Source organism: Equus caballus, chromosome 13 (genome assembly GCF_041296265.1).
Source record: "Equus caballus isolate H_3958 breed thoroughbred chromosome 13, TB-T2T, whole genome shotgun sequence".
In the NCBI taxonomy this organism is placed as follows: domain Eukaryota; kingdom Metazoa; phylum Chordata; class Mammalia; order Perissodactyla; family Equidae; genus Equus; species Equus caballus.
Window position 1 is genome coordinate 9305884 of NC_091696.1, and position 72089 is coordinate 9377972.

The following is a 72089-nucleotide window of genomic DNA, read 5'->3' on the forward strand; positions in this document are numbered from 1 at the left end:
ATTGATCTTCATTTATTCTTGCACATTAGGTCTTCCAACTGGAGTGATTTTATTTCTGGCTAAAGTATAGTCTTTAAAATTTTTCTTTCATAAAGACCTACTGGTAAAGCCTCTATCAGTTTGTGTTTGTCTGAAATGTTCTAATTTTACTTTTTGTTATGGACTGAATTGTGTACCCCCTAAAATTCATATGTTGAAGCTCTTCCCCACAATGTGACTATATTTGGAGATGGAGCCTTTAAGGAGGTAGTTAAGGTTAAATGAGGTCGTAGGGTGGGACTCTAATCTGGTAGGACTGGTGTTCTTATAAGAAGAGGAAGAGACACCAGAGATCTATCTCCCCATGCACGCACAGAGAAATGGTCATGTGAAGACACAGTGAGAAGACAGTGATCTGCAAGCCAGGAAGAAAGGCCTCATCAGAAATCAAATCCTTAGCCTCCAGAACTGTGAGAAGATAAACTTCTGTTCTTTAAGACAGCCCATTTGTGATATTTTATTACTGAAGCCCAAGTAGACTAACATACCTTTATTTTATAAAAATATTTCTTCTAGTTATAGAATTCTACATTGAAGGTATCATTGTAGAATGATATTCACCGTTTTATGACTTCTCATGGCTGTTTGAGATGTCAGCTGTCAGTCTATTCTTCCTTTGGAGGAAATCTGACTTTTTCCTTACCTAGTTTTGAAGATTTTTTCTTTTTTTTAAAAAATATGAGAGTTTTACTTTGCCAACAAGATTTCAAAATTCTGCTTTACATTTGCCTAAAAATATAGCATAAAATATATAAAGCAAAGGTTAATATCTACGAGAAAGAAACTAATTCATAACAATGAGAGGTTTCAGCACAACTCCTCTCTGTACAGACAGAACAAACAGACAAAATAAATTGATAAGGATATAGAAGCTTTAAACAACACCGTAAGCTTTACCTATTGGAACGATATAGACCACTGCCTCCAACAACTGCAGAATACACGTTCTAGTCAAGTGCATATAAGCATTTTTAACTAATTGACCATCTGCTGAGTCACAAAGCAAATGTGAACAAACACTAAATGGTTTAAAACATTCATACTGTGTTTCTAACCATAGCATAATTAAACTACAATAACTACAAAAAGATAACTTTAAAACTCCATATGTTTGCAAATTCAAGAAAAAAAATACATTTTTAAATTATCCATGGTTCAAGGAAGAAATAAAGTAGAAATAATAAAATATTTCTAAATGAATGATAATGAATATACTTGATCTTGAAACATCTTTAGTGCAACTAAAGCTTTACGATGAGGAAAATTTATAGCCTTAAATGTATATATTTATAAAAAAAAGATAGAAAAAAGCAGAAATGAATAAAATATAAACACACACAAAAGGATGAGCAAAGTTAAAACTAGTTTATAGAAAAATCTGATAAAATTTATTCTCTGAAAGACTAGTTAAAACAAAAAGTTAGAAGTTGCAGAAAAAGGGAATCAAAAGTGTTATCTACCAGAGCATAGAGAAATTAAAATAATTATGAATGCATAGGATGAACAAATTACACCAATAAACTTGAAAACTAGATGAAATAGTAAAATTCCTGGAAAATACAACTTATTAAAACTGGCAAAAGAAGTAATAGAAAATTTGGACATTGCTATGAATACTACATAAGTTCTATCTTTAATAAAAACCTTCCATAAAAGAGAGCTTCAATTTAGATGGCTTGATCTGTATTCTTAAGAAAAAAAATGGAAAATTTACAAGCTCAAGAAAACATAAAATGGTAACTCTGATATAAAAACATAAAGAGCAAAGAAAATTATAGGCTAATCTCAGTATTGAATTAGATTTAAATATTCTAACCAAAATATCTCCAAATTAAATCAAGAAATACATGAAGGACATAATATCTAATCAGCAAACAGATTTATCCAAGAAGTGAGAATTTAACCAGCATCCTAAACTCAGTTAACATAATTCTCTACATCCAGAAATTAAGGAGGAAAAATAATTTGATCATCTCTGCTGACAGAAAAGCATTTTATAAAAGCATCAATTCTTTTTTTTTTTTTTTTTTTGAGTTTTCAAAGATTTGATTGCTAGGACATTTTGTGAAGCCAATTTATGATAACAAAACAGTTAACATTTATAGAATGCTTTTTATGTGCCAGCAGAGATGACAAGCAACTTTTTTATTGCACTAACATTGGATTATAACATCATACAGCTTTCAGATGTACACTATAATATATTTTGAATTCTGTGTAGATTACATCATGTTCACCACCCAAAAACTAATTATAGTCCATCACCTCACATGTGAGCCTAATCCCCCCTTTTGCCCTCCCCCCTCCTCCCTTCCCCTGTGGTAACCACCAGTCCAATCTCTGTTGTAATGTGTTTGTCATTGTTTTTGTCTTCTACTTATGAGTGAGATCATAAGGTATTTGACTTTCTCCCTCTGAATTATTTCACTCAGCATAGTACCCTCAAGGTCCATCCATATTGTCACAAGTGATGGGATTTCATCATTTCTTATGGCCGAGTAGTATTCCATTGTGTATAAATACCACATCTTCTTTATCCATTTGTCCCTTGATGGGCACCTAGGTTGCTTCCAAGTCTTGGCTATTGTGTATAATGCTGCAATGAACAGAGGGGTGCCTGTATCTTTATGCATTTGTGTTTTCAAGTTCTTTGGAGAAATACCCAGCAGTGGGATAGCTGGATCCTACAGTAGATCTATTCTTAATTTTCTGAGTCTACTCCATACTGCTTTCCATAGTGGCTGCACCAGTTTGCACTCCCACCAGCAGTGTACGAGGGTTCCCTTCTCTCCACATCCTCTCCAACACTTCTTGTTTCCTGTCTTGTTAATATAGCCATTCTGACCAGAGTGAGGTGATATCTCATTGTAGTTTTGATTTACATTTCCCTGATAGCTAATGATGTTGAACATCTTTTCATATATCTGGTGGCCATCCATATTTCTTCTTTGGAGAAATCTCTGTTCAGATCTTTTGCCCGTTTTTTAATTGGGTTGTTGGGTTTTCTGTTGTTGAGATATATGAATTCTTTGTATATTTTGGATGTTAACCTCTTATCTGATATATGGTTTGCAAATATATTCTCCCAACTGTTAGGTTGTCTTTCTGTTTTGTTGATGGTTTCCTTTGCTGTGTAGAAGCTTTTTAGTTTGATGTAGTCCCATTTGTTCATTTTTTCTTTTGTTTCCATTGCCTGGTCAGACATGGTACTTGAAAATATGCTGCTAAGATCAATCTCAAAGAGCGTACTGCCTATGTTTTCTTCTAGAAGTCTCATGGTTTCAGATCTTGTCAGCTGTCAGTCTGTTCTTCCTTTGGAGGAAATCTGACTTTTTCCTTACCTAGTTTTTAAGATTTTTTCTTAATGAAATGTTTAGATGGCAATTTATCTTTTGATAAATTTGCTTGGACTTCATTAAGTTTTTTGAACCTGAGAATTGATGTCTTTCAACAGTTCTGGAATGATCTCAGACATTATTTTTTCATATGTAGCCTCTGCCTCATTCCCTTTCTCTTCTTCTTATGGGACTTCAATCACATCTAACATCTATTTTATATTTTCCATTTATTTTTCTCTTTCTGGGCTGGCATGGAATAAATTCTTCAGTTCTTACTTGCAATTCTTTTTCCAGTTATGTCCAGTCTTTTAAATATCCACTAAGCTTTTAATTAATTGTTATATTTTTCTTTTTAGGAGTTCTGTTTTGTTCTTTTTCAAATATTCTTGCTTTTATCTACATTTTAAAGCCCTCTTTTATTAAGGTGGTTAAACATACTTATTTTATGATTTTTTTCTAGTTATCCCAATATCTGAAATTTTTGTACTCTTAATTCTGCTGTTTTTTCTGCTCTTTCTCACTCTTGGTGTCTTGTTTCTTGTGTGTTTCATGATTTCTAAATGTGAACAGCTCTTGTAGTATTATCTTGGGAGTGTACCCTTGTAATACTATCTGTGGAAAATTCTTTGAGATCTGAGATAAATATAGGTTTCTCCAGAAATCATATGTATTTGCTTCTGTAAGATGTCTGGAGGTAACATGAATCTAGAACCACTTACATTAACTTTGATCTAGAGACTTTTTGAGCCACTCAAGTAGTGTCAATTTAGGCTGAAAACGAGCATGAGGACCAGCTTATGGTTACAAAGTATTAGCGAACATTGTTCGCCCCGCCCCATCTACATAGCAATTTTCCCAAAATTAGTTTTCACTGTGCTCCCTGGGTCTGGGGTTATAGTTCTATATTACCCTTAGCCTGAGGATAGAGTCCTTTGAGACCCCAGTTTATCCAGGGCTCTCCTATTAGACTTGCCACATTGGAGAAAACCTTAGATCTTGTCTTCCTCCCTTTGCAAGGCTACAAAACAGATGCTAAAGAATTAGACACAGGGACTAGCCCAGTAGCATAGTGGTTAAGTTCGCATCCTCCGCTTTGGCGGTCTGGGGTTTGCGGGTTCAGATCCCAGGGGTAGACCCCTACCACAGCATGGCTTGCCAAGATTACAAAATACCAGGCACTCTTCTATGTGCTTTCCATGTATTATTTCATATATTCTTTTACAAAAGTCCATGAAATACTATTCTCATCTCCATTTACAAGTGGGGACACTGAGGCACTGAATTGTTAAGCCATTTACCCAGGATCAAGAATAGTGGCCTGGGGTTTGTGGGTTTGGATTCTGGGTGTGGACCCACACACCGCCCATCAATCCATGCTGTGGTGATGTCCCACGTACAAAATACAGGCAAACTGGCACAGACATTAGCTCAGTGACAACCTTCCTTAAGCAAAAAGAGAATAGTTGGCAACAGATGTTAGCTCAGGCCCAATCTTCCTCATCAAAATGCAAAAAAAAAAAAAAAAGAATTAGACCTGAACATATACATGGGACAAAGCTGCATAAAACTCAACACTTGCCTATACAAATAAACACAATAAAACTGGGGAAATCTGAATAAGATTGGTGGATTGTACCAATGTTAATATCCCAGTTGTGATATTGTACTGCAGTTTTGCAAGATGTTACCATTGGGAGAAACTGAGGAAAGGGTATGAGGGATCTCTGTGTATTATAACTTACAACTGCATAATCTACAATTAAACCAATAAAAATTTCCAAAAAAGAGAATTAAAAAGAAGGCATGGGGCCGGCCTGGTGGTGTAGCGTTTGAGTTAGCACCCTCCACTTTGCTGGCCCTGGGGTTCACAGGTTCAGATCCCGGTTGCAGTCTTATGCACTGCTTGTCAAGCCATGCTGTGGCAGGTGTCCCACGTATAAAGTGGAGGAAGATGGGTACGGATGTTAGCACAGGGCTGATCTTCCTCAAAAAAGAAAAAGGCATGTAAAATATCATCTCATTTATGTAGAATTACACACATATATGTGTGATGCATAGGCAAATGTATGAACAGATGGTTGCCAACATGTTAACAGTGATTAACCCTAGGTAGTAAGTCTTGGGTTAATCACTCTTCTCTGAATCACTGCTAGTTCAGGGTCCCATCATGTCTCCGGTCCTCTTCACAATCCCGACGGCCTCCGTCCACACAGCTCCAAAACCTGCAGGAGGGCTTAAGCGGGGCAGATGAAGGAGAGGAGGACGTCCACCTCGTTGCTGACGATAAGCCGTCCTGGGTGGATGTTGTCGGGCAGGGCTAGACTGGAGGTCATTTCCCAGGCATCCACGAAGGCCACAGGGAGGTCAGCAAAGGCAGCTCGGAGGAGCCGGTTAATCTGCAGGGTGAACCAGTCGCTGCCATACACGGACTTGTAGCCGGTGTTGGCCAGTTTGATGACCACAAGAGTGCGGGGTTCCCGGGCCAGCAGTGCAGCCACGGCTGCCCGGATCCCTGCCAGTCGTCGCACAAAGATGGATGGAGGGAAGGTGGTGAAGTGAGCACCCAGGCCCAGCACCACCACCGTGTGGGGGCCCCCTGCCAGGCCGCTCAGCTCCTGGGCCACAGAATGCAAGGAGGCCACTGGTGCACGGAGGCAGCGTAGGGGCCAGCTGTGGGCTCGCCAGTTTAACACGATGCCCCGAGCGGTCTCCACCGCCATCAGGGGCCCCACCTGATATATGCCATGTAGATCCACTGGCTTCAGAGCTGTGGGGAGAAGGAGAGAAGAGGCTTAAGGGTTGATACAGGACTGTGTACCATCCTCTTGTACAAATAAAAGTTCTAGCCCCTGCTTCCCAGGACATGCATACAGATACACAAAAGGTTATATTTGTAAAAAGAAATATCTGATGGATAGTAAGAAATCAACAAAATAGTTACCATAAATTGAAGGCAAATGGAGTTTGAGAGGAAGGGATGGAAACAAGACTTCTCTCTGAGTAATTTTCTGTATAGTTTTGACTTTTGTTTCATGTATATGAAACTATTCATGTATATCCATATTCAAAAATTAAATCTAAAATGTGCAATCCCTGAAACTTGGAACATAAATGAAAGACACAAACCTAAATATTTATGAAACTGATAACGAGCACACAGAGAAAGAATTTATTTCAAGTGACTTCACGACACAGTTCTTTGTACTTAGGGAGATGCATTCTAAGGACAAAAAGAATTACAAAGGAATATTGCAGTTGGCTCAGATGGTATAAGTTTCACACATTGTGATTGGTGGTTAGGTCTCTCAGATTTTTTTCAATCTATCAGCTTCCCCTCCTCCACCTACTTTTTTTTTCCACTTGCAATTCTTTGTCAAAGAAACCATGTTGTTTGTTCTATAGTTTCCCATAGTTGGCTTTGAACATCAATAGTGTTTAACATTTTCCTCTATCCTCTGCATTTCCCATAATTAATGGTTAGCTCAAGAGGGTTGATCAAATTCAGATTCCATTTTGGGGGGCAGTGTTTCATTTTGGGGAGCAATGCTTCACAGGTAGTGATTGTGTGCTTCCGTCAGGAGCCACATATTGTCTGGATAGCTCCACTCTGTGATGTGAGCATCTATTGATGATAATGGACTAACTCCATTAATTCATTAGGGGTTACAGAATGATGATATTCTAGTGTTACCATTCATTCTTTATTTATTAGTTGGAATATTTTTATAGAGAGAAATTTCCCCTCTCCTGCCATTTGGTTATATAGGAAAGACAGGATAAAGACTTGATTCTCTTTACTTATCAGTTATTAAAATAACAAGTTGGTTGCCTAAAATTGTCCAAAACGTTATCATTATAAATCTGTGGATTTAAGCGTGTCTGTTGTGTTTCAATCCACTGCAGTTTTTTGTCTTTGTTGATAATCAAATGTTCTCTTTTGTTTTTATTTTTGGTCCAGTGGAAGCTGACTTCTGAGTCCTTTCAACACAGCCCTGGTCATTTATAAACAGATCTTTCAACTTCATTCAGTGGTTTTATTGTTACTAGTAATGGCAGTATTGTTACTTTGAAATTACTTTTTTTTTTACTATGATAGGATACAGCAGGTAAGTAATTGTGTTTATATATTTAAATTTAGATTTTTGTATATGTAAATTAGATACAAATATAAATTCAAATAAAATAAAACACTAATTCTAAAATCAATTTGAAATGTCAATATGACTTCATGATTTTTAGTCTATCCATCTATCATCTACCTGTCTACCATCTATCTACATCTTCTGTCTGTTGAATGGCCTAGAAATAATGATACCCCAATAATAATGAGCATTTACAAAGCTCAGATATTAATTTCTAATTTCCCATGAATTCTTGAAGAATCAACAAATTCCAGGTCTAGGGCAGAATAGTACAAAGTGAGCCTACAATAACTCTGTGCCAGAAATCAAGGAACCTTTCTAATGCTGGAGGTCTGTCAAAAAGGACAAAGGAGCAAACTTGGCAGAGATTGTGAAAATTAGAATATTAGAGAAAATAATGAAAGAAAGCACTTAGAGAAAATAATGATTTTATAATAAAATAGAGGTTCAATCACAAGAAAGTTATAAAAATCCATGTATCCATAATGATATTCATAAAAGGAGTCATTTGCCACCATTTTAAACCAGCTCTTTTAATGGTAATTTGGTAATTAAAGGGAAATAGTTTAACATTTCTTGCCCTCCCAGGAGAAGCTATCTTTCAAGGTAACCTATTAGCTCCACTTAATGAGAGAAAACATTATTTTTACTTAAAAAGGCCAGCTAATAGTGTAGAAAGAACAATCAAATTAGAAAATCACCCTTTTGTAACATGTATATAATGATTGATACAGGCAATAATTGTCAGTTGTGTTAAAATCATTAGGAGAATGGTTAATGGAATTCATACAATGCTAAAATAACACCACTAGATTCCTTTCTGGTCCAAAGCGGAAAACATAACTGTACCATGGAGGGATCGGGTTTTTACCCCCTTATCCAGTGGTTGTTCTTATCATCACTCATGGTAAACAATCAGATACTATACATCCCCCAACGTGCTGAAAACAGAATTTACAACATCACTTATGCCGACGCTCAAGTTGAATCTATCAAGCCTTTAACTCTAAATTCCAGTTTATAAGAGATAGAGGGCAAACTAAATGTCACCATAAGGAAGCAATCAGAAATATCAGAAAGTGAAATATTTGACAAGACAACTGGTCCTGACTTTTCCTTAAAGAAGGGTGAAGGAAAGGAAGGACTAGCCTGGATTTAAAGAAATCAAGGGAGCAAACAACCAGGTCCTGGAATGGATTTGGCTTTGAAAAGACAACTGTATAGATTTTTGAAGGACAATAGAGGAAATTTGAATATCAGCTGGATATTAGAGCTAAGGATTATTATTCATTTTGTTAGGCATGATAATCTTATTTTGGTTATGTGTAAAAATATTGTTTTTAAAAGATTTATACTGAAATATTTTGGGGGTGGAATGTCATGATGTCTGTAATTGCCTCAAATACTTAAGAACATGAAAACAAAGTAAAAAGTCACATGTTTATATGCTGGTGGGCATGTGATGGAAATAAAGCAGTTCAGAGGAAAGAAGATTTAGGAGGCAGAGGGGGAAACTGGCAGAGAGATGTGTTTGAGTAGGCAAGAAGGGATGAGATCTGGAGCTAAAGTAGAAGGACCAGCCGTGGAGAAGAGCATGGAGAGCTAATTTACAAAAGCAGGTGGGAAGACAGAGAATACCAATACTGATGCTGGTAGATGAGGAAATGTGGTAAGAGGGTGTAGAATTTCATTTCCAGTTGCCTCATTTTATTCAAGAAAATATGTTAGATCATCAGCTGAGTGCGAGGTTGAGGCAGCTTTCAGGAGAGAGGAGAAGCTGTGAAGTAGTCAACTAGGAGAGTGATATCTGGGGGACCTGGGACCAGAGCAGTGGCTCTCGAAATTCAGTGCCCATCAGAATCACCTGGAGGGCATGCTGAAGCACAGACAGAGCTCCTCCCCAGAATTTCTGATTCAGTAGGTCTAGGGTGGGGTGTGAGAAGTTGCATTTCTAATAAGCTCCTAGGTGATGCTGGGTAGATCCGGGCACCACATTTTGAGAACCACCTTGATTTCTGTGCAGCATTAGGGCCCCTGGAGGTTCATGGGCATGCATTTCAAGAGGGAGCAGCCAGCACGGTTGAAAGTTTTCCTCCAGTTGTGTTCAGGTGCACAGGTATAATTGGGAAAGAGGCAGAGGGTTGAATGAGTCAGAGATTATTACTAAGATCATCACATAACTGGCTCCTTCTTATCATTCTGGACTCAGCCCAAAAGAAACTGTCTCAGAAGCACCTTCCCTGACTATCTAATCTATCTTCCTCCTCCTCTCCATCTTGCATTTTCATATTTTTTTCACAGAACTTTTCACTATCTGGAATTGTATGTATATTTATTTCGTTACTTGCTTCTGACACTTTCCACTGGAGCTTACGCACAACAAAACAGGAATCTTGAATTGTGTGTGTGTGTGTGTGTGTGTGAGGAGGATTGGCCCTGAGCTAACATCTGTTGCCAATCTTCCTGTCTTTGCTTGAGGAAGATTGTCACTGAGCTAACATCTGTGCCCATCTTCCTCCACTTAAAGTGGAAGGCCACCACAGCACAACAGCATGGCTTGATGAATGGTGCCAGCTCCACGCCTGGGATCCGAACCTGCAAACCCCGGGCCGCCAAGGGGAGTGTGCAAACATAATCACTACACCACCAGACCAGCCCCAGCAATCTTGATTTTTTGTTTTGTTCACTACCATATTCCTAGAACAGTGCCCGGACATTGGAGGTGCTCAATAAATAGGTATTGATGAAAAACGAGAAAAACACAAAGAAAGAAAGGAGGGAAGGAGGGAGGAAAAGTGGGAGGGAGGGAAAACAAAAAGCTACACAAGAACCTAAGTCACTGTACTAGTTTTAACTCTGAAGAGAAAAATATTTACATGATTATAAAAATATAAACACAGTTAACTGATACGGCTAAAATTAATGAAAATACATTGGAAAGTATTGGAAAAACATTGCAAAGTACATGGGAAGAGGAGGCTAGCTAGTTGCTCATGACCTCATTTTCTTTGTCTAAAGACTATGTTTCCCAAATTCTCTGTTTGGACCATGACCAGGTTGTGGTGATGGAACTTGGGCAACGAAGATGTACACCACTTCCACGCCTGGACATAAAGCATCCCATACAACCCTCCACTCTCTCTCTCTCTCTCACTTTCTCTCTCTCTTTCTCCCTATCCGTGGTCTGGGTGCAGACGATCCTCTGGGGAAGCCCTAGGGGACAGTGGAGACAGAGGATGAAAGGGACCTGGGTTCCGAAGTCACAGCTTTGAGGACAGCAGTGTGGAAGGCTACTCCCAAACAATCACTGGCCTTTGGGTGGGTTTGAAATAAGCTTTTATTGTGTAAAACCACTAAAATTGCAGGGCTATTTTTATTGCTATAAAAATGAGAAATGTCAAATTTGAATCACTAGAAATTACTAGTGTTTCAGTCAAGGTCCAATCAGGAGAAAGAAATTGCACATTAATCTGAACAGAGAAAGTGGATATAAAGAGTTATTAACTATAACAGGGTAAAGAGTATTCTACAGAATATTATAGTGCTGAGGGAGACAACCCGAATTCTGGAAGAATCTTTTAGCTTACTAATTTTTCTAACATAGTATCCATTCTATGTATTCCACCTACTGAGTGTTTTTGAAAAATATCTCTGAGATAGCTAATTGGTTCTTTGTAGTATAGAAAGAATTCAAAGTGACATTTACATCAAATCAAAGAAAATTGACTCCAGGAGGGATCTGAGCCTCCACTCCCAGCTGGAAGCCAAATAGCAGAAAAAGGTGGAGAACAGAAACGCTAGTTGGCACTGTGCTCCCTGCCCTTCATGTCAGCAGGGCAACATATGGAGCTGAACTTCACCTTCACCCAGTGACAACGAGGCTGTGGGAGCTGTGCTTCATTTTCACTGGGATGGCACCAGCAGGCCTCAAAAGGGAGCTGAAAATACACCCACCTGGACCTGCACACTACATCTACACAGAGTGACTCTGCTGGGAAAACAAAGGTAAAATGAGATCCAGAGTCTCACAAATTAATGCTCAAAACGTCCTGCAAACAACAGAAAATCCTTCATGATCTTCATGATGCCAACAACCAGCACAATCACAACCTGAATGAGAAACGACAATGAGCAGGTGCCAACAACCAGGTTAGTCAGATGGCAGAATTATCTGAAAAGGGTTTTTAAAGCAGCCATCATAAAAAATGCTTGATTGGGCCATTATTAACACTAATACCTATTAGTAGAGTTAAAATTTAAAAGATTGACTTCTCCAAGTATGGGTGAGAATACAGAGCAACTAGAGTTTCCATGATGGTGGGAATGTAAAATGATAGAACTAATTTGGAGAACACTTTGGAAGTTTCTTAAAAAGATAAACATATATCTATCACATGATCAAGCCATTCCACTCTAAGATATTTACTCAAGAGAAATGAAAGCATATACCCATACAAAGACTTGTACACAAATATTCCTAGCAGCTTTATTAGTTATAGCTAAAACTTAGAAACAACCCACAGGTCCATCGATAGATGAATGGGTATTCAAATAATGGTATATCCACACAAGGGAATACTACACAGCAATAAATAAGGAATGAACTAATGCCTTACACAGAAATGTGGATGAATCTCAAAGTAATTATGCTGAGTCAAAAAAGCCACACAAAAAAAAGAGTACACATCGTATGGCTCCATTTATATAAAGTTGTAGCAAATGCAAACTAAGCTAGTGAGACATAAAGCAGATGCGTGGTTGCCTGGGGAAGGAGGGTGGAAGTGAGGGAGTGGGAGGGGTGAAAGAGAGGAGTTAGGAAAGGCCAGGGGAAAATTTTCTGGGTGATGGATATGCTATTTTATTTGTGGAGATTGTTGCCTGGGTGTACACATATGTTATAACATCAGCTTTTAAGCTTTAAATATGTGCTATTTATGGTTTGTCAATTACACCTCTTTAAAATAAAGAGGAACCACAAATTAGGCCTAGTGACTGAGGGTGACAGTATGGCAAATTTCTAAACTTTGCAGGAAGACAGGAATGTATCTGTGATTTCTGTCTGAGATGGGAAATAAAAGCTTAGGTGGACTTTCCTCAAAAACGCGGTAAGCAAGCGATACAATTAGCCAGCTGCTAATTTGCAATTGAGTTCACAGAGATTACGATCAATGAACGGCAGCCCCAGTCTGACGGGCGTTCTGGCTAGCTCTTCTGTTCCACCCTCCTCCTCCTCACATATCTTCAAGACTTGGAATATTTTTGTACCAGGTACCGCTTGCTTAGGACATCATCTTACTTAAAATAACCACTACAGATGCTAAGCATTGGTTTTCTTTGCTAAATGAGAGGTGACTCACAAGTATTGTGATAGTTTTCTGTTTCCCATTAATCTTGACTATGTAGACAAATGGTACACGTGGAAGATTTGGGGTCGGATTAATTTGACTTTGGAGGGGCTGAGGAAACTACATGCGTTCAGCAGAAGTCACTTGGGTTTTAGGTGTAAAGAGAACCATATTTCCACCAGCTGCTGGTCAGGATGCAGCAGCAAGCAAAAAAAAAAAAAAAGAAAAGAAAGAAAGAAGTTGAGGTGGGATGGGAGACAAAAGTTTGGACTTTATGTCCTTGACATGTTGATTTTACTTAAGAGAGGAAATGGGGTTTTTAATTAGAAACTAAATGGGGGGACTGTTTTTGAATTATCAGAAATTGTATTATTTGAAAGGTGTTTTTTTCTGCTGTCATTTGAGCTCATTACATAACTTCTGGTAAACTAAACCGGAAAGGTAATAATTACATCCTCCCAGCTCTGATTCCCTTGCCCATTTGTCCTTGGAAAAGTCCCAGCCTCCTGCCCCATGTCTCTACCACAAACACAGGAGTCTTGTCTCTCAGAGCTCTCCCTGTTCACCTCTTCCTACATGGGGCTTCAGGTGTCCTGCCCTCTCCCCTCACAGCCACTCACAGGGCACCGTGTCTCGCAGATACTCCCACCACTGCCGAAGCGTGGAGTCCCCAATCATGTGGATGACATGGCCAGCCAGGCAGCCCAGGATTCTGTCAGCAGTGGAGAAGGTGCGTCCAGAGCAGGACAGCGAGTGCCACACATCTTGGTGGTAGAAACCAGAGGGCTTTGAGGCCCGGAGCCCAGGGCAGCATGGGGGCCGTGGGGGCAGGGCTACAGGAAAGGGAAAAGCAGAACAGAGCTCACATTTATAGCTTACAAAATACCAGGCACTCTTCTATGTGCTTTCCATGTATTATTTCATTCATTCTTTTACAAAAATCCATGAAATATGATTCTTATCTCCATTTACAAGGGGGGACACTGAGGCACTGAATTGTTAAATGATTTACCCGTGATCAAGAATAGTGGTGGGCAGTGGTAGCATCTGAACCCAAGAAGTCTGACTTTACAGCCCATGTTACTAACCACTATGCTACACTTACCTGGCAGGGGGGCTGTGGTTAAACTCTCAGTCAAGGAACAGAACCCCTCTAAAAGTCTTTTACCCCTACATCCCTCCACCCAGCATGTACCAATCCCACTCACCTAGGTTGTTTTTCCCTGTGGCTGCCTTTCTGATCTGGATTGGAGAAATGCCCTGTCGGAGCACCTTGTCTGTCACCCTCCTAGGGAAACACCAAGAGTGAGCATTGAGGGAAGGCAACCAGTGTTAGCTTGAGTCCAGAATGGGCATACAATGGTTGGCTTGTAATTTCTCCTCTCCCTGAGTCCAAAAAGGGTTTGAACTAGTTACAATACAATTAGCACATTTACCGTTTCAGGCAATTACAATAAGGAGTTCCCAAAAAATAATGGAAGCAAGAGAAAATCTTATGAGGAATCTGGGAGAAGGACCTTCTGCAATCAATGCACCCATTGGCTCTCAGTTTACTAACAGTCCAGGTAATAAGAGTACACCCGAGCTGGAGCATGTAGTTCTTCTCTGATCAAAGGGAATGTACAAGTATGCCAGGAGAGACAAAGGTTTCCTGGCACTAAATTCTGGAAGGAACATGCAGCAGAGACATTTTTGTTACATAAATGCTCAGACAATAGGGATCATAACCCGCAACTCCTGAAGAGTGGGCTGTACAGAGTGATGTCCAAAGAGGGGGTGGGGAGAGTAGGTTTGCAGGGGAGAAATCTGACAAACACTGTCCCTGCCAGGTGACTAGGGCAACATCAAGGCTCCTAAATCGTGGTGACAGTGTGTACCCTTGATATGATGTGATGACAATGTAACTTTACCTCTGTGATCTTCCTGCCAAAACCCCATAACCCTCATCTCATCATAAGGAAACCATCAGACAAATTCCAACAGACTGGAATACTACAATATAATTAACCAACACTCCTCAACACTGTCAAGGTCATCAAAAACAAGGAACGTATGAGAAACTGTCACAGCCAACAAGAGCCTTAGGAGACATGACAACTAAGTGTCATGAAGTATCTGAATGAGATCCTGGAACAGAAAAGGGACATTAGGTTAAAACCAGAAAGACCTAAATATGCCGTGGACCTTAGTTAATAATAATGCATCAATATTGGCTCACGAATTGTAGCAAATATACCACATCAATGTACGACGTTAATAACGGGGAAACCGGGGGTAAAAAGCAGATAAGGGAACTCTCTGTACCATCTACTCAATTTCTATGTAAATCTACAACTGTTCTAAACAATAAAGTATGGTAACAAAAAGCTTCCAGCAATTCCACACACAGGTGTTTATCGAAGAGAAACAAAAATATTTGCCTGCAGAAGTCTTATACCTCAATGTTCATGGTAGATTTATTCATAACAGCCAAAACCTGGAAGCAACCCTAAATGTTCATCAAGAGGTGAATGGACAAACAAACTGTGGTATATCCATACAATGCAACACAATTCATCAAAAAAAGGAAAAAATTATGGATGTACAACAACAACACGGATGAATCTCAAAAACATTTTACTGAGCAAAGAAGCCAGACACAACAGTGCCTACAGTCTGATCCCACTTTTATGCAGTTGTAGAAAAGGCAAAACTAATATATACTTTCAGAAAGCAAATCAGTGATTGCCTGGGGCTAGAGATGGGTGAGGGAAATTGGCCATGAGGGGACGCAAGGGAATCTTAGGGGCGATGGAAATGTCCTATATCTTGATTGTGGTGACAGTTATATGGGTACACCCATTTATCAAAACTCATGGACCTGCACTTTTGAAACAAGTACATTGCACTGTATGTAAATTACACTTAATGAAGTAGATTTAAAACAATGTTTTTAATTGAAAGAAAAAACTCCGACCATAGGATTATGAACTGCTGAGAAGGCTGTAATTAAACAAATAGCTATTAAATAACAATAAATATTTGTTGCACAAATGTATGAACTGCTGTCTCTAGAATTGATGGGTTGAAGCGGGCTGGCCTGGTGGCATAGTGGTTAAATTCATGCACTCTACTTTGGCAGCCTGGAGTTTGCAGGTTTGGATCCTGGGTGCAGACCTACATGTTGCTCATCAAGCCATGCTGTGGTGGCATCCCATATACAAAATAGAGGAAGATTGGCACAGATGTTAGCTCAGTGACAATCTTCCTCAAGCAAAAAGAGGAAGTTTGGCAATGGATGTTAGCTCAGGGTCAATCTTCCTCACCAAAGAAAGAAAGAAAGAAAAAGAATTGATGGGCTCCAGTTCTGGTGACGCTGGAAATACTATTGGGCAGTCATTTCATGTGTTTCCACTTAGATGTCTCTGCCATTCCTCAAAGCTGAGACTGGGCACTCACCTTATCTTTCTCTCTTCACATCCAAGGGCAGGAGAAAGAGAGGTGGGGGCAGTACCTCCTTATTTACAGAGGAGCTCTCTCAATATTAACTCCCTTACTAGAAAATATATCAACTTCTATACCCATCCTTACTTCCTCCTTACCATGTTCACAAGAAGAGGTGACACTGAACCCTAACGCTATCTCCTTCTGTATCTTTTAGATGGCACCACTTTCCTTTTTTGCACCATCTTTAACTTCTTCCCTTGAGTTCTTCCTTTCCAGAATATAAACATAATCACAACCTACTCCACTGAATTAAGCCCCTCTTCCATTACCTCTTCCTGTAGCTACAACTCCATCAGGTTCCTTTCCTTCATAGGACAACTTGTTGAAAGACATCTACCCTGGTTATCTGTCTTCTTCTCCTACCTTCTATGCACATTTTAAGTTATTTTATTGCATACTCAACATCCAGCTCTATCAGATTTTAACATTTTGCCACGTTTGAATTAGATCTTTCTTTAGAAAGAAAGAAATCCATAGCTAAAATAAAAACTAGTGTTAACACCAAATGTTGCAGAGGTACAGAGAAACTGGACTTCTCAGGCATAGCTGGTGGGAATGTAAAATGGTATGAGCACTCTGGAAAATAGTTCAGCAGTTTCTTATAAAACTAAACATCCACCAATTGCACAACCCAGCAATCGCACTCAGGCATTTATTCCAGAGAAATGAAAATTGATGTTCACATAAAAACTCATATATGAATATTCATAGAAGCTTTGCTTATAATAGTCATAAACCAGAAACAACCTAAATGTCCTTCAAAGGGTGAATGGTTAAACAAACTTATGTAATGGAATACCAGGCAGCAATAAAAAGGAATGGATTATTGACACATGCAATAACTTGGATGTATCTCAAAGGCATTACGCTTAGTGAAAAAAGTCTATCTCAAGTGGTTACAGACTGTGTGATTCCACTTATATAATATTCTTAAGATGACAAAACTATAGAGATGGAGAACAGATTGGTAGTTGCCAGGTGACAGGGACAGGAATGGGAGTGTGGGAATGACTATAATGGGATAGCATGAATGAAACATTTCTATATCTTGATTGTGGTGTTGGTTACACAAGTCTATACATGGGGTAAATTTGCAAAGAACTACAAACACACACAAATGAATGTATGTAAAAGATGGTAAAAACTGAATAAGATCTGAAGTCTAGTTAACAGACTTGTACCAACGTCAATTTCCCTGTTTTCATGTTATATAACATATATGAGATGTCATCATTGGCGGAAGCTGGCTAAAGGGTTCACAAGACTCTATATACTATTTTCACAACTTCCTGTGAGTCTGCAATTATTTCACAATAAAAAGTTAAATAAAAAAAAGGAAATAGATCAAAGTTACCACAGATTCGCCTTCCACACTCCTGCCTTTTCCATTCCGCTACCCACAAGGATGTAGTCACTATCGTAAGTGTTTATGATTCTCATCCACATCTTATACATTTTATATATATTTATGTAGCTAAACTATTAAATACTATTGTTTGCAACTTTTAAAACTTTACATAAATGGTATCATATGTGTGTATTGTTACTTGACTCATTATGTTTTCAAGATTTATAATTATAAAATTATAAGATATAGCTGCTCTTTATTCATTTTAACTTCTATATGATTCTATTGTTTCAATACACTATAATTCATTTATCCATCTCCTATTGATTGTCACTTAGATAGTGTGTAATATTTTGTTATTACAGACAATGTCTGCAATGAACATCTTTTACATGTGCCCTGGGTCTCACCTGAGAAAGTTTCTCTACAATTTCTACATAGAAAGCAAATCTTTGGATGGTAGGTTATATGCATCTTCAATTTTACTAGGTATTGTTAAATTGCTCTCCAAAGTTATTATGTCAATTTACACGCTCACCAGTAGTACATGAGATATTCCATTTCTACACATCCTCATCACACTTGTTTTTGTTGGATTAAAAAGCTTTGTGAGGGAGGCCAGCCTGGTGGCATAGTGGTTAACTTCACGTGCTCCACTGGAGCAGCCTGGCGTTCACAGTTTCAATTCCAGGACACGGACCTACACACCGCTTCTCAGGCCATGCTGTGGCAGCACCCCACATACAAAATAAAAGAAGATTGGCACAGATGTTAGCTCAGGGACAATCTCCCTCAAGCGAAAAGGGGAAGATTGGAAACAGAAGTTAGCCCAGCACCAATCTTCCTTACCAACAAAAAAAGATTTGTTAGTATAAAAATTATTAAATGGTATCATATTTTGGTTTTAATTTAAATTTCCCTGATTACTAATGAATTTGAGTATATTTTTAAATTTTTTCTTCTGTGGTTTCCTGTTTATATCTTTTGCCCATTTTTCTATTGAGCCGTATAATTTTTTTATTGTTTTGTAAGAATTCCTTTTTTAAAGTTAAACTATTTTTCTTATAATGATAGACTTTTAAGATCCATTCTCTTAGCAACTTTCAAATATACAATACAGTATTATTAACTATTGTCACCATGCTGTACATTACATTCCCATGACCTTTATTTTATAACTGGATGTTTGAACCTTTTGACCATCTTCAACCATTTCACCCAGCCTCGATCTTTCACATCTGGCAACCCCCAATCTGTTTTCTGTTATCTATGACCTTGGTTTAGGTTTTGTAAATGTCACAGGTAAGTGAAATGACATGGTGTTTGTCTTATTCTGTCTGACTTATTTCACTTAGCATAATGTCCTCAAGGTCCATCCAGGTGGTCAGCAAATGGCAAGATTTCATTCTCTTTTTTTATGGCTGAATAGTATTCCTTATAAGATTTCTTTATCTATTGTAAGTACTAATCCTATACCAATTATGTGTGTCACAAATATCATCTTCCAGCCTATATCTTGACGTAAACTATGTGTATGGGACTTTTTGTAATGGAAATTTTTTGATTTATATATTGCCCAATTTATGAATATTTTCTTTTATGATTTGTGCCTTTGTTATATCTAAAATAATATTTCCTAAGCCAAAATCATAAAGATATTTTTTGCTGTTATCTTCTTTGAGTTTTAAGGTTTGCTTTTTCACATTTAGGTTTTTAATCCCCCTGGCATTGATCTTATGCATATACTGTGAGGTTTAGATCTAATCATATTCTTTTCTTTTTATTTACTATCCAATATGTTCCCCATTGGTTTGAATACATACTATGTTTAGAAAAGATTAGTTATGTTTATGGATCTAGTTTCTTCCATGATTTATGTAACTAGACCTAAACAAATGCCACAATGTCATGTCAAGAGACTTGCCTGAAACTATTTCACAGAGAAATTTTGAAATATAAAGACATGAAAAAAGTATACCAAGAAAATACTAAGCAAATGAAAGCTGTAATAGCAATATTCATTGTAAAAATTAGAACATAAGACAAAAAGCAGGAAAGTAAAATGAATAATTTACCAATAACATAAAACACAATCACAAAGTTGAATGTACTAAACAATATAGCCTTGAAATGTATAAATTGTCAAATCTATAAAAACAGTATAATAGGTTTATCTCTGAAACTAATAGATTAAGCAGACACAATATTAGTGAACATATACAGGTTTGGAATAAAAAAATAACAAGCTAAATCAAATAGGTTCAGAATTCCATTCTGAAGGAATAGAAAATACAAATTATTTTCAAGGAAACATAGAATATGAAGGAAAAATTAGGCATTTGCTGCATCACAAATAAATTCTCAACAAATTTCAAAGAATCAACATCATAAAAACCCTATTTTTAGTCATAATGCAAATAAATTAAGAAAAAACCACACAAAGATAGCCACCTCCCTACTTTCTATTCAGAAACTAAAAATAATTCCTGAATAATTTGTGAGTTAAAGAGGAATTCACTGTAGAAATGATAAAACATATAAAACTGAATGAAAATGAAGCTCTCATAGAAATATTGTAGGATACAGCTTCAGCTGTAGTCAGAAGGAAATTTATAGTCTTAACAATTTTCACTCTATATAAGAAAGATTGAAATAGATGGATTAATTGTTCTGGATCATGAAACTAGAAAAAGGTAGGAAATCCTAATAGAAACAGGAGTAACAAATGTTGAAGATACCAGCAGAAACAAATGAAATCGAATGGAGACTTCCTTTTCCTAGTAATATGGCAGACCCAGGTATTCACACCAACTCTTACATTGAGAATGACTAAAAGTTCTGGACAAATATTTTTAAAATCTATTTAAATAATTGAAGATCTAACAAAATAATAGGAAATGTTCAGATGAAAATCTAAGTGAAGATAGGAATTTAGATAAATGCATGACACACTCAAGCCACTTTTGCCCTGATGTCGTTTGCTCTGTCTTGAATACCTTATCTCTTATCTTCCCTGGATAATTCATATTTTTCCTTTAAACCTCAGATCAATTGATAGCCTGACTGGTATAATGTAGTATATGTCAGTCTGGAAATGTCTGTCATATAACAGGTGTTCTATAAGCATGTGTTGAATGAGAGTATAAGTAAATGAGTGATGTAAACTGAGGGAAGGGCATTGGGTCACAGGGACAATATTTAGAAGGAAAGGTGTGGCTTAGGGTTGGGGCAGACATCCTGGATTCTGAGTTTCTTACCATGCCAGCAGGGCCTCATCATGTGGTACAGTCACTTTCAGGTAACTCCCACTTGAGTGTCCGACCAAAGAGTTGCAGGGCAGGGTAGGTGGTTGAGCACAGAACCAGAGCTCACTTGAAACCACATCCCTGTACTGGCAGGTAGGCCCTTTCGCTCCAGTTGACTGGGGGTCAACATTACAAATCACAGTCTCTTCAGCTCCTGTGGGTCCCCGGAAATACCCTCTAAAATCAACTGTGGCCCTTTTCTCTCTCCAGATTCTTTGTAGAACCCCAACTGCCTCACTGGAGTGGATCAGCCGCACTTGTACATGGGCCTGCCCAGCCCAGAGGAGTGGGAAGGACAACAGGTATGTGCCATTCTCCAGATCCTGGACATCCCCAGGGACCCCCGCCTTCAAGCCAGGACCCAGCAGCTGTGCCCGAAACAGATCCCCACCATGGGTCTTGGGCCTGCCCCGGTGGTCTCTGGCCACAAGGATGGCCTCCAGGTAGCCTCCTAGGGCATAGCTGGCCTGGGCAGGACCCCTTAGGCGGTAGGTGGAGGTCTGGGGGCTGGTGGAGGCCAAAATGTCCCCTTCATCCCCTGGGGTTGGAGGCCAGTACAGAAGATGAGTCAGGTTGGCGAGCTCCTTGGGGAGAGAGGATAAGAGGGAGGGAGATTCTGCGGACTCGCAGGCAGATATAGAGGCAGTGCGGGGTCCTGGGGCCCGATGGATGGTGCTGTCAGGCAAGGAAACGATGAAATAGAGGATCTGTGGGTAGAGAAAGAGAAACCTATCAGAGGTTTATGTTTCCCTCGTTTTCTTCTGGGAAAGAGACTTCCATTCCCCAAGGCTAATCCCTTCTGCCAGGTAGGACCCAGGAGGCCTGTCCTGCCTGCACCATCAGGCTGTCATTCACTCATCGGCCTGGTGTCTGAGTCACAACCATATTTATTTGAAAGAAGCATCTCATGTGAAGGTGAAGTTATATCGCTAGTTTAGCTCAAGTGCCTCCTTATCTCAGGTTTATTCCTTCCACTATCATCTTCCCTCCCTCCCATGTACTCCCACACAGATATGTGTGCAGGCCCTCACCCAACCCTCACATCTCTAGCTTTCATCACCCCTCACAAGTCCTGCTTCCCCCCCAGAACCTAGCATTCTGAGTAAGTGTCCCCTTTCCTCTTCCTTCTCTCCACAGCTCCACTGCCACAGTCTCTATCCCACAATTTCAGTAAAGGGTCAGGGGCGTGTGAGCTCTTTAGTCACTGCTACTGAGGGTTATAGAAGAAGGAGATGAGAACATCTCTTAGGGAGCTCCCTCTCTAATTGGGCTAAGTTGGCAGGAAGAAGCAATACAACCACAGAAACCATTGGAAAATGAAAACCTGTAGAAAACCACAGACATAAAGGTGGGTTGGAAAAAGGAGTGAGATATAGCAGATTCTTTTCTGGGAAGACATGGTGTTTGCTATGACAAGGAGTCCCATCCTGGAGCCCAGGGGTCTCTGGTCTCATATTCTGAGAAATACAAAGTCACAGGTACAGACCAGAGAATATAAGGATCCAAATAAGAAGAGTAGTAGAGAAAGCTCATGTTTTGTGTGCTTGTGGTGGTGAATGTGGGAGGGAGTCTATGCACTTGGCCTGGTTATGTTCCGATAAGCTCATCACAAGTTGAAAATATCATTAAGTCAAAATGCATTTAATACACCTATCCTACCAAACATAATAGCTTAACCTAGCCTAACTTAAACATGCTCAGAGCACTTACGTTAGCCTACAGTTGGGCAAAATCATCTAATGCAAAGCCTATTTTATAATAAAGTATGCAATATCTCATGTAATTCATTGAATGCTGTACTGAAAGTGAAAAACAGAATGCTTGGATGGGTACAGAATGGTTGTAAGTGTATGGGTTGTTTGCCCTTGTGATCGTGTGGCTAACTGGGAACTGCCACTCGATGCCACTGCCCAGCATCGTGAGAGTGGGTCACACCACATATTGCCAGGCCAGGAAAAGCTCAAACTTCAAAATTCAAAGTACGGTTTCTACTGAATGTGTCTTGCTTTTACACCATCATAAAGTAAAGAAATTGTAAAGCAAACCATTGTAAGTCAGGGGCCGTCTGTAACAGAACTAGAAGTGTGAGCTTGAGAGTCATTGTCTTCTATTTAGAAGGCTGTTAGTGCAGCTATGTCTAATGTCATGAGGCACAGGGAAACAAACTCCCTTTAATTGTCTTCTAAACTGGCTATTTGTTTGCATATGTGTCTCCTCTGTTAAATTGCAAACTCTTAGAGGGAGAGCTCATTTTCTCAAGATCTTACATAATGCTTTGTAGGGAAGCCTCAGTGACTGGCTTAGGGATGAGAATGTGAACCCTAGTCAAAAGTCAAGACAGGCCATTAGCAAGAGGATGAGTTGCATAGACAGAGGGAAGGCCTATTCTATGGGGAAGAAATAGTAAAAGAATAGCCCAAATTCACAAGTGATAAGTTAAGAATTCTGACTTTGATGATTGTGTAAAGCTGTATAACAGCCCTCCAAGATGTCCCTGTCCTGATCTCCAGATCCGTTGAATATGTTACCTTATATTGCAAACCAGACTTCACAGATGTAAGTTAAAGATCTTGAAATAGGGAGATTATCAGATTATCCTAGATTATCCAGCCCTCAATTTAATCACAAATGTCCCTATAAGAGGGAGGAAGAAAATTTTACTATAGAAGACAGAGGGTGATGTGATGATGGAAGGAGAGGAACAGAGTGAAAGCAAGAAAGAATTGAAGAGGCTGTGCTGCTGGTTTTGGAGATGGAGGAAGGCGCCATAAGCTAAAGGATACAAGCTGCCTCTGGAGGTGGAAAAGGCAGAGAAAGGGATTTTCCCTTGAAGCCTTCAGAAAGAAAGCAGCCTTGTGGACCCATTTTAATAACTTCTGACCTCCAGAACTGTAAGAGAGTAAACTGTGTTATTTATGCCACTAACTTTGTGAAAATTTGTCACAGCAGCCATAGGAAGCTAATACAATTACTACTCAACTAATGAAGTCCAGAGGAACTGAATGGCCTGGCAGCTACTGAGACTGAAAGGGAGTTGTTTTAAACAGAACCCCAGAGCTGATAATCAGAGACTGATCACTCATAGACTAAGGCAATTTAAGATACTAGTAGCCAAATCAACAGACGGGAAGGTGCAAATACGCAACCCCAGAAGGGGACTCACCTCAGATCATCCCTCCTGAGGCTTGACCATGGAGAACAATGGATAAAAGACACCCTTTCCAAAAGACAAAACCAAAGTAACTCTTTGGCTGACCAGAGAATTCACTGTACAGCCCAGAACATGACTTCTTGCTATCTTTGCCCACCAAATGAACTTTGTGCTCTTAACCCATGACCATGTACATTGATTTTCCTTTAATTAAATTAGAGTTTATATTGTGGTGACTTGTTCCCCCTCCACCATTGTATGGTGGGTGTGTTGGTAGAGATTAAATTTATCATGTAAACAAAAGTTTCAGGATTATGAGGATATGCATCCATTCCTGATGAAGAGGAATCCTGGATTTGAAGCTGATACACAACTGAATGGGACTTTTGCTTGTCTCATTTGGGGAAGCTGAGAGTATTCTTAGTTGTACATGGGATAGTTGTTTCACATTAAGCTTGGCAGCATGTGGGGGATGTGCTTGTGGCTGCAGTTTCTGTTTTGATTACTGGAGGAGAAAACACTTACAGGATTGGCTCATCTCTGGGCTGGAGAGGAGCAGGGATCAACATTATAGAGTCTAGCATCAGATCCAGCACTGCATGTTTCCTTGGAATGCACTCCAGGCCAGTGTAGTCTTGGGGGAAAGTGTACCTGGTAAGGTATCTGGTCCTGGTGTGGCCTGTTCACAAGCCCTCACTCTGGGCTAGGAGAATATCAGGGGAACAATAAACTGAGAGATCACAAGTCAGAATGGCTTCCTGTCTACACCTTGATAAAGGGCAAAAACGTGCAATTGAACATGTCACATGTTCCCAGGAGAAAAGATTGTTTTTCCTTCTGTCACTTGCAGTTTTGCCACCACACAAAGGGTCCTGAAGATTTTAAATGAACAGCATGAGTGGCCTAGACTTCTGGTTACAGCAAATTTGAACAGATCTGAGAGACAGAGACCAAGAATGTCAGTTCAATACAAAAACAATTATTAGATGTGGAAGGTTACATGGGTGTTCATTTAATACCTTGATACGTCATATACATTTTATATACATTCTCTGGTACATGTGAAATACTTCATAATAAAAACAAATTAAATTCTCTTAAACAAAAGTGGAATTATAAAAAGACAAGTACAACCTATCTAGATAGAAATAAAATGAGAAAGCTTCAGGAGTAGCATCTTTATCATGGTGGAGTAGGAAGCCCTGGATCATCTTTTCTTCCACAAATACAAAGATTCAGAAACAATTCACAGACTAATTCCCTCTGTGAGAAATACAAAAACTAATTGAAAGGCTTCTACACTCCAGGAGAACACAACGTTAGACTTATCAAGGCTGGTAGGGGGATTCAGGACACTCTCTTGCCAAAATCTCTACCTCTACCCCATATGATCAGAAAGAGAACCCCAGCTCCCAGCTTCCACTAAGAGAAAGAAAGAGTTGGTCTACTTGTCTAGAACCCCAATTTTTCCATGAAGGCTTCCCAGAAGACTGCTTTCTATCTTGTCAGTCTTCTAATGCTGATAATACCAGCACAATCTAGCTGCCTGGGAAAGAACAAAGACTACAAGCTTAGGCTGGTAGTCACCATAGCTCCTCCTTCCAGCTCAGCACAGATTAAGCAGACAAAATCTCCAGCTCCCAGCTTCTCCAGGGGGGAGGGAAAGAGTTGGACAGAGTACAAATTGATCCAGGTTTTCTGGGGGTTGCTTGAGGAGTTAGCTTCAGTCTCCCTTGTCCTGGGGGACTGATGGGACCTGGCATACCCTAGATGTCTGGAGACTGCAACGAAAGTAGGCAGGTTGGAATAGCACAAAGTTTTGAGAGGCCCCAAGAAACTCTCTGGGCTAGTTGGTGTGAGTCTTCTGCCATACAAAGCCAGTCTAGGATGACTGGGGAAAGTGACTGCTTTGTCTGATACACAGACACCAATACACAGAGTCAAGGGAGAAGAAGAAACAGGAAAATACGTTTCAAACAAAGGAACAAGATAATCTTCAGAAATGGACTCTAATGAAATGGAGATTTATAACTTGCTCCCAGAGAATTCAAAATAACCATTATAATGTTACTCACCAAGCCAAAGAGAACAATGCATGAACAAAGCGAGAAGTTCAACAAAGAAATAGAAAATATTTAAAACTACCAAACAGAAATCATGGAACCAAATAATACAATAATTGAACCAAAAAATTCACTAGAGGGATTCAACAGTAGACTAGATCAAACAGAAGAAAGGATTAGCAAACTAAAGACAGTTTATTAGAAGTTATTCAATCAGAGAAGAAAAAAAATGAGAGTGAAGAAAGCTAAAAGACTTATGGAACACCATCACACAGACCAATATTCACACTATGGGAGTCCCAGAAGGAGAGGGGAGAGAGAAAGTCTCAGAAGGCTTACTCAAAACAATAACAGCTGAAAACGTCTGAAATCTGGGAAAGGAAATGGACATCCAGATCTAAGAAGCCCAAAAGAACCTAAATAGGATGAATTCAAAGAAACTCACACCAATGTATTATAATCAAATTACCAAAAGTCAAAGAAAAAGAGAAAATTTTGAAAATGGCAAGGGAAAAGCAGCTTGTCACATACAAAGTATCCCCCACAAGATTATCAATGGGTTTCTCAACAGAAACCTTGCAGGCCAGAAGGGAGTGGGATGATATAGTCAATGTGCTGAAAGCGGAAAACCTGCCAACCAAGAATACTCTACCCAGAAAAACTGTCCTTCAAAAATGAAGGCAACATAAAGTTTTTCCAAGACAAACAAAAGCTGAGGGAGTTCATCACAGTTAGATCTGCCCTACAAGAAATGCTGAAGAGAGTTCTTCCAGTTGAAATCAAAGGACAAGAAACAGCAACACAATAGCATAGAAAGTATAAAACTCATTGGTGAAAGTAAATATGTAGTCAAATATAGAAGAATATAACATTGTCATGGTAGTGGTTAAATCACCTTTATTTCTAGTATAAAAGTTAAAATGCAAAAATAGTAAAAATAACTACAACTAAAAAATATGATAGATATGCATAGCAATAGATGTAAATTATGATGACATTAACATAAAGAGTGTTGGGGGAGAAATAAAAGCATTGAGCTTTTGTATGTGATTGAACTTAAGTTCTTATCAGCTTAAAAGAGACTGTTATAACTATAAGATATTTTATGTATTCCCCATGGTAACCATAAGAAAAATCTGTATAGAAGCTTCACAAAAGAAAAACAAAGAAATCAAGGCATATCAACACAAAAAGTCAACAAAACACAAAGAAAGACAACAGAGGAAAAGATGGACAAAGAACTACAAGACTAATAGAAAACTATTAACAAAATGGCATTAGGAAATCTTAACTGATCAATAACTGGTTTACATGTAAATGGATTAAACTCCACAATCAAAAGTCAGAGTTGCTGAAGGGATAAAAGAAATGACTCAACTATATGTTGTTTACAAGAAACTCATTTTAGATTTAAGGACACACATAGGTTGAAAGTAAAGGGATAGAAAAAGATCTTCCATGCAAATGCTAACCAAGAGAGCAGGCGTGGCTATACTTATATTAGACAAAATGGACTTTAAGTCATACACTCTCACAAGAGAAAAAGAAGGACATTACATAATGGTAAAAGAGTCAACTCACCAGGAAGATATAACAATTATAAATAGACATGCACCCAATATCAAAGCACCTAAATATATAAAGCAAATATCAACAGATCTGAAGGGAGAAATAGGCAGCAATACAATAATTGTGGGGGACTTCAATATGCCACTTGCAATAATGGATAGGATACACGAACAGAAGATCAACAAGGAAAGAGAGAACTTGAAAAACACTATAGACCCAATGGACCTAACAAAGATATACAGAACTTTCTGCTCAACAGCAGCAGAATATGCATGCTTCTCAAGTGTGTGCAGAATGTTCTCCTGGGTTGATCACATGTTAGGCCACAAAATCAGTCTTAACAAATTTAATAAAATTGAACTTATACCAAGTATCTTTTCTAACTACAATGATATGAAACTAGAAGTGAATAACAGAAGGAAAACTGGGAAATTCACAAATATGTGGAAATTAAGCTACAAACTTGACCAACCAGGAAGTCAAAGGAGAAATCAAAAGAGAAATTAGAAATTAGAACTGAGACAAACAAACATGAAAATACAACATAGCAAAACTTATGGAATGCAGCAAGGCAGTACTGAAAAGGAAGTTTATACTGATAAATGCCCACATTAAAAAAGAAGAAAGATCTAAAATAAACAACCTAACTTTACACCTCAAGGCAATAGAAAAAGAATAATAAATGGAAACCAAAGTTAGCAGAGGAAATAATAAAGATTAGGGCTGAAATAAATAAAATAGAGAATAGGAAGAAAATCAACAAAACTAAGAGTTGGTTTTTTGACAAGATAAACATAATCAACAAACTTTTGGCTACACTAAGAGAGAAGACTCAAATAAGTAAAATCAGAAATGAAGGAGGAGACATTACAATGGACACTTCAGAAATAAAAAGGATCATAAGGGACAATTATGAAAAATTATATGCTAACAATTGGATAACCTAGAAGAAATGGATAAATTCCTAGAAATTTACAAACTACCAAAAATGAATCAAGAAGAGATAGAAAGCCTGAACAGACCAATAACAAATAGGGAGATTGAATCAATAATCAAAAACATCCCAACAAAGAAAAGCCCAGGAGCAGAGGACTTCATGGGTGAATTCCTCCAAATCTTCAAAAAAGAATGAATATCAATCCTTTTCAAATAAACTCTTCCAAAAATTAGAAGAAGAGGGAATACTTTCAAACTTATTTCATAAGGCCAGTGCCACCCTGATACCAAGGCCAGACAAACACATCACAGAAAAGAAAACTACAGGCCTATATTCTTGATAAACAGAGATGCAATAATCCTTAATAAAATACTAGCAAACCATGGCTGGCCCATTGGCGTAGTGGTCAAGTTCATGCACTGCACTTTGGTGGCCTGGGGTTTGCCAGTTTGGGTCCCGACCAGATACCTACACACTGCTCATCAAGCTATCCTGTGGCAGCATCCCACATACAAAATACAGAAATATTGGAACAGATGTTAGCTCACTGACAATCTTCCTCAAGCAAAACCACGAAGATTGACAAGGGATGTTATGTTAGCTCAGGGCCAGTCTTCCTCATCAAAAAAGAAAACAGCAAAAAACTAGCAAACCAAATTCAACAGCATATTACAAGGATGATACACCATGACAAAATATATTTATTCCTGGAATGCAAGGATGGTTCAATATACGCAAATTAATCAATGTGATACATCACACTGACAGAACGCAATTTAAAAACCACATGATCATCTCAATAGACATAGTAAAAGCATTTGATAAAGTTCAATATCCATTCATGATTTAAACTCTTAATAATGTAGATATATAGAAAATGCCAAAGACTCAACAAAATACCTGTTAGAACCAATAAACAAATTCAGCAAAGTTGTAGGATCCAAAATCAACACACAAAAATCAGTCGTTTCTATACACAAACAATGCACTATATGAAAAGGAAATTGAGAAAATAATCCCATTCAAAATAGCAACAATAAATAAAAAATAAAATACTTAGGAATAAACTTAACCCAAAAGAGGAAAGATTTGCACACTGAAAATTATAAAACATTGATGAAAGAATTTAAAGAAGACACAGGTAAACGGAAAGACATCTCATGTTTATTGATTGGAAGAATTAATGTTGTTAAAATGTCCATACTACACAACATGGTCTACAGATTCAATGTAATCCTCATGAAAATCCCAATAGCACATTTTACAGAAATAGAAAAACAATCCTAAAATTCCTGTGGAACTACAAAAGACCCCAAATAGTCAAAGCAATCTTGAGAAAGGAGAATAAAGCTGGAGGTATCACACTTCCTGATTCCAAAAAATATTACAAAGCTACAGTAATCAAAAAAGTGTGGTGCTGACATAAGAACAGACATACAGTCCAATGGAATAGTATAGCGAGCCCAAAAGGAAATCCACACATCCATAGTCAACTAATCTTCAATAAAGGTGTGAGGAACACATAAATGGGGAAAGGACTGTCTCTTCAACAAATGGTGCTGGGAAAACTGGATATCCACATGCAGAAGAATGAAATTGGACCCTTATCTCACACCATATACACAATCAACTCAAAATGGATTAAAGACTTAAATTTAAGACCTGAAATCATAAAACTACTGGAAGAAAACAGGGATGTAGCTTCCTGACAGTGGTCTAAGCAATGATATTTCTGAATACGACACCAAAAGCATAGACGACAAAAACAAAAATAGACAAGTCAGATTGCAGCAAACCAAAGAGCTTCTGCACAGCAAAAGAAAGAATCAACAGAGTGAAAAGGCATCCTACAGAATGGGAGAGAATATTTGCAAACCGTATATCTGAGAAGGGCTTAATCTCTAAAATATATGAGAAAATCCTACAACTCAATAACAACAACAGAAAACTAATAACCCAAATAGAAAATGGGCTAAGGACTTTAACAGACATTTCTCCGAAGAAGACATACAAATGGTCAACAAGTATACGAAAAGATGCTCAACGTCACTAATCAACAGGAAAATGCAAGTCAAAACCACAATATCACTTCATACTTGTCAGGATGGCTATTATCAAAAAAACAAAAGAGAAAGTGTCAGCAAGGATGTGGGGAAATTGGTACCCTTGCACACTGTTGATGGGAATGAAAAATGGTGTAGTCATTATGGAAAACAGTATGGATGTTCCTCCTAAAGTTAAAAATAGAACTACCATATGATCTAGTAATCCCATTTCTGGTTATTTATCTTAAAGAACTGAAATCAGGATCTCGAAGAAATATTACCACTCCCATGATCATTACAGCACTATTCACAATAGCCAAGATGTGGAAATATCCATCAACAGATAAATGGATAAAGAAAATGTGGTATGTACATATAATGAAATATTATTCTGACTTAAAAAACGGAAAGAGGGGTTGGCCAGGTGGCGGATCCATTAAGTTTGTGCACTCTGCTTTGGTGGCACAGGGTTCACTGGTTCCAATCCCAAGTGTGGATCTAAACACCACTTGTCAAGCCGTGCTGTGGCAGGCATCCCACATTTAACATAGAGGAAGATGGGCCCAGATGTTAGCTCAGGGCTAATCTTCCTGAAAGAAAAAAAAAAAAAAAGGAAGGAACTTCTGCAATATGAGAAAACATGGATGAGCCTTGAGAACATTATGCTAGGTGAAAGAAGCTAGTCACAGAAAGACAAATGTTACATGATTCCACTTATATGAAGTATCTAAAATAGTATTATTTATAGAATCAAAGCATGGAGTGGTGTTTTCCAGGGGCTGGGAAGAGGGGCAAGGGCATAACTTTCAGTTAAGCAAGATGAGTAAGTTCTAGCCATCTGCTATAGAACACTGTACATATAATACTGTGCTGTATGCTTCAAAAATTGTTAGGTGAATAGATCTCACATTGTGTTCTCATTACAATAAAATAAAATTTAAAAATAAAAAATAATTTCTTTTGATCAAAAGACACTAGTAGAGTGAAAAGCAGGCAAAACACAGAGCTGGAGAAGATAGTTGCAACATATGTAAAAAATAAAGGGACTTGCATCCAGAATCTACAAAGAACTCCTGGCAATTAATAAGAAAAGGACAGACAACCCAATTTAAAATAGACAGAAGATACTTTCATAGGCGTTTCATAATAGAAGAAATTCAAATGACAAGAAATACATGAATAGGTGCTCAACTGAATTAGTAAGAAAAAGAATGCAAATTAAAACCACAATGAAATACCTCTACATATTCAAAGAAAGGCTAAAATTAAAAGACACACAATACCTACGTTAGTGAGGATATGAAGCAACTAAATCTCTCATATTGTTCTGGTGAGAGCATGAACTGGGAAAACCACTTTGGAAAACTGTTTGGCAGTATCTACCAAAGTAAGCATATCTTAGGACCAAGCAATTTAGTTCGTTGGTATAAACTGCACAGAAAGCCATGCATATGCACACCAAGAGACATGGACAAGAAGGTTTGTAAGAGCAATATTTGAAATAGACAAAAATTGAAAACAACCTAAATGTCCATCATCAGTAGAATGGATAAATAAGTTGTCATATATTCATACACTGGAATACTATAATGAAATGAAAATTAACAAATAGCTTTACACTACAACATGGGTGAATCTCACAGAAATATTAAATGAAAGAAGATACATATAAAAGAGTACACGGTATATAATTACATTTCTATAAACTGCAAAATCAGGCAAAAGTAAACTATAATGTTTATAGTTGGAAAGGAGAGGGTGGTAGTGAGAGGGAAGGAGACATAAGACATAAGAGGAACTTCTGGGGGTACCAGTAATTTCTATTTCTTGACTGGAGTGGTGATTACACAGGTATGTTATCTTTTATTTCATTGAGCGCTTTCAATTTACATATTTTATGTACGTTATAGTTCAATTGTTTTTAAAGGTGCAAAGTTTTGGCTGCTGCATCAGTAATTCTCATTCCTTCTCACAGGGAAATGTTATTTGGGAAATGAAACCAACGCATTCTTTGGATCTGATTGTTAAAGAGTGAGGGTTCCCCTGCCAAGCTCCTTCATGCTCTTAGAATAAAGACAAGTTTATTGAACCCATCTTGTCAGATCAGCCACTTAACAGGAACCAGAAATCAATATTTTCATGTGAAATCTCCTACTGTTTAAATATTAACAACCCATTCAACTGTTTTCAACGGGAGTTTGAACAGGCCAAAGAAAATCCATCCACAGCAACATGAAGGCCCAGAACTCCAGTTTTGACCTAAGGACAACAGGGAAAGGCTTTCTTCTGGAGGAATTCTTAGCTTTGTGCCATTCCCAAGCTCTCAGAAGACAAAACAATGTCCACTCCAGGCAATTGTCCATTCTCTTTCCAGACAGGGATTTTTTCTTTCTGAATCTGTGCTTCTTTTTCTTCTGCTAAAAAGCAGGACTGGACATCATAGACTTTATCTTTTTTTCTTACACTGGTGCAGAAAGGAAAACACCTTTGAAGGGTGAGAGAACTAAGAACAAGGGGAATTGCTTTTTTTCCCTCCATTGGCATTTCCTGGAACAATTGCTTCTGGATTTGTGTTCTGGATTCCCTAATAGATCCCAACACCCAACCACTCACCCTCCTCCTGAGGATGATATCCCACCCTACAACTGTTGTTCCTGGAGTCACACAGGGGCAGAGATCGAGAGCTTCCCTCATTCACCTCTCCCAGATTAAAGAAATAATCAACCCAAACCTGAGGTTGCAGGAGGAGAGAACAAATGAACCAGTGATCAGAAGGAGCAGAGGCAAGGGTAGTACTCACCCAAACCAGAAAAACCAATGCCACAATCAGGTTCTTGTATCCCTTGATTTGCTCCACGAATGGACCCATGGCAGCCTAGACTTTTCTGTGAAATATCCGGTATGAACCAAGGACCCAGTTGGAACATAAAGCAAAAAAACCTTAATAGACCCCTGCAATAAAATAAATAGAGTGAGTTAACTCTGGCAACTTTCCATCAGAGGACATGGAAATTGCTATATGTGGCATATGTACATGTTCCACCCAAGACTGCACACTTTTCCAGTCCTGTGTCTCTCAAAATCCACCTTTCGAAGTCCTAGTTTTCCCCTAGAATTCAGAGTCTCACTTTCTGTCTTTTGGAACCAATGCAGCTTCCAGTAAGCAGGCAGATTCCATTCTGGGGTGCCAAGGACACCCCTGGGTCTTTGCACTAAGCCAGGCTTATGCAACTGAGGAATTACCTCTTTTGCAACTGTTTTAAATAATAATTCACCATATCCAAAAGCCATCCATGAGAAAACTTACATTTTGTCATTCATTTGTAAATTTTCGTAAATGTATTTGGTGTTCATTCTAGTTTTTTACTGATATATTGTGACCCTAAAATGGGAGGACTTTGGCATGACAAATTCCCCACATAGGGAGAGTGTGTCTACCTGAGAGTGTCAGCGTGGATTATTCCAGAGGATCATGAAGTGACTTAGATCTGCCAGAGTCAGGGTGGGGTTCAGCATGCGTCAGTGCCCACTGTCCTGAAATACATATGATAAAATAATAATAAGGTAGAATAGAGAGCTGGAATATCAATCCAAAGAAAAGTAATTTAAATATGCCAAAACAATGATCAACATTCTTATTGTTGATTGTGGTTCAAATTTGATTCTGACACTCTGAATCAGCTGGAGTAGAAAGAGACAGTGCAAACCGTATCAGTATTTCCCATCCTCCAATCATGCACTAGGAATTTCACATGATTTTGTCATATCCATATCCTGTCTACACTGTTTTTTACTCAACATTTTTCCTTAAACTTACTCATTGTAAAAATTCAAAGACATTCAGTTTGAAGAGAAAAGCAATAATATCCACAAAATTAAAGGTGCAGTTATCTATAATCTTTATAAAAATTTCAAACCTACAGAGAAGAATAAGAAAATAACAACTAAGCCTTGGTGTGCCAAACACCCAGCTCTATCAAATTGCAGCAGTTTGCTATACACACCTTTAATTTGTGTAAACAATAAATACTTCCTCAATTGCTTTCTCTCCAACCGCTCCCAGATAACTAATAGGAGGTTTATGATTTCCATATAAGTTTTTCTTTTTTGAGGAACATTAGTCCTGAGCTAACATCTGCCACCAATCCTCCTCTTTTTGCTGAGGAAGGCTGGCCCTGAGCTAACATCCGTGCCCATCTTCCTCCGCTTTATATGTGGGACACCTACCACAACATGGCTTGCCAAGCAGTGCCACGTCTGCACCAGGGATCTGAACCGGTGAACCCTGGGCCACCAATGTGGAACGTGCACACTTAACTGCTGTGCCACCGGGCTGGCCCCTCCATATAACTTTTATATTGATACCAGCCCTGATATCGGTTTCCCTATATTAAATCCAGCATATATGGGGTTAAAACCAAAGCACTCATTCCCTGCTTACTCCCTGGCTTCCTGGCTCCAGAATCCACTATTCTCCATGAAGACAGACACCGCCAAGGACAAGAACCTGGATTCATTGTCTCCTTCCAGCAAAGAGATACAGGCTGGTGGAAAGCTGCTGGCTAGCAAGGCCATGTGCTCCCCATCTCCTACATAAAACCCCAAGTAAAAACCCATACTTTTAGCTTTTAGGAGAGTTTGGGATTTCAGCATTAGCTGCCCAATTTCCTTGCTCAGTGCTGTGCAATAATAAAATTCATACTTTCTTCCACTATAGCCAATGTCAGAGATTGGCTTGCTGGACAACAGGTGAGCAAACTCACTTTAGGTTCGATATCAATACCATTGATAAAAGAAAGAGATAAGAAGAAGGCCAGAGTGGACATGACACTTACGATGACCACATCAAGGTGGAACTGTGAATGGAAACAAAAAAATTACATTTTAACCTTGACTGTCACCAGATGGCCAGAGAACAATGCAGTAGCCTTTCCCTGTAGTTAGGACATTTAGAAGGCCCCGGACCCAAGATACACTGTAGCTGGAAAGGGCAATCAATCAGAACTGGACTCAGCCCTAGCCTTGCAAACTCTGGACTTTTGCCTTTAAAAACCCGCCACCCAGGGGCTGGCCCCTTGGCATAGTTGTTATGTTCATGCACTATGCTTTGGCAGCCCAGGATTTACAGGTTTGGATCCCAGGTGCAGACCTACACATTGCTCATCAAACCATGCTGTTGAGGCATCCCACATAAAGTAGAGGAAGATTGGCACAGGTGTTAGCTCAGCTGCAATCTTCCTCAAGCAAAAAGAGGAAGATTGGCAATACATGTTATCTCACAGTCAATCTTCCTTACAAAAACATGAACCAGCCACTCAAAGACTGAGGGGTAGCTCACCTATCAACTTGAGGGTTGAGGTGTACTTCCCAAGTTTGCAAACTTTTTAATAAACCTCACTTTTCTGTAAAAATTATCTTTACCTCATAAAGCTGCTCATTTCAGTTAACATTTCTGGTGACGAGGATGGGATGTGAAATGGCTACCTGATTACTTCTTGGGCGTCTACTGTACATTGCATGCTGGCACAGCCCAGAGCCCTTTGACTGTTCCTCCACATCTCCAATGGCCTCAGAAGGAGGATCAAGGTAAGACCCTCTCACATCCTCGAGCTCCCATGCTTTGGTAGAGGTCTAGAGGCTCCTTAAGAGGGGATTCCCTGATAAGGTCCAGTTGCAGCTGGTTTCCTGGGGGCTTTCTCCAGGGAATTTTCTCCAGGGAGGTGTCTCCAATACAGGTAGGTGTCTCCATTCAGGATGGACTTCAGAACAATCTTTTGTTCTAAAGATTGCTCAAGAAAAGTAGAAAATGGCCAGCCGCCTGCCATCACCCCTGCAGGCTTTATGTACAAAAATTATGGACCAAATACTTAAAAGTTCCTTGTCACCTGGGTCCAAATTACTAGAGATGGCCTAAAATTACATTGGCTACAATGGAGCTCCTTTGATATTCCCCAACTGGTTTCTTTGTGTGCTCAGTTGGAAAAGATGGGCTATCACATCTCTTAGAAACAATGGAATGCATTCTTTGATTAACATACAGAAGTTTCTAAAAGACAAAAGGACTTCAAAAACAGCCCTAAAAAGGATTCTCACAGCAAAAAGAAAAGAACTTTTAGTAAAAGCCTTTGGCCATCTGAACAGGTCCATCTGCCAGGAAGAAATTTGGCTCCAAAAATTATTTTCAGCTTTGTGCCTGAGACGTGGCTAAAATTTTAGAAGTCTCTGTCTATATCTATCTGTGTGTGTATTGTAGGGGAGGAAGACATTTCCTCTACCCACTCTAGGTCCTTCTGGCCAGACTACAAACTAAATTCATGTGAGACAGAATAACAGAAGAAAATTAAACAAAGCTTTATAATGTGTATACATGGGAGAGATCCAGAAAAACTGAGTAACTCACCAAAATGACAGAAGCTCTCACCTTAAATACCATCCTCAGCTAAAGACAAAAGGGAGGATGTTGGGGGTCTGGGGAGTCAGTTATGGAAGATTACCAGAAAAGTACAGTAAACAAGAGTAAAGTTATTATGCAGATTTAAGTCCTTACCTTTCTCATTGTTAAGAGTTTCTAGAGATAAGGTCATCCCATCTTCTTCCTGGTACAGAGAGGGAGACACCTTTACAGATGGGGATTTCCTTTACAAATGTAAATGTCTCTTAACAAATGGTAAGTAACTTCTACTTTTCAGAGTTTCTCTCATGTCTGCAGTTTTTAAAAGTACCCAGCCCCAAATAATCCTCATGCCAAAGAGACGTATCTTGGGGTGGCCAATAAAGGAGCTCTATTCAATTGGCTTGAAGTAAGTGCTTATGTAAGTTATTTCTAAATGTAATAGAAGCTAGCCCAGAAGTCTTTTAAGTTAACATGATATAAAAATACTCTTTGGTAAATAAAAGCTTGTTTACATTTGTTGGTTTAATAAGAACAGGCGTCTCTTCAGAGTTATCAATATTGAATATAATGCAAACATACAACTTTTTCTACCTGGGTTTACTGGTTGGATGGACTTTTGCTGTTTCTGCTGTGGAATTTGTCAGCAGGAAAAATAACTTGAGATGATGTTTAACTATTTAATGCCTAGTCCAAACATAATTGTTAAAAACAAATGTTCAAATAAATGTAAATAAGACAAAACCGTATACTATATTAAATTAAATAATGAATATTCATTAAATATCTCAATCATTTGTGGATAGGATGGAATACTAAGACAGTGATTGCTAAACATAAGTTCATCTAGTTTGGGCTTCCTAATTTTTTTACAGAGACAAACAAGATTTGCGTCTATCAATAGACATGTTTTGTGCCACATTAATAAGTTTTCTGTAAAGAGAAATATGCTTCTAGAAATTATAAAATGTGTTTATGGGTTTCTTAATCTACTAGTAGATTCTAATATATTATAGACAGTTTATAATTCTTTGCTTCCTGTTTTTCACTGGAAAACAAAGATTACAAATAGTTTTTTTTAAAAAAAAAGTTGTAAAAGGAGCTTAGAATACACAAGGAATCAAAGAGAAAATGTCAGGACATTTATAGTAATAAACATAAATTAACTCTATGCAAACAAGGCACATTGATGCTGAGAGAGTGCAGACAAAGCAGCACGAGCCCCTTTAAAAGATAAAAAGCAATGGAAACTTGATGAGAGTTTTCTCCTACTATGGAAGGATTTACTGTAACTTCCTGTTTTTCAAACTATGGTAACAGACTATTGGCAACTTATAAGTAACATTTATGTAAATAAAAAATGTACATGGCATCTACATTTATCAATATGGATAAATGGACCATATATATTTTTCAATTTTATTTATAATATATAGATAAATTTATTATAAAATCTACATACTTAAATGAAAGACAATAATTTCACAAAATACATGTATGGCATATACTGAAATAAAAAATACATGTCAGTTTAATAAATATTTATTTCTGTTACTTGCATGATTTAATATTTACACATAGGCATATGCTGGACCATAATACATAGTACATTTCTTGCTATGGAATGATCCATCATGTTTAAAAGGCACTGCTCTTATATCACAGTAAGTTGAGCAACATAAGGGTCTACACAGCCAGATAAGGAGGCCCATACGGGAGGAACCACCCTTTCTGTCCTGTACACACAGTGATAACTCCTCAAGGCCAGGCTGTAATCACTCTCTGACAGGCTCAAACTGTTGCCTTGTCTTTTAAGTTTTATAGCCAAGTAATAATCCTTGTTTAAAAGAACTTCTCCCATTTCTTATAACTACTTGCAGAGCTAAAAGTTCTGGTGGTGGCTTCCCAGATATTTGTAGCTCTGCCATCAGTGTCAAAGCTGTTATTCCATCTTTCAAATCTGTATTCTGCTTACTCAGCTTAGAACAAACCCCTTCAGCAATAATGTGGGGATCTTCTTGCCTCTGTCTGTTCTATCACTCCCAGTTTAGCAGAGCAACATCAGGATAAACCTATAGACACAAGTGAATCTCATACTCTAATTTCCAAAAAGTGTATGGTTTACTTTAATTATATTATGTAAAAGAAATTTATATTCATTTGATGTAATGTATAGGCAATTATGCTATCCTCTAAGAGTAAAATCTGTAATTACTCTGTAACAACTGACTTGTATTTCTTGTCTAGATAAACTTTGTAAGTTTTAAAATTGAGAAAATGACTGTATGTGAAAAGTAGAAAATAGGATATGTGTTTTCAGTAAAAAAGTTTAAAAAATAAAAATATTCTTGTTTGTTTTGTTTAAAAAGACAACTTGTCCTCATGCACTAGAGAGGAGAGAAAAAGACATGGGACAAATTGTGAATGCAAAAAGCAAGTGATGAAAGGTTTGTGGAAATAAAACTCTGAGTAGAGTTTTGTACATGGTCAAGCTGGGAAAGATTAAAATAAGTTTATTTAAAAATAAATTTTAATATCCAAAGTACACTGGTACAAGGGCCAGCCCCATGGCCTAGTGAGTGATTTCAGGACACTTTGCTTTGGCGGCCCATGTTCACTTCCCAGGCCCAGACCTACACCACTCATCGGTGTCCATGCTGTGGCAGAGGTGACCCACATACAAATTAGAGGAGGATTGGTACAGGTGTTAGCTCAGGGCAAATCATACTCCTGCTTAAAAAAAAGAAAGAAAGAAGGAAGGAAAGAGGAAGATTGGCAACAGATGTTAGCTCAGGGTGAATCTGCCTCAGCAAAAAAATAGTACACTCGTACAAAATTAAATTTTTGATTTTTCTCCATGTTAAGGGACAAAGTCTTCTCAGATTATTGGTCTGCTCTTGGTAAGAAATTGTAAACAAAGTTTTTTTTACCTTTAATGTAATCTGCCTAGGAAATAAAGATTCTTTGTTTTGTCTATATCAAGTCTTCAAAAATCTGTTATCCTTTTTGATCAAATATTTTAAAACCTTTTGATAGTTTGAACAAACTTCTCCCAGTGTTCAAATCCTAGGTAAAATCTTTCTTTTGACTTAACTTTCTTTTGACAAACTTTCAGAATTTTCAATCAGCCCTGGGATTTCTCAAAGAATTTGTCCTCTCTCTCTGTAAAGAGAGAGACATTAAACTGACTAGACTTGGAGATCTCATCAAGATGGAGACATAGGCAGACTCTGAACTCATCTACTCCCATGAACACAACCAGGTTACAACTATTTTTGGAAAAATTACCCTGGATAGAAAACTGAAAACTGGATAAAAAGAACCCTAACAACAAGCGACGATCCTGACTAAGGCTGAAGAGGCAAAAATTCCTTCTGGAGAGAAAACAAACCACCTTCAGGAGCAGCAGAGTTTCTCAGCTGGGCAGGCAGGAGCCACTCTAAGGTACGCAGCTCTCCCTGGAAGAGTGAGGTCTGGAGATGGGGGAAATACTGCTACAAGCATCCTTTAGACTCAGCACAACTGAGACGAGGGTCTTACTATCTGGCTTTGCACACTGTTAACTACAGTGAGGAATGCCCCCAGAAAAGCTATCAGACGAAAGCAAAGAAGACCCAGGTGTGAAAGGGCCCACGCACAAACTCACCCATCTCAGCAACCTAAAATCACCAGAAAGAAGGCTGACAGTCCTTTGGTGAAAAGAGACTCACCTGATAGCCTCTGGGTGCATCTTGGGGAGAGGAGAGTCCTCTCTGGAGACTGAGACATTGGTGGTGGCCACTGTTCTGAGCTAGTCCAGGTATGTTGACACAGAAAGCCAAATGCAATTGAAGTTCTTCCCTTTGCCTGTTAGCCCAGGGATCTGCCACACCCGCTAGAGTTCAGACTTAATCTAGTTCAGCCAGGGCAAGAAACCCGCCCTAGGGACCTGCTGCACCCAACAGCAAGCCCTCAGGCTACTTTTTGGCCTGCTTGACTGGGTGACTTGGTCCTCTATAAGCAGGCAAGTGTGTCTGCTTCTGATGGGCAGGGCCTGTGTGAGGACCAGGTGAACTGTGGGGGGCATTGGTGGAGAGGTGGGGACCTCTGCAGTGGAGCATCAGGGTACAGTCCAGGGGGTTGGAAAGTGTGCACAGACTAGGACTGTGTTGACAGTGTGTGTCGTCCTGCGGGGAGTGAGGCTTATCAGTGACAGAAGACCTGTGCTTCATAAGTAGCCATAAAAAGGATCAGGCCCAACTTCCATAGCCTGAAACAGTTGACTGCTCCCATGCCTAGGGCCAGCCGCACTCAGCTGCATTCCTAAGAGAACTGACAACAGCCTTGTAGGCCTGAGACCTATAGCAACAGTAAGCTCCTGAGCCTAGCAACCAGCTACACTGGGTACCTACCCAATTAACAGGAAAACTGCAACAGAAGTGTGCTGTTAGACCTTGTAGCCAATGGTGCTGAGGCTCCCCAAACCAGATTTACAAACCACTGGCCAGGGAAAGAAAGACTAAACTCCCTGTGTATCTGCATTAAGAGCAACCCTGCCACAGCAGAAGGACAAAAGTAGCCCACAAATGGGTTACTCCTGGATCATTTGGACTGGTGACAAGAGGGAAGCACATTGTGGGGCCTCAAAAGGATGCTGTTACATAAGGCAACTTCTCCAAGATCAGGGGACATAGCCAACTCACTTAATACATAGATATAAGCACAGAGAAAGAGGCATAATGAGGAGACAAAGGAATACTTTCCAAAAAGGGAACAAGACAAAACCCCAGAGAAAGGATTAAATGAAATAGAAATAAGCAACCTACCCAAGAAAGAGTTCAAACAAAAACTCATAATGATGCTCACAAATATTGGGAGAAGACTGGATGAACACAGTGAGCTCATCAACAAAGAACTGGAAAATATAAAAAAAGAACCAATCAGAAATGAAGAATACAATATTAGAAATGAAAAATTCATCAGAAGGACTCAATAGCAGAGTAGATGATACAGAAGAATGGATCGGTGAACTAGACAAAAGACTAGATGAAATCACCCAAGCAAAACAGAAAAAAGAATTAGACAGAATGGAACAGTTTAAGGGAACTCTGGGACAATATCAAGTGCACTAACATTCGTATTATAGGTGTCCCAGAAGGAGAAGAGAGAGACAAAGGGGTAGAAAATCTATTTGAAGAAATAATAGCTGAAAATTTTCCTAACCTAAGAAAGGAAACAGATATCTAAGTACAGGAGGCACAGAGAGCTCCAAACAAGAGAAGCCCAAAGAGGCCTACACCAAAACACATTATAATTAAAATGTCCAAAATTAAAAATAAAGAGAGAACCCTAAAAGTGACAAGAAAAAGGCCACAAGTAACATACAAAGGACAGCCCATAGGACTATCCAGCAGACTTCTCAGTTGAAACACTACAGGCGAGAAGAGAATGGCATGACATATTTAAAGTGCTAAAAGGAAAATATCTACAGCCAAGAATACTCTATCCATCAAGGTTGTCATTCAGAATGGAAGGAGAGAGAAAGAGCTTCCCAGAAGAGCAAAAATTAAAGGAGATTATGACCAACAAACCAGTTCTACAACAAATGCTAAAGGGACTTATTTAAGTGGGAAAGCAATGACCACAAATAGGGATAAAAAAGTTATCCAAACCGCTCCCCCAAAAAACCAGGCAATAAAATCACTGGTAAAGGTAAAAATATACTAAAGCTTGCAGATCAACCACCTGGGACGATAATATGAAGGTTAAAAGACAAAAGTACTAAAACTACCTATTTCAATGATGAGATGGTAATGGATAGACACACACAAAACAAGAGATTAGATATGATTTCAAAAACATAAAATGTGGGAGGAGGGGAGTAAAAAAGTAGAGCTTTTAGTAAGAAGTCAAGCTAAAGAGTCTATCAACTCAATATAGACTGCTATATACATAGAATATTATATAGGATCCTCATGGTAGTCACAAATTGGAAACCTATAATAAGTAAGCAAATAAGTAAGACAAAAGAAAACAAACATATTACTAAAGAAAGCCATCAAACCACAAGGAAAGAGAGCAAGAAAAAGAGAAAGGAACAGAGAAGAACTACTAAAATGCCCAGAAAAAAAGTAACAAATGGCAATAAATACATATTTATCAATAGCTACTTTAAATGTCAATGGACTAAATGCTCCAATCTAAAGGTATCGGGTGGCCAATTGGATAAAAAAACAAGATCCATATATATGCTGCATACAAGAGACACAATTCACACCTAAAGACACTCACAAACTGATAGTGAAAGGATGAAAAAAGATATTCCATGCAAATGGCAAACAAAAGAAAGTGGGGGTAGCAATACTAATATCAGACAAAATAGACTTTAAAACAAAAACTGTGACAAGAGACAAAGAAGGGCACTATATAATGATAAAGGGAACAATCCAACAAGAAGATATAAAACTTATAAATATTTATGCATCCAGCATAGGAGCACCTAAATATATAAAGCAATTATTAATGACATAAAAGGAGAAGTAGACAGTAACACAATAATAATAGGGGACTTTAATGCTCCACTTATACCAATGGATAGATTATCAAAACAGAAGAACAATAAGGAAAAACTGGCCTTAAATGACACATTTGACCAGATGGGCTTAGCAGACATATATAGAACATCCATCCAAAATCCACAGAATACACATTTTTTTCAAATGTACATGGAACATTCTCCAGAAATGATCACATATTAGGCCACAAAATGTCTCAATAAATTTAAGAAGATCGAAATACTATCATGCATTTTTCCTGACCACAAAGGTATGAAACTAGAAGTCAACTAAAGGAAGAAAATCAGAAAAGCTGCAAAAATGTGGAGATTAAACAAAATGCTACTGAACAATGATTGGGTCAATGAGGAAATTAAAGGAGAAATAAAAAAAATTCCTAGAGACAAATGAAAATGAAAATATGACATGCCAAAATCTATGGGATACGGCAAAAGTGATTGTAAGAGAGAAGTTTATGGCAATTCAGGCCTACTTCAACAAAGAAGAAAAATCCCTAATAAACAATCTAACAGTGCATCTAAAGATACAGGGAAAAGAAGAACAAACAAAGCCCCGAATCAGCAGAGGGAAGGAAATAATAAAAATCAGAGCATAGGGGCTGGCCCGGTGGTGTAGTGGTTAAGTTTACACATTCCGCTTTGGTGGCCCAGGGTTTGCCAGTTCAGATCCTGGGTGCAGACATGGCACTCCTTGGCTAAGCCATTGTGGTAGGCATCCCACATATAAAGTGGAGGAAGATGGGCATGGATGTTAGCACAGGGCTACTGTTCCTCAGCTTAAAAGAGTAGGATTGTCAGCAGTTGTTAACTCAGGGCTAACGTACCTGAAAAAGGAAAACATCAGAGCAAAAATAATGAAATAGTGACTAAAAAAACAATAGAAAAATTTAATGAAACAAAGAACTGATTCTTTCAAAAGATAAACAAAACTTACAATCCCTTAGCTAATCACACCAAGAAAAAAAGAGAGAAGGCTCAAATAAATACAATAAGAAATAGGAGAAATTACAACACACACCTCAGAAATACAAAAGGTAAGAGACTATGAAAAGCTATATGCCAAAAAAATTGGATAAATGGAAGAAATGGATAAATTCTTAGAAACATACAACCTTCCAAAACTGGACCAAGAAGAAGTAGAGAATTTGAATAGACAAATCACCAGTAAGGAGATAGAAACAACAATAAAAAAAAAAACTCCCAAAAAATAAAAGTCCAGGACTAGATGGCTTCCCTGTTGAATTCTACCAAACATTCAAAGAAGACTTAATACCTATCCTTCTCAAACTCTTCCAAAAAATTGAAGAGGAGGGAAGTCTTCCTAACTCGTTCTATGAAGCCAACATCATCCTGATACCAAACCAGACACAGACAACACAAAAAAAGAAAATTATAGGCCAACATCACTGATGAACATCCATGCAAAAATCCTCAAAAAAAAAAATACCAGCAAATCAAATACAACAATACATTAAAATGATCATACATCATGATCAAGTGGGTTTCATTCCAGGGATGCAAGGATGGTTCAACATCAGCAAATATATCATGTGATACACTACATTAACAAAAGGAAGAATAAAAAATCACATGATCATCTCAATAGATGCAGAGAAAGCATTTGACAAGACACAGCATCCATTTATGATTAAAACTCTAAATAATATTGGTGTAGAAGGAAAATACCTGAACACAACAAAGGCCATATATGACAAACACACAGCAAATATCATTCTTAACAGAGAAAAACTGAAAGCTATCCCTCTAAGAACAGGAGGCACACAAGTATGCCCACACTCACCACTCGTATTTAACATAGTATTGGAAGTCCTAGCCAGAGCAATCAGGCAAGAAAAAGAAATGAAAAAGGATCCATATTGGAAAAGAAGAAGTGAAACTGTCACTCTTTGTAGATGACATGGTTTTATATATAGAAAACCCTAAAGAATCCACTAAAAACCTTCAGAAATAATAAATGAATACAGTCAAGTTGCAGGATACAAAATCCACATACAAAAATAGGTCGTGTTTCTATACACTAACAATGAAGTACCAGAAAGAGAAATTAAGGATACAATCCCACTTACAATTGCAACAAAAAGAATAAAATACCTAGGAATAAACTTACCCAAAGAGGTGAAAGATCTTTACACCAAAAACTATAAAACATTGTTGAAAGAAATCGAAGAAGACACAAAGAAATGTAAAGATATTCTGTGCTCTTGGATTGGAAGAATTAACATAGTTAAAATGTCCGTACTTCCTTAAGCAATCTATAGATTCAATGCAATCCCTATCAAAGTTCCAACAACATTTTTCACAGAGATAGAACAATGACTCCTAAAATTTGTAGGAACAACAAAGACCTCAATTAGCCAAAGGATATCTGTGAAAAAATAACAAAGTTGGAAGTATCACACTCCCTGATTTTAAAATATAGTACAGAGCCATTGTGCCTAAAACATCATGGTACTAGTACAAAAACAGACAAGTAGATCAATGGAACAGAATCAAGAGCCCAGAAATAAACCCACACATTTATGGACAGCTAATATTTGACAAGGGAGCCAAGAGCATACAATGGAGAATGGAGAGTCTCTTCTATAAATGATGTTGCGAAAACTGAACATTTGCATTCCAAAGAATGAAGGTAGACCATTATCTTACGCCATGCTCAAATATCAACTCAAAACGGATTAAAGATTTAAATGTAAGACTAGAAACCATGAAACTTCTCGAAGAAAACACAGGCAGTACGCTCTATGACATCAGTCTTAGCAGTGTATTTTGAAGTACTATGTCTGTCCTGGCAAGGGAACAAAAGAAAAAATGAACAAATGGGACTACATCAAACTAAAAAGCTTCTGCACAGCAAAGGAAACCATCAGCAAAACGAAAAGACAACCTAAACATTTGGAGAGGATATTTGCAAACCATATATCAAATATCCAAAATATACAAAGAACTCATACATCTCAACAACAACAAAAAACAACCCAGTTAAAAAATAGGCAAAAGATCTGAATAGAGATGTCTCCAAAGAAGATATACGGATGACCAACAGGCATATGAAAAGATGTTCAACATCATTAGCTACCAGGAAAATGCAAATCAAAACTACAATGAGGTATCACCTCACTCCGGTCAGAATGGCTATAATTAAGTAGACAGGAAACAATAAGTGTTGGAGAGGATGTGGAGAGAAGGGAACGCTTGTACACTGCTGGTCAGAGTGCAAACTGGTGCACCTACTATGGAAAGCAGTATGGAGTAGCCTCAGAAAATTAAGAATAAATCTACCTTAGGATCCAGCTATTCCACTGCTGGGTATTTCTCCAAAGAACTTGAAAACACAAATGCATAAAGATACATGCACCCCTCTGTTCATTGCAGCATTATACACAACAGCCAAGACTTGGAAGCAACCTAGGTGCCCATCAAGGGAGGAATGGATAAAGAAGATGTGGTATATATACATAATGGAATATGACTCAGCCATAAGAAATGATGAAATCCAGCCATTTATGACAACATGGGTGGACCTTGAGGATATTATGCTGAGTGAAATAAGTCAGAGGGAGAAAGTCAGATATCGTATGATCTCACTCATAAGTAGAAGACAAAAACAATGACAAACAAACACATAGCAACAGAGATTGGATTGGTGGTGTCCATAGGGGGAGGGTGGAGGGGAAAGGACAAAATGGGTGATTAGGCACACGTGTGGTGATGGACTATAATTAGTTTTTGGGTGGTGAACATGATGTAATCTACACAGAATTCAAAATATATGATGATGTAGATCTGAAAGCTATATAATGTTATAATCCAATGTTACTGCAATAAAAAATTTTAAAAATTAAAAAAGCTGATTAGACTTGTTGCATGTGTTAAATTACATGGGAAGCATTGTCAAGTAAATGACAGTAGACCTTCTTAGATTATATTATGTGGGCAAATGGTATTAATATACCTGGTTTTTAAATTATATAACATTCCAAAAATTCTGATCTGTCCTGGTTGTCAGTCATAATTCTACTAATTACCTCAAATATGTCACAGAAATAGCTGTGTCTTTCTCAGTTGCCATTTTTAAGTGTTTTGTTATGTGCAGATAGTTGTGCTCTGCTGTTTTTGCAAATATATTTAATCTTCAGAGAGATTCATGGAAACGACTTGGTGGCCTCATAAAACTGCTAACAAAAGATCACTATCAAAAATCGATTACATGGGACTAATAAATTGATGAAGATGATTATAGTGTTTATGTCTTCATTTGAAATAGTGCTGATGTTTTTATATTTTGTTTTTCCAGATTTAAGGAAATCTTTTTCTCTTAAGGAACTATGACTTACAGAAATTTGTAAGCAGAATTAAATCATTTATCTTTTTCTCCCTATCTGATCCCTCCAAAATTTAAAAACAGTTAATGAATGAAAATTCTTATATTCACGACAATATATTATTTGAATAAGTTCAACAAGAATCTGTTTTCCCTATAGCAGGACACAATTGCAAACACTGGTTATATTACCATGGCTTTGACGGGAATGTCATAAGTGAGAAAAACATGCATAAACTCAGATATGACCAAACAGCTTTGAGGAACAAGGATAGACTTTATAGATCATATAAAGCCACTTGGAAATATTGGCCTAATATCTTGCTTACAGGGTTCCCAGCAACGTTACCAGGTGAGTAATGAAGGTCAATTCCCTGGCAGATGCAAGAACCTCAGGGCATTTTGGGAACCTCAAAAGGAGAGGAATTCACTCAAATCTGTAGGTATTGCAGGAAGAGTCTGATGACAAGTCCTTCATTGGCTTTCCAGGCCTCGAGAGGCCCTTAAAGTTCAATCTGGTATTCCTTTAAAAAAGTTTCTGCAAAACAGATTTAAAAGTGCCAATATGATCAATTGCTATTTTGACCAGTACTTATGTAAATAATTGGGCCAAAATTATAAAAACTAGACATTTTGCAAACCAATGAGTCTTAATTTGGCTATTTTTGGTAAACAGCAGTGAAATTATTTGTAAAAATTATGTTTCAGTAAAAAGTATAACACACATTTATAGATAATGGATTCTCATTCTATTAAGTATCTTTGAGGTTTTCGTTTCCTGCATGTAAACTAAACTGGATCCCAAATTCTTCTAGTTTCCTCAAGTATCTGGTACAAATCTACAAACTAATGTTTTCAATTTTTTCCATACTTTTCAGTGAGAATCATTGAGAACTGAGGCCACCCTTTTTTCCTGAGGTCATGCAAACTGAAACTGGATGGCTTGGTATAAACTTGAGAGAGATCACTATGATGGCCTATTTTAAACAATCTTCATGGCTGCTGCTGTATAAGCCACTCAAAAAGTTTGCCTGAACGCTTGATGACATCATCAGAGACATTTCAAACTGCAGAGGATGCTTCAACCCTGATAGCTAGAAATCGTGAATGGCCATCCCATGGGCTCAAGAATTAATTTATAATTTGCTCCAATCATTAACGTTGTTTTTCTTTTTGTTTCATCAGATTTCACTTGAGTTTCCAGGTTTCATCATTGATTGGTTTATAAGCCTCTTCTCCTGAATTCCCCAAGAATTCAGGCCCATTATGGAGGGGATTCTAACATTTCAACTGTCTATTTTGCTAATATGGGTGGTCATCTATATAATTATAAAATATAGACTTAAGTGTTGTTTCAAAGCCATTGATCAAAGTGCTAAAATATTATTCATGCAAAACATTCTTGCTCCCCCCACCTGGTATCCAAAATATTTTAAAATAAAGGTAAAACAATTTCATTCCTCTGACCTTGATCTCCACATTTTAACAGTGGGAAGTAGCTAAAGAGGTCTTCCTTCCCATTCCCCACGACTGAGAAATGATCATAAAACAGTGGGATTGAAATCGAGGTTGAAGGAGTTGTATTTTATCCTGGGTTAGGGTAAAGCTATGCCTCATACCCACAAGGTTGACATGGGAAACAAAGTAACCAGAGTTTTTGAGCTTGTTTTGCTGAATCACAGGAGGACCTCAGATAAGAGGGCAGCTTGCTGACAGTTCCTCCCCTCACCTGATTAAACATTGTGCAGCAGTATCTGGATGCCACCCCACCCCTGGAAACCCACATGATGCTGGTTCAAGCTACCACCTACGTTCAGCCCATGCCACACTCTGATGCCTCTCATGTGGAACTAGATGGAGCCCAAGCAGCCAAGGGGGCATTTGGACTTTGAGGCACCTGAATACTCACTGAATTGATCAAAGATGTAACCTTATCAAACCTATGATCAAAAGGGGAAAAAGATAAGAAAAAGAAAAGAACGAGACCAGAGCTATCATGACCACATAGTTCAACTCAAGGCTGGTCTATGGGAAGAAGTTAAAAACTACGTTTAACCTTGACTGTCATCAGATGGCTGGAGAACAATGCAGTACTCTTTCCCTGCAGTTAGGACGGTTAGAAAGCTCTGGGCACAAGGTACATTGTAGCTGGGAACAGCGACCAATCAGAATTGGACTCAGTTTTAGCCTTGCAAACTCTTCACTTTTTGCCTTTAAAAACCCACCACACAAAGACCAAGGGGGGCTCACCTACCAACTTGTGGGTTGAGGTATACTTCCTTAGTTTGCAAATTTTTTAATAAAGACTCATTTTTCTTTAAAACTTATTTTTGCCTCGTAAAGCTTCTCATTTTGGTTAACACTATCCATAAAACGTATCCATAAAAAAATATATAAATAAATATAAATATATATGATTGTATTTGCCTGATTTCAACATAAATAGTAGTGGAAGCTGTATGTCTCCTTCTGCAACTTGCTTTTTTTCTCAATATAATTTTTTTATTTATTCCTATTGATATACGTAGTTCTGGTTTATTCATTTAACAAACTGAATCATATTCTGTTGTGTGAATATGACAAAACTTATTTATACCTTCTCTTGTCCATAGGTATTTAGGTTGTCTCCAAGTTTTCATACTTAGAAACAAAGCTGCAATTCGCATCCTTATGCTTGTCTGCTTATGGGCAAGTGCGATGACTTCTCTAGAACAATGTTTCACAAACTCTCCATGCTGATTTTTCTTTATAATCTGTCATAAACTGATGCTTTTGTAAAATATATTAAAAATAAACTGCCAGAAAAGAGCAATGAAAAAACCAGACAGGCATTTCTTCATTATTTTACCATACAAATATGTATCACTAGATAATTATAGTAATAATAATAATTGCATGTTATGAACATTATATAAAAGATACCATTCCACACCTTGCTGTATCCTCTCCACTTAATTATTTTTGAGGTTTGGTCATATAACTCTAATATGTTCATTTTAACTGCTGTTTAGTAAATGATTGAATAAATAAAATATAGTTAATTGATTCATTCTCCTGGTGTTGCACATTTAACTTGCTTCCAATTATTCAGTCTTGTAAATAATGTTGAAATGAATACTTATACATGTCTCCTTGTGCACAATGAATTAAGAGTTCTTCTACAATCTATACCAGGGAGTAAAATTGCTGAACTTCTTAAGGCATATGCATCTTCAGCTTTGTTATGTGTGGACAAATTGCTCTCCAAAGTGACTGTACTATTTATACACTCACCAGTAATGGTGAGTTCCTTTGCTCATACATATTTACCAGTATTATTAGACTTGCTAAGTTTTGCCAACCCGGTGAATTCCAATGGTACCTCGTTGTGGGTTTAATTAGCAGTTCTCTGATTACTAATGAAATTCATTATGTTTTCACATGTTTATGAAGATTTCCTCTCTATAGATTTCCAGTTCATGTATCTTACTCACTTTACCATTGGATACTTTTGTATTTTTTAGCTCGTGTATTAGTCTGAGTCCAATCAAGAGAGACAAACCACACAGTAATTTGAACAGAAAAATTTAGTATGAAGAATTGTTAACTATATCAGAGAATTGGAACAATGAGAGATTAGATAATAAGAATTACTGTTATTATCTACAGGAATATTACTATTATTTATTATTATCATTATTATTATTTGGAAGAATAACAGATATAAGGGGCAGCCTCTACTCCACAGGCTCAGATCCATGCCCCTTGCAGAGGATTTGTCATGGCCCACTACATGCCAAAGTCACTGTGATGTCACAGTACAACTTGCTGTAAATCTGCCCTCTGGAACTTTTGGTGTCAAAAGCAAGTTTCCCTGTTATTTTATCTCAAAAAGAGTATATCTGGGAGTAGCCAAAGAATTGCAATTCTGAATGTGCATGCTATGGCAAACCATAGGCAAATCTGCAAAAGAAAGGAGGGGAGCTGCTTTTATAGAGAAAAAGGGGGAGTGAGGAGGGGCTGTCCTAAATGAAAGTCCATTGGGGGAAAATAACAGTTCAGGGTGGCAATGGCTTTTCATTGGCTGGCCTGTTGCCAAGTGGGGAGAGGTCTTCCTTTAGTAGTAAAATAGCTTTACTTCCAGTTGAAGATGCCAGCCTCCTCTCTTCCTGGTTGGTGTAATTGACAATAAGTGATAAGGTGTGAGATCTTCCCCACAGGCCTTCCCAACTCTGATTTAGTTTAAGTTTCTTTGATTAATTTCCACACTGGAAATCAGTGCTTTAAGGTGCTAGTGGAAGATGTTCAAGGGGAATACCAGGTGAATGCAAAAAAACTGCACCCAGCTGATCCCAACCACTTAGAAATACACAAAACACACAATGCACACACCTTAAACATCTACCAGCTGCCTCGGTTCACTGAATGCGTTAGGAGCCACACCCATGCTGATATGGTATTACAGCTTTCTGTTTAGTTTTGGATAGTCTCCTTCCACTACTTCAAATAATTCTCAAGCTACGACTTTTCCAGTGGCCACTTCCACAAGCAAACTTGAGATCTTTTTCAACACAAAGTGCCATATTTGTTGTAGTGTTTATGTATTTCATAAACAGGTAAGATAGGTAAAACTATGTTACTGTTTTATTAGGTTCCTGTCTTTTTTTTTTTAATGTATCATTGACAAACTTTTTGAGTATTAAACCCCCAATTCCATCTTTCCCGTAGGTATTGTGGTTTTCATTGTGTGATTTTTAGGAATACTATGTTATAGCAGAACAGATTGTATGCACAACTCTAGACTAAAACATTTTAAATTCTTGAGGAAATAGGTGATTTCCTAGAAAATTTCTAAAGTCGACTTAAGAAGCTAAAATCCTGAACTGGTTAAAAATCACAAATGAGACATTTTTTTTTTAAGTTATCAACAGTATCCTACAAAAAAAATTGTCAGACTTAATTGGCATTGAGGATAAATTCTTTCAAATATTTTAGAAATAAATAATTTCCATACTGTATAAACTGCTGCAGAACGTTGGAAATTATGGAATATTTTCCAATGCATCTTAGGAAACTAACAAAACCCTGGACACCAACTCCTGGCCAAGATACACAACACAGAAAAAAATAAAATATCATATCAATCTCATTTCAAAGTGCAGATGTAGTCATCATAAATAAAATGTAAATAAATTGAATTCAACAACATTTTTAAAGGATCATAATGATACTGGGGTCAATGTGGATTTACTGTAGCAGAATAGGACTGGTGAAATATTAGGAAATCTATTAACATAATTTATTGTATAAATAGGAGAAAGAACAGTTCAAATGCATGCAAAAGCAATATTCTGTAAATTAACATTCAATCTTTATTTTAACAAACAAAAACTCCAGAAAACTAGAAATAGAGGAATTCTACTATACCATAAAAAGTTTTTAAATCTATCTCAGATCAACAGCTAACATCAAAAGATAAAAGGTAACACACCAAAAAGTTTCCTATTAAAAAATACAGTATTATTATTATAATACTAATGTTATGAAATGCTTACTATGTACCAGTCAATATCCTAAGAATTTTACCTTCATTAGTTAAATCCTCAGAACAAACCCATGATGGAACTATGCCCAAGATAACACAGTTAGTAAGGCAGAAACAAAGTTTCTGTTATTTGAAGATGATATCATTGCCCAGAAACCCAAAATAAGCACCTGAAAAATTATTAGAATTAACTATAATTCTGTGAAGTGGCTGGTTATGAAATATTTAAACAAAAACCAATAGCTTTCCCACACTTTCCCATATATTAGCAATGACTGGTCACCAAAGTTTCAACAGAAACAAAAATTTTTAATTTTCTGGGTATAAAGTGATAAAAGTATAATGTGTATATGAATTCAACTTTGAAATTTTACTAAATGACACAGAAGAAGAGTTAAATAGAGAGACATATGTTCTTGGACAGGAATACGTAATGTTGTAAATATGTTAATTCTTTCTAAATTAATTAATAAATTTAATTCAATTATGAGTAAAACTCCAAAGTAGTATTTTTAGCTTAACAAAATAATGATTGGGTACATGTCGGGGGAAAAGTGAGCAAAAATTGCCAAGAAAATGCTTAAATAACGAGAGGTAGTTTGGTCTTAAAATACGCTTTAAACTAAAATGTGCTATGACAGATAAAAAACATATACTAGTAACAGACTAGACAGACTAATAAAACTGCATAATCCAACCACATGCTGAAGAGAAAGCCTAGACTCAGACCAAGCATAGTAGATAGCATGTGACAGAGGTGGCATTTCAAACCAGTGCAGAATAAAGACATTATTCAATAAATGTTGTGATAATTTTTGATTAATGTGTTAAAAATTTAATAATAAAACCAAAGCCTATTATTTTTTGAAAATTAAGACATATAATCTTGCACTGGAAAGGACTTTTTATTGTGGTAAAATATATGTAACATAAAACTTATCATTTTAAAGTGTACAATTCAGTGACATTAAGTGCATTTCTGATATTGTGCAACCATCACCACTAACTAGTTCCAGAATTTTTATATCACCCCAAAAGGAAATCCCATATCCATTAAGCAGTCACTCCTCATTCCCCACTCCTCTTCCCGTTAAGCACTAATCTACTTTCTATCTCTACGGATTGGCCTCTTCTAGACATTTTATGTAAATGAAATTTTACATATGATAAAAATATGATAAGTAAACATATGATAAGTGGCCTTTTCTTTCTGGTTTCTTTCACTTCACATAATGTTTCCAAATTCATCCATGTTTTAGCATGCATCAGTACGTCATTACTTTTAATGGCTGAATGATATTCCATTCTACGGATAATACTACATTTTGTTTATCTATTCAGCAGTTGATGGACATTCTGTTGGTTTCCACCTTTCAGCTACTGTGAGTAGAGCTGCTACAAATATTTGTATACAAGTTTTTGTGTGAACACATGTTTTGAATTCTCTTGAGATATACCTAGGAGTGGAATTGCTGCATTGTAGGATAACTCTGATTTTAAGTTTTTTTTGTTTTTTTTTTTGTTTTCTTGGGGGTAAAGAAGATTGGCCCTGAGCTAACATCTGTTGCCAGTCTTCCACTTTTTGCTTGGGGAAGATTGTTGCTGAGCTAACATCTGTGCCAATCTTCCTCCACTTTGTATGTGGGACACTGCCACAGTATGGCTTGATGAATGGTGTGTAGGTCTGCACCTGGGATCTGAACCCACAAACCCCAGGCTGCCGAAACAGAGCGCATGAACTAAACTACCATGCTACTGGGCCAGCCCCTCATTTTAACTTCTTGAGGAACTTCCAAACTCTTTTCTACAGTGGTTACATCATTTGACATTGCTATTAGCAATGCATGAAGGCTCCAATTTCTTTGCATTCTTGTCAACAGATTATTATCCTTTTTAAAAAATTTATGGCCATTCCAGTGGCTATGATTTGCATTTCCTAATAACTACTGATATTGAGCATCTTTTCACTTGCTTATTTATCATTCATATATATTTTTGGGATAAATGTCTATTCAAGTCCTTTTCCCATGTTTTAATTGGGTTATTTGTCTTTTTCTTGTTGAGTTGTAGGTGTTTTTATATATTCTAGATATTAGGCCCTTATCAGAAATTTGCTTTGCACATATTTTCTCCTGTTCCATGTGCTGTCTTTTCATGCTCTTGCTACTGAACTTTGATGCCCCAAATTTTTAATGTTGATGTACAATTTATACATTTCATCTTTTTTGTTTGTGCTTTTGGTATCATATCTGAGAAACCATTGCCTAATCCAAGGTCAGGAAAATTTACCCTCATATTTTCTTCTAGGAGTTTTATAGTTTTAGCTGCTATATTTAGGTCTTTGATCCACTTTGATTTCAGTTTTTAGAGGGTGTGAGGTAAGTATCCAATTTCATTCTTTTGCATGTGGATATCCAGTTGTAACAACACCATTTATTGAAAAGACTCTTCCTTCCCTATTGAGTTCTCTTGGCATCCTTGTCAAAAACCACTTCACCATGGATGTATGGATTTATTTCTGGAGTCTCAATTCTGGTTCATTGATCTGTATAAGTATTGTATTGATCTTTACCACAGTACCACAATGTTTGATTACTGCGACGCTGCAGTAATTTTTGAAATAAGGACATGTGAGTCCTTAAACTTTGTTCTTTTTCAAGGTTGCTAGGCTACTCAAGGTCACTTGCAATTCGAAATTAATTTTAGGAGTGACTTCCATTTCTTCAAAAAAGGTCATTGGGATTATAAAGATTGTGATGAATCTGTAGATCACTTTTGATAGCATTGCCGTCTTAATAATACCAAGTCTTCTAATTCATTAATATGGATGTCTTCCCATTTATTTACATCTTGTGTTTAATTTCTTTCAGCAATGTTTTGTAGTTTTCAGTGTACAAGTCTTGCAACTCCTTTAATAACTTTATTTCTAACTATTTTATTCTTTTTGATGCTATTGTAAATGACATTGTTTTTTTAAATGTCCTTTTTGGATGGTTAATTGCTAATGAGTATAAATACAACTGATTTTTTTGTGTTGATCTTATATCCTGAAATTTTGCTGAATCACTTTATTCACTCTAGTAGTGTTTTAGTTGATTCTTTGGAGTATTCAATATATAAAATTATGTCATCTGCAAATAGAGATACTTCTTCATTTCCAATTTGGATAACTTTTGTTTTTTTCTTGCATAATTTCTCTGGCTAGAACTTCCAACACAATGTTGAACAGAAGTGGTGAAAGCAGGCATCCCTGTCTTGTTCTTGAAAGATTTTAGTCTTTTGCCATTGAGTATGATGTTAGCTGTGTGTTTTTCATAAATACGTTTTATCATGTTGAGGAAGTCTCCTTTTATTCATCGTTTCCTGAGTGTTTTTGTCACCCAAGGATGTTGGATTTTGTCAAATGTTTTGTATGCACCCGTTGAGATTATCATATGGGGATTTTTTTTTCCTTCATCTATTCTTTTGGTGTATTACATTGACTGATTTTTGTAGGTTGAACCATCTTTACATTCCTGAAATAACTCCTGCATGCTCATGGTGTATAATCCTTTTAATATGCTGCTGGGTTCAGTTTGCTAATACTTTGTTGAGAATTTTTGCATCTGCATTCATAAGGGATGTTAGTCTGCAGTTTTCTTTCCTTGTAATGTACTTTTCCAGCTTTGGTATAAGGATAATGCTGGACTAATTGAATGAATTAGGAAGTGTTCCTCCCTTTCCTATTTTTTGGAAGAGTTTGAGAAGAATTGTTGTTCATACTTCTTTAAATGTTTTGTAGAATTTTTCAGTGAATGACACCATTGAAGCCATCTGGTCCCAGACTTTTCTTTCTTGGGAGGTCTTTGACCATTGATTCAATCTCCTAACTTCTTATAGGTCTATTGAGATTTTCTATTTCTCCTTGAGTAAGTTTTGGCACACTATGTTTCTATGAATTTGTCCATTTTATCTAGATTATCTAATTTGTTGGTATACAACTGCTGATAATATTCTTTTACAATCTTTTTTTTCCAGTAAGGTCAGTAGTAATGTCATCACTTTCATTTCTGGTTTTACTAATTTGAATCTTCTATTTTATTCTTAGTCTGGCTAAGGGTTTGTCAATTTTGTTGATCTTTTCAAGGATCTAATTTTTGGTTTAATTGATTTTTCTCTATTCTTTTTAATATTCTCTACTTTGCTTATCTCCATTCTAATTTTCATTATTTCTTTCCTTATACTATCTTTGGGTTTAGTTTGATCCTTTTTTCTAGTGATATGGGGGGAAGTAATTTATATGCCTGACACCACAGAACAAACCATAAAGAAAACATTTGACAGCATAATTACAAGAAAAAAAATTTTTAGCTTCTGTTCATCAAAAAACACATGAATAAATTAAAGGGCAAAAAACAAACTGGGGAAATATTTGAAATGTTTGTCAGATAAAGGTTAACATTCTAAGAGCTCCTGCAAATCAATCAAATAAACACACTAGTAAAAAAGTGGGAAATAGACAGGCCTAAGAAAATGAAAGAAAAATTCTAATGACCACTAAACATATAGTTAAATCCTCAATCACACTTGTAAATAAGGAAATTAAAATAAAAGACATAAGGCATTTCTAGGTTAATTTTCTTTCTTTTTTTTTTTGGTGAGAAAGATTGGCCCTGAGCTAAAATCTGTTGCTAATCTTCCTCTTTTTTTTCTCCCTAAGCCCCAGTACACACTTGTATATTCTAGTTGTAAGTCCTTCTGGTTCTTCTATATGGGATACTGCCACAGCATGGCCTGATGAGTGGTGTGTAGGTCTGCACACAGGATCTGAACCAGTGAACCTTGAGCCACTGAAGCAGAATGCATGAACCCAACCACTATGCCACCAGGCTGGCCCCCCTAGGTTAATTTTTTTTATTGAATTGAAATTCACATAACATAAAATTAATCATTGTGAAGTGAACAACTCAGTGGCATTTAGTATGTTTACAACATTATGTAATAACCACATCTATCTAATTCCAAAACATTTGCATCACCCCAAAAGGAAACCTAGTATCTATTGAGCACTTACTCTGCATTTCCCCTCCTCCCAGTTGCTGACACCACTGATCTATCTTTTCGATCAAGGAGGAATTAAAGTAGTGATAATCAACCAAGTTGTACGTCAGAATCACCTGGGAAGCCTAAAAAATTCCAATGCCCAAGGTCACATCCCAGAGCAATTAAATCAGAATCTTTGGGTATGGGACCTGGGTATTTCTGTGCAAAGGGCATGATCTTCTCACCACAAGACAAAAGCCAATCTGTCAAGAGGCAAGATGGTGGTATAGAAAGGACTTCCATTAAGTGAAAATACAGCTAATCAGAAGATGATGGACTCATGTCCTAAACAACCATCTTAAAGAAAATGCAGAATCTTGAAGCAGTTATATAGGGCTAGTGGGCTATAGATGAGGAGCTTCAGAATGTTGACCATCTGGCACTGCAGACTGGGGGTTGCCACATCATCTGGTGCTGTACACTGGGGGGACACCACATCAGGCCTTTTAGGTGTCATTGATGATGTGTGCCATATAGAATCTCTCTCTGAGGGTCATTGAAGGAGAGAGTCAAGAAAGTCACCTGGTGCCATAGACTGGGGGTCACTACATTTCTAAGGAACTCAAAAGAACAAAGTTACTGTCTTATTGCAGCTAGGAGGTATAAAGCTAAGAAGGGGTCATAAGTCATAATGCATGCAGTTTTCTCTATGTTTCAGTTATTTATTATCTAGCCTACATGAAAGAGTATGTCCAGCTGGGTCAATTACTTAGACGTTATTCATAGTGACAACATGGCTCTGTTTCTACAAAAATGCCTTCCCTTATGTCAAGCTTGTGTGGAGCCAGTATCAGTATCAGTATTTTTAAGCCTTCCCAGGTGATCCCAATGTGCAAAGTTGAGGCTCACTAATTTAAAAGAGTGATAACATCTAATCTTAATTCAAGAGGGAGTGTAACCTGGTATAGGGTGCTTTGTAATTTGTACTGCTTTTTGAAAGTGCTGTCTGCCAAATAATATCTCATGTTTATTGAGCTTTTATCATGTGTGAGACACTAGGCAAAGTGTGTTATTAATTTTTTTTATCCTCACAATAGTGCTAAGGCGTAGTGTGATATCACTCTTGTAGGGGAGGAAGAGAATTCTTCTACCCATCTAGGTCCTATTGGTTGGTCTATGAATTAAATTGACATGAGGCAGAATAACAGGAGAAAATCAAATAAAACTTTATAACATGTATACATGGGAGAAAACCCAGAGAAACTGAGCAACTCAGCCAGAATGGCTGAAACTGCCAACTTAAATACCATTTTCAGCTAAAGACAGAGGAGGATGTTGGGGGTCGTGGTTTAGTTCTTCAAAGAGGAGGAAGGCACTCCATATGGAAATGGAAAAGCAAATGTTTGGCAGATAAGAACCAGCTTAGTAAGGACCCTCAGAGTCTATCAGTACCCAGAGTTATCCGTGGTGATGGCCTGTCCTACAGGCAGGACTTTTGTCTTAAATTCTTTTAGGCAGTTGGGGAGGAGGTCAAAGTTTCTTCCAGAGTCATTTGTTCTTAAGAATAATCAAGGAAAAGAGACACATTTTGGGGTGACCAATTCTGATCCCCTACACCCTCATTTTACAGATATGGAAATAGAGACACAGAGAAAGTAAATGACTTAACTAAGTTACACAGCAAGTAAGTGCTTTCATTTTTTTTTTTTTGAGGAAGATTATCCCTCAGCTAACATCCACCATGAATCTTCCTTTTTGCAGAGGAAGATTGGCCCTGAGCTAACATCTGTGCCCATCTTCCTCTACTTTATACGTGGGAGGCCTGCCACAGCATGGCTTGATGAAAGGTGCTAGGTCCACAGGTGGGATCAGAGCGGTGAACCCTAGGCTGCCAAAGCAGAGCACACGAACTTAACCACAGTGCAACCAGGCCTGCCCAGCAAATAAGTGCTTTTATCTCATGCTTTTAGCCACTACTCTACCTCCAGATCACTGCTTTCTTCAGGTGACCCTGGTGAGCTCTCCTGAAGCCCAGACCTCCTTATTTTAAGTCAATGGCCCGGAGTTTATATGAGCTGTTTCAAACCTTAAGACTAGGTGTCTTAAGGGGTTAGCGGTACATGCCCTGGGCAAGAGGAACCTAAGGGGGAATTTCCTAGGCCAGGGAAGCCTAGAGGGAACTTTGGAGAGAATGGGAAAGGCTTACCTTTTTAATTTGGCTTTAAATTGGAAGGAATTTTGTTTATAAACTCTGAACAAACTGTTTGATAGAGAAATAACAGAGTGAATGTGTTCACCTCCAAAGAAAATGGACATTGCTCCTCCAGGCTGAAAGGCATTCTTGGGTGACTGAGAATCTTAGCAGGAGAATCCTCATGATGTGTAGTGGTCCCGTACAGAACTCCACTCTCATTCATGTTAATTAATTAAAGGTTCATGCCGGGAAGCTCACATGAGGGTTGATCACCCAAGCTCTGAGCCCTGTGGAGGATTGGAATTTGCCTCTTTGTCATGAGGATTATTTTGGCTGGTTGCTTTTAAAAACTGCAGACATGAGAGAATCTCTGAAAAGTAGAAGTTACCCTTTGTTAAGAGACATTTATGTTTGTAAAAGAGCTCTCCATCTGTAAAGGTATCTTCCTCTCTGTACCAGGAAGAAGGGGGGATGAGCTTATCACTAGAAACTCTTATGAATGTGGAAACCAATGACTTAAATCTGGATAATCTTTCTCTTGTTTACTGTGCTTTTCTGGTAATGTCCCATACCTGACTCCCCCCACCCCCAACATCCTCCTTTGTAACTGAAGGCAGTATTGAAGATGAGAACCTCTGCCATCTTGGCAAGTTACTCAGTTTTCCTGAGTCTCTCCCATGTATACGTGTTATAAAGCTTTGTTTAATTTTCTCCCCTTATTCTGTCTCATGTGAATTTAATTCACTGTCCAGCCAGAAGGACATAGAGTGGGTAGAGGAAATGTCTTCCCCCCTACAGCCCCCATGGCAGTTTTAGGCTGCCAGCAGGAAAAACCAAGGCACATAAGACAGTGTTTATGGCGTTTTTTAGGGGGTAACACTCACAAGCAACTCACTTCTGACCCACTACACTGTCCCTAGGAATTATTCAGACTTTATGGCAAAACAAAACTAAAAGAAAAGTAGGAAATTGAGCTTCTAAAGGCCTGCTAGTTCCTAAATGGGCAGCCTTACCTCCGAACTCTGGCTGGCTTCATGCTGTGACTTGCAAGTACTTAACAAAATAAGGATAGCTGTAAATGGCTGGCGATATAACCTGGGATAACTTGACATTTCAGTGGCCACTGTGGGCTCCTTTTTAAGAGCCAGGTAACAGACTTTTAAAGAATTGAGCTTGCCAATTTCCAGCACAATTGCTCAAACTAAAGCTTCTGGAAACTGTAAATACTTACAAAGAACAGCAAAAAATATCCTACTAAGTTTGTTTCATGTCATGAGGGCTTGGCTTAATAATCGGCAGGTTAGAGGTCCCAAAATATGGTCAGACAAAATGTGGTTGCACCCCATTTCACACTCAAAGATAGTCAGACAGAAATGTTGGTTTCTCTCCATTCATGGCTAAAGGTCCTACTAAACTGCTGCCAGCCTCAGGGGAATCACATTGGCCATTAGAAGGAAAATTCCAATTAAATAAGATCATTTAAGGAGTGCACTCAAAAGGAAAGACTTTAAAATTCCAAAGTAATATTATTGAAAGTTTTGTTGCAAATAGAAAATTGTTATAAATAGTACTTAAAGAAAAATATTAGGCCCTGACTTTACAGACACACCTGTAATCTACTCTCCTAGTCAAGGAAACTGAGAGATTTTCTGGGAAACTGCAACTTTAAAGATTACTGGAACTGTTCAAGTAGTTACTGTTTGTCCTGGCTGAAACCTGACAAGGTATTTGGAAGGATTTAGCAACTTAGGATCAGAAATTTGGCTAAACCGGAACTGATATTCAGAGCCTGATTGGGATTTTATTTCCAGACCTTCTTCCTTAACTTAAAATAAAACTAAGCACCCAGGGAAAAAGGAAAATTAGGGTGATGTGGTTGGAGAGGTGTCTTCAACTTACAAACCCCTGTGAGACTGGAAAAGTGGTTCTAGAGGCAGCTCAGATTCTACACATTTCCTTTATGTCAAAAAAGGACTATGGTCTTGGGGCTGGCCCCGTGGCCGAGTGGTTAAGTTTGCGCACTCCGCTGCAGGTGGCCCAGTGTTTTGTTAGTTCGAATCCTGGGCGTGGACATGGCACTGCTCATCAGACCATGCTGAGGCAGCGTCCCACATGCCACAACTAGAAGAACCCACAATGAAGAATACACAACTATGTACCGGGGGGGCTTTGGGGAGAAAAAGGAAAAAATAAAAAACAAACAAACAAACTAAAAGGACTATGGTCTCACCTCTCTGGAAACTGTTATCTAGCTCATCACCAATTCCCAAAACTGAAGAACAAAAAAATGGGGAAAACGCCAGAAAAATGGCCGTAAGAGAATCCTCACCGAAAATCTAGCATCGTGAGTGTCTTCTCTACAAATATTAGTAAAAGGACTTAAAACAAGATTTGGATTCATAACTAGTGTATTATTGTAACTGATTCATGGCAGTAAGGTTAAAACAATAGCTATGGAGACTCTGTGTATGTGTATCTATATGTATGTTATATGTGTGTGATATTTTACCTCCAACGGTATGGGCAAAGTTAAGAGCACTGTTTAACTGGCTTAAAGTAAGCACTTACATAAGTTCTAAATGTAACAGAAATTAACCCAAATGTCTTTCAAGTTAACATGAGATAAATTAATCTTGGGTAAATGAAAGCTTGTTTAAGTTTGTTGGTTTGATTGAAATGAGCATGTACTAAGAGTTGTCAGTATTTGGATATGATGCAGGCATGCAGCCTGGGTTTACTCATCAAGTAAACTCTTGTTATCCCTGTTTCAAATAAGTCAGCAAAATAATAGCTTCAAATGATGGTTAATTTTGTCTTAAGTCTCATGAAGTTTTCCTGGGTAATCTGAACATAATTGTTGGAAAGAAACGCTATAGATGGATGAAAATGGGTGTTGCCCACAGCTGCAAAAGGCAAGGAATGAATGGTACTGCCAAGCCTACTTGATTGTTTAAGCAATCCAAGTTTATTGATAGAGGGAAACAGAACAAGGAACAGTGATAAAGGAGAACAACAAATCAGTACTTACAACTTCCACGCTACAATCAGCCGGGGAAGTCCCAATAGTTTGTATGGAGGGTGGGAGTGCTGATTGTCCAGGTCTGAGGCAAAGTGTCCTTTCCTCAGTGAGACTCCCAATTGTTCTATGTCTGTGACTCCCTTTTATCCTAAGGTTTCTCTGGGTTCTGACTCAGGGTTTCAGACATTTGGATACTTTGAGTTATTTCTTCTTGTTCCCACAGATGGGGTGCTTCTATCTTTTCTGTTCCCATGGATTGGGTGTTTCTAAAGTCCAGTTAGGTGCCCACTGGGGTGGTCAGCCCAGACAAGGAATATGACACAGTACATATTCTTTGTAACTTGTGCCTTAGAGTCAGGGCCGAAGTGGACATCTTTGGCCCCAAGCCCAGGCACATTCCTTCGTGTAGGGCCCAGGCCCAGTGTCCTTGGAAGGTGGAGAGGTCAATGAATTCTGTACAATGAGCAAGAGTTTATGGATACAATAATGATGTTTTATCATCTGTATACTTGAAAGAAACAGCTTCCAAATTCTTTTTGGTAACCTAAAACTTTAGAGTTTTATTAAATTAGGTTAAATGATAGAAATTTATTGAGCATCTGGGTCATTTTCAAATAAGATAAAATACTGAACTATGATCACTAAACATGTATAAGTTTATCTCATTATAAGTTTATCTCATTTTGGCCTCTTATTACAGAGAAACTAAAAGGTGTTTGGGTCTATTAGGAAACAGGTCTTGTATTTTATTGAAAGATTGTACTACAAAGATAACATGTTTCTAGACATTATAAAAGATATTTATAAATTTGTCATGCCCCACAATGCTGATGTATAAGAAAGTTTCTAATTGCTTACTTCATTTTTACTTAAAAATTAAGGTCTATATGGGTTAAAAATTCTAATTAATATGTGTAATTAAGGCTACTAAGAATTAATAAGGAAAGCATCTTTGTATTCAAGGAAAGTAAAATGTATGTTTTCAGAGAAGAAGGTATAAAGAATGGAAGTACTTTGTTTTGTTAAGAAAGATAAATTCGTCCCTGAGTACTAGAAGGAAAAAGAAAGGCATGGGGCAAATTCTGAATGTAAAAAGGAAGTGACAGATGATTGATGTAAGTGAAACCCTGAGGAGTTTTGTACTTGGTCAAGTTGGCTAAGATTGAAAGGAATCTAATTAAGTAAGTGAGTTTTAATATAAAAACAAGCTAGTACAAGAATTGGAATTTGGCTTTCTCTCTTAAAAGGGATAATTTTCTTAAACTCTCAGTCTGCTCTTGATAAAGAAGTATAAAAAGTTTTTCTTGATTTTTGAGTAAACCTACCTAAAATACAGAAAACCTATGTTTTGTTAAAATAATTTTCTATGTTTGGAAAGACTGAGGTCTCTCTATTAAGATTTTTTTCCTTTTTATTTATTTATTTTTGTGTGTGGAAGATTAGCCCTTAGTTAACATCTGCCACCAATCCTCCTCTTTTGCTTTCTTTCGTTTCTTTTTCTTTCTTTCTTTTTTTTTTTTGCTGAGGAACGCTGGTCCTGAGCTAACATCTGTGCCCACCTTTCTCTACTTTATATGTGGGACACTTGCTACAGCATGGTTTGACAAGCTGTGCATAGGGCCACACCCAGGATCCTAACCAGTGAACCCTGGGCTTCCGAAGTGGAATGTGTAAGCTTAACTGCTGCACTACCAGGCCGGCCCACTATTAAAATTTTTTGACTGTTTTAACTCACTGTTTGTCCTTGACTATTTAATAGATAACTGAGCATTGTTTCACAGTCAGCATTGTTTCCTATTTGAACCTTTTGATAGTTTTGACACACTGTCCTGCAAAAAATATTCAAATTCTGAATGAAAGCTTTCTTTTGACCTGAAAGAAGGAAGACCGTTTCTCTGATGATTTTCAGAGGGCCACTGAGACTTCTTTAAAAAGCTTGTTCTCTCTCCCTTTAAAGGGGGGATACTAATTAGGCTTGTTTGGTATGCTAAATTGCACAGGAAGCATTATCAAGTAAATGATAATAAATCTTCTTAGGTTCTATCATGTAGGCAAATACTATTCACTATTTTAACCCTGCTACTTTGCTTCTCAACATCACAAGAGGAAAAGACCACGACTGCATTCTATTACTTAATTGGTTCACAGATGGGTCTTACTTAAATGATAAGCAAGGGTGTTATCAAGCTGAATATGCTGTCCAGCCTCAAGAATGCCTGTTACTTTCTATTAACTCTGCTAACCTGGTAAAAGGTCTCCTTCTATAGGCTCAAGAAATGGCCACAGAAGAAAAGAAATAAAGGTGGCAACAAAAGGGGGCAAACAATACTTTTGGAAACTTTCTTCCACAGAGGCTCATAAAGCCTATACTCATTGTGCTATATGCCCAAAACATAATCTAGGGAAACTATTTCATGAATCACAAGGCCACTTTCCCCTTCCTAAGGGACCCTTGATGTATGGCAACTGCACTTTGTCCAAATGCCACCAACTCAAGGATAAATATATCTTGTAATGATCTGTATAGTGTCATATTGGGTTCAGGCATTTCCTTGAGAAAAGCAATGGCTTTAGATAATTATTATTGCAGAAGATAATTCCTGTTTGAGGAATTCATACTGAGTTACACAGTGACTGGGGAACTCATTGCACCAGACAAATAATTAAATCTATTTGTAACATTTGGCCAATAAAGCAGCATTTCCACTGTGCTTACCATCCCTGACCCTCAAGATTAATGGAAAGAACTAACAGCACAATCAAAACTTAATTGGCAAAGATTTCAGCAGAACAGAGACACAAAGAATAAATCAGAAGAAAACAAAGAAACACAACATAAAAAACTACATAACTTGATTGGTAGACCAAAATACGCAGGATGAGAAACAAAGGAAATGCAAGACAATCAGAAACGAGTGATAAAATGGCAGCATTAAGCTCTCATATATCGACAATCACCTAAATGTAAATGGATTGAATTCTCCAATAAAAAGACACAGAGTGGTGAGATGGATTAAAGAACAAGATCCAATGATATGCTGCCTCCAGGAAATACATCTCAGCTCTAATGACAAACACAGGCTCAGAGTGAAGGGATGGAAGATGATACTCCAAGCTCATGGCAAACAAAATAAAGCAGGTGTTGCAATACTTATATCAGACAAAGTAGACTTTGAGATAAGACAGGTAAAGAGAGACAAAGAGGGGCAGTATATAATGATCAAAGGGACATTCCATCAAGAAGAAATAACACTTATAAACATCTATGCACCCAACACAGGAGCACCAAAGTATATAAAGCAACTATTAACAAACCTAAAAGAAGACATTAATAATAACACAATAATCGTAGGGGACCTCAATATGCCACTCACATCAATGGATAGATCATCCAGGCAGAAAATCAACAAGGAAACAGTGGAATTAAATGAAAAGCCAGGCCAGATGGACTTAATAGACATATATAGAACACTCCATCCAAAAACAGCTGAATACACATTCTTCTCAAGTGCACATGCAACCTTCTCAAGAATAGACTACATGTTTGGAAACAAGGCAAGCCTCAATAAATTTAATAAGTGTGAAATCATATCAAGCACCTTTCTGATCACAATGCTATAAAGCTAGAAATTAATTACAAGAAAAGAGCTGAGAAAAGGACAAAGATGTGGAGACTAAACAACATGCTATGGAACGAGCAATGGATCATTGAAGAAATTAAAGGAGAAATCAAAAAAGTATCTGGAGACAAATGAAAATGAAAACATACCATACAGACTCATATGGGATGCAGCAAAAGCCATATTAAGAGGGAAATTCATCGCAATACAGGCTCACATTAACAAACAAGAAAAAACCCAAGTGAGCAATCTCAAACTACGCCTAGTTGAATCAGAAAAAGAAGAACAAACAAAGCCCAAATTCAGTAGAAGGAGAGAAATAATAAAAATCAGAGCAGAAATTACTGCTATTGAAACAAAAAAGGCAATAGAAAGGATCAATGAAACAAAGAGCTGGTTCTTTGAGAAGATAAAGAAAATTGACAAACCCTTAGCCGAACTTACAAAGACAAAAAGAGAGAAAGCTCAGATAAATAAAATTAGAAATGAAAGAGGAGAAATAACAACGGATACCACAGAAATACAACAGATTATACGAGAATGTTATGAAAAACTATATGCTAACAAAATGGACAATCGAGAGGAAATGAATAAATTCCTCGACTCATACAACCTCCCAAAGCTCAATCAATAAGAAATAGAGAATCTAAATAGAGCAATCACAAGAGATTGAAACAGTAATCAAAAGCATCCCAAAGAATAAAAGCCCTGGATCAGATGGCTTCCCTGGGGAATTCTACCAAACTTTCAGAGAGGATTTAATACCTATCCTTTTCAAACTATTCCAAAAAATTAGGGAAGATGGAATGCTTCCTAACACATTCTACAAGGCCAACATCACTATGATACCAAAGCCTGACAAGGACAACACAAAAAAGGAACACTACAGGCCAATATCGCTGATGAGCATAGATGAAAAAATCCTCATAAAATTTTGGCAACCCAAATACAGCAATACATAAAAAAGATTATACGTCATGATCAAGTGGGATTTATTCCAGGGACACAGGGTTGGGTCAACATCCGCAAATCAATCAATGTGATGCACCACATTAACAAAATGAGGAATAAAAACCACATGATCATCTCAATAGATGCAGAGAAAGCATTTGATAAGATCCAACAGAAATTTATGATGAAAATTCTTAACAAAATGGGGATAGAAGGAAATTACGTCAACATAATAAAGGCTACATATGACAAACCCACAGCCAACATCATACTCAACGGGGAAAAACTGAGCGCCATCCCTCTGAGAAAAGGAACAAGACAAGGATGCCCACTATCACCACTCTTATTCAACATAGTCCTGGAGGTTTTGGCCAGAGCAATTAGGCAAGAGAAAGGAATAAGTGGAATCCAAATAGAGAGTGAAGAATTGAAATTCTCACTGTTTGCAGGCAACATGATCTTGTATATAGAAAGCCCTAAAGAATCCATTGGAAAACTATTAGAAATAATTAACACCTACAGTAAAGTTGCAGGGTACAAATCAACTTACAAAAAATCAGTTGCATTTCTATACTCTAATAACAAACTTACAGAAAGAGAACCCAAGAATACAATTCCATTTACAATCACAAAAAAAGAATAAAGTATCTAGGAGTAAATTTAACTAAGGAGGTGATGGACTTATACAATGAAAACTATAAGACGTTACTGAAAGAAATAGACAATGGCATAAAGAGATAGAAAGAGATTCCATGCACATGGATTGGAAGAATAAACCTAGTTAAAATATCCATACTACCAAAGCAATCTACAGGTTCAGCACAATCCCAATCAGAATCCCAATGACATTCTTCACAGAAATAGAGCAAAGAATCCTAAAATTCATATGGGGCTACCAAAGACCCCAAATTGCTAAAGCAATACTGAGAAAAAAAAACAAAGCTGGAGGCATTGCAATACCTGACTTGAAAATGTACTACAAAGCCATAGTGATCAAAACAGCATGGTACTGGTACGAAAACAGGCACACAGATCAATGGAATGGAACTGAAAATCCAGAAATAAAACTGCACATCTATGGACAGCTAATCTTCAACAAAGCTGCCAAGAACATACAATGGAGATAAGACAGTCTCTTCAATAAATGGTGTTAGGAAAACTGGACACCCACATGCAAAAGAAAAAAAGTAGACTATTATCTCACGCCATACACAAAAATAAACTCAAAATGGATCAAAGACTTGAAGACAAGTCCTGAAACAATAAGACTTCTGGAAGATAATATAGGTAGCACACTCTCTGACATCAAACTTAAAAGGTTCTTTTCGAATACCATGTATTCTCAGACAAGGGAAACAGAAGAAAACACAGTAAACAGTAGCAAACTACAGCTGATAAGTAGACAAAGAAGAAGTTAAGAATGCTATGAAAGAACTACCTTTCATAAAGATTTTAAGTTCAGGAGATTTTATGGGTAAATTCTTGTGAAAATTTAAGGGACAGATTATTCCCACATAGAAGATTCTAGAACACAGAGAAATATGGAAAACTATGAATTCAAATTCACTTCATAAAATGGTATCATAACCCTGTTGCTAATATGTATTCATAATTTTAAAAAATACATATTAAAACAAGACGCCAGTTTTCTTACTGATCTCAGTGGAGGAAAAAATCCAGTATGGGAGAGAGTTTGGGGAAAGAGGATCCTCACACAACTGGAGTATAAGTTGGCACAGCCTTTGGGAATGCATGTGGAAATATCTATCAAAATGTAAAAGACCCGTGTATGCCCTTTGACCCAGTGATTTCAGCGCTAGAAATTTATCCCATGGAAATGCGGCACACGTGTTCAAAGCCCTGTGTTTAAGGGTGCTCTTTGCAGCTTTGTTTGTAATATGGCAACAACCTGAATGTCTTTAAATAGGAGACTGATTAGGTAAATATGATACATTGTACATGGGAGATCAGCAGGCATTTTTTAAAAAGGCACAGACGTCTATGTACTGAAATAGAAGGATACTTGAGGTACACGAAATAGAAACAGCAAGTTTAGAGCAGAATAGTGTGCAGTCCGATTCTACTGTGTTATATGTCTATATCTGTATCTACATCTAGATCTACATTTAGATCTATATCTACATATACATGTAAATCTACATCTGTATGTACATCCGTAAGATGAATATTTCCACAGAAGGAGGTGGTGGCTGGGGAGATAAAGTGAAGAGGGGAGATTTTACTTTTCATTTGACATCTTTCTGTGTCATTTGAGCAATTTTTTGTAATGTGCAAGCATCGCCAGTACTTTTATTATTTTTTAAAATGTAACACTTATCTTTATCAAAGTTGTATAGGCACATAATTTAAAGAGTCAGCAAATTCCACACAGCTTATAAAAACAGCGACCCTGCATAAGCCTCCTCACTCCCTTCCACTCCCCAGAGGCAACTATTTTCAGCACCTGCACCTATTTCCTTTGGCATTAAGCTCGTATTTCTAAATCACCCGTGTACACAGCTGTTGCTTGATTTTGTTGTTTTGGGTGGTATCTATTCACTTCCAATATTGAAACTGAGGATTTAGATCTCTTACATCTACATTTTCTCCGTATTACTCAACTTCTCAGCATTTATTGTTCTCTCTTTCATGAAACGGGGCTTCATTTCGCTTCTGGGACAAAACTCTCTTCGTTCTTCTCCTGCCTCTCTAGCAGCTCCTTCTCAGTCTTCTTTGTTGGCTCCTCCTTGTCTTACCTCCTGTACCAGTCATGGTTCAGTCCTAGGACCTCCCGTCTGTCTACACTCACTTCCCAGATAATCTCCAATCCCAGGGCATTAACTAACAGTGATATGCTGATTACTCCCAAATTTACACATCCAGCCAACTCTGTCCCTGAACTTGAGACTCAGCTCTCACTGCCTACTCATGCCTCCATTCATTTGTCTGGTAACATCTCAAATTTAAGATGTCCTGAACAGAGCTCTGGATTCTCTCCCACACCCGTCCCTCCTCCACTTTCCCTCTCAGTAAATGGAAAATCCATTCTTCAAGATGCTCAAGCAAAAAGCCTTAGAATCATCCTTGGTTCTTCTCTCTTTCTCACCCCTTACATTCAATTGTCTGCAAATCCTGTCTGCTCTGCCTTCAAAATATCACCAGCATCTGGCTACTTCTCTCCCCGCCATTGCTGTCACCTGGTTCAAACCTCATCATCTCTCACCGGTCTCCCTACTTTTGATCTTGCTCATCTGTATAGTCTTACTCTCCATAGACAGCCAGAGGGACACTTACACTGTGGAGCTGATCATGGCACTCCTCTGCAGAAAACCCTCACAGGCTCCCATCCCACTCAGAGTGAAAGTTCTTTCCTTGGCTTTCAAAGCCACACAGGACCTGGCCCAACTGCCTGTTCTGACCTCACCTCCTGCCACCCTCAGCCTCTTCATCTGCTTCAGCCACACTTGTCCCACCTCATGACCTTTGCCCTTGCTGTTCCCTCTTGACAGAAATATGCTTCTCTAGATCTCTCCCTCACATCCTACTTATCTGTGCCTAGGCTGAATTTTTCTACTATCTTCTCTAGATCCACCCCCACAACTCCTCTCTACCCTGCTTTGTGCCTTTGGAGGCTGGTCTTGGTGGACTCCACTCATGGGCCCTCTCACTGGCTGGTTCCTATTCAGTGGGCAGTGGAAGTCACCA

At 37.8% G+C, this 72089-nt stretch overlaps 1 protein-coding gene across 2 annotated transcripts; it reads right to left on the minus strand.

The window, feature by feature from the left end:
• Positions 1-3720: 3720 nt before the first annotated feature.
• On the minus strand, positions 3721-41128 carry LOC106781127 (NXPE family member 3). 2 transcript variants are annotated; one of them, XM_070231676.1, is made up of 8 exons: positions 40870-41128; positions 37316-37364; positions 34207-34302; positions 33569-33720; positions 20956-21710; positions 14073-14152; positions 13485-13697; positions 3721-6144 (listed from the first exon to the last, which is right to left on the minus strand). In XM_070231676.1, the coding sequence occupies exons 4-8, from the start codon at positions 33635-33637 to the stop codon at positions 5612-5614; spliced, it is 1650 nt and encodes a 549-aa protein (XP_070087777.1). In that variant the 5' UTR covers positions 33638-33720; positions 34207-34302; positions 37316-37364; positions 40870-41128; the 3' UTR covers positions 3721-5611. The 2 variants fall into 2 exon arrangements, with proteins under 2 accessions (XP_070087777.1, XP_023472633.2); XM_023616865.2 differs by lacking the exon at positions 37316-37364 and having other exon boundaries at positions 40870-40993.
• Positions 41129-72089: the final 30961 nt, after the last annotated feature.

Bases quoted from the DNA above. Each gene is read 5' to 3' on its own strand.
- LOC106781127 (XM_070231676.1), bottom strand. From the start codon at position 33,637: ATGGGTCCATTCGTGGAGCAAATCAAGGGATACAAGAACCTGATTGTG. The intron at 21,711-33,568 runs GTGAGTACTACC...CTCTACCCACAG, and splicing joins CATTGGTTTTTCTGGTTTGG to ATCCTCTATTTCATCGTTTC. The intron at 13,698-14,072 runs GTGAGTGGGATT...CCTTTCCTGTAG, and splicing joins CACAGGGAAAAACAACCTAG to CCCTGCCCCCACGGCCCCCA.